The sequence below is a fragment of the Oncorhynchus clarkii genome, chromosome 20 (genome assembly GCF_045791955.1).
Source record: "Oncorhynchus clarkii lewisi isolate Uvic-CL-2024 chromosome 20, UVic_Ocla_1.0, whole genome shotgun sequence".
In the NCBI taxonomy this organism is placed as follows: Eukaryota; Metazoa; Chordata; class Actinopteri; order Salmoniformes; family Salmonidae; genus Oncorhynchus; species Oncorhynchus clarkii.
In genome coordinates this window covers 67,549,246-67,621,334 of record NC_092166.1, presented here as the reverse complement: position 1 = coordinate 67,621,334, position 72,089 = coordinate 67,549,246, and the positions used below count along the sequence as shown (strand labels likewise).

Sequence of the window (72,089 nt, the reverse complement as noted above, 5' to 3'; positions counted from 1 at the left end):
GCCATTCTAACACCTGGATATGTTTATTTTTGAACCATTCCATTGTAGATTTTGCTTTATGTTTTGGATCATTGTCTTGTTGGAAGACAAATCTCAGTCCCAGTCTCAGGTCTTTTGCAGACTCCATCAGGTTTTCTTCCAGAATGGTCCTGTATTTGGCTCCATCCATCTTCCCATCAATTTTAACCATCTTCCCTGTCCCTGCTGAAGAAAAGCAGGCCCAAACCATGATGCTGCCACCACCATGTTTGACAGTGGGGATGGTGTGTTCAGGGTGATGAGCTGTGTTGCTTTTACGCCAAACATAACGTTTTGCATTGTTGCCAAAAAAGTTCAATTTTGGTTTCATCTGACCAGAGCACCTTCTTCCACATGTTTGGTGTGTCTCCCAGGTGGCTTGTGGCAAACTTTAAACAACACTTTTTATGGATATCTTTAAGAAATGGCTTTCTTCTTGCCACTCTTCCATAAAGGCCAGATTTGTGCAATATACGACTGATTGTTGTCCTATGGAAAGAGTCTCCCACCTCAGCTGTAGATCTCTGCAGTTCATCCAGAGTGATCATGGGCCTCTTGGCTGCATCTCTGATCAGTCTTCTCCTTGTATGAGCTGAAAGTTTAGAGGGACGGCCAGGTCTTGGTAGATTTGCAGTGGTCTGATACTCCTTCCATTTCAATATTATCGCTTGCACAGTGCTCCTTGGGATGTTTAAAGCTTGGGAAATCTTTTTGTATCCAAATCCGGCTTTAAACTTCTTCACAACAGTATCTCGGACCTGCCTGGGGTGTTCCTTGTTCTTCATGATGCTCTCTGCGCTTTTAACGGACCTCTGAGACTATCACAGTGCAGGTGCATTCATACGGAGACTTGATTACACACAGGTGGATTGTATTTATCCTCATTAGTCATTTAGGTCAACATTGGATCATTCAGAGATCCTCACTGAACTTCTGGAGAGTTTGCTGCACTGAAAGTAAAGGGGCTGAATAATTTTGCACGCCCAATTTTTCAGTTTTTGATTTGTTAAAAAAGTTTGAAATATCCAATAAATGTCGTTCCACTTCATGATTGTGTCCCACTTGTTGTTGATTCTTCACAAAAAAATACAGTTTTATATATTTATGTTTGAAGCCTAAAATGTGGCAAAAGGTTGCAAAGTTCAAGGGGGCCGAATACTTTCGCAAGGCACTGTAATTATCATGGCTGTCTACATCCCTTCACAAGCTAACACCACTTCTGCACTCAAGAAACTGTATGGGGTTATAAACAAACAAGGGACCGCTCACCCAGAGGCAGTGTTTCTAATGGGAGGTGACTTAAAACTGTTCTACCTCACTGCCACAAAAGTGGGGCGCTAAAACTCTAGACCACTTTTATTCTACACACAGAAACGGATACAAGGCCCTCCCTCGTCATCCCTTCTGCAAATCTATTCTCCTGCTTTCTGTTTACAAACAAAAGCTCAAACGGGAAGTACCAGTGATGCGCTCAATACGGAAGTGGTCTGATGAAACTGACGCAAGGCTACAAGCCTGTTTTGCTAGTGCAGACTGGGATATGTTCCAGGATTCATCGACAGCATTGAGGAGTTAACCACATCAGTCATGGGCTTCATCAATAAGTGCATAGACAACGTCATCCCCACAGTGACTATACAAACGTATCCAAAAAGCTAAAGGCTAGAGCTACCGCTTACAAGGAACAGAACACGGACGCATACAAGAAAGTCTGCTATGACCTCCGATGAGAAATCAAACATGCAAAAGGACAATATAGGAGGAGGAATCCTATTTCACCGGTTCCGACACTCGTAGTATGCGGCAGGGCTTGCAGATGATAACAGATTACAAAGCGAAACCCATCTGTGAGATGCCCAGTGATGCATTTTATGCATGCTTTGAGGAATGCAACAATGAGTCTTGCGTGAAAGCCCCTGTTATTCCGGATGACTCTGTGATCACACTCTCCATGGCCAATGTGAATAAAACATTCTAAAAGGTTAACACTCGCAAGGCCACCCGTCCATACAGAATACCAGGGCACATTCTTAAAGCATGCGCAGACCAGCTGGCAAGTGTCTTCACAGACATTTTCAATCTCTCTTTGTCCCTGTCTTTAATCCCAACATGTGTGAATACGCTCTTTATGGCCGATGTGAGTAAAACTTAAAAAGGTTAATACTCATGAACCGCCGGGCCAATTGGAATACCAGGGTATATTCTTAAAGCATGTGCAGAACAGCTGGCAAGTGTCTTCACAGATATTTTCAATCTCTGACAGTCTGTAATCCCAACATGTTTCAAATTTACCACCATTGTCCCTGTTCCCAAGAACTTCAAGGTAACCTGTTAAAATAACTATTGCCCTGTAGCACTCACATGGTGAGGGTAGGCAACAAGCAACACCTCCACCAAGTTTACCATCAACATGACTCCAACCCCATCATCAACTTTGCTGACTACAAAATGGTGGTAGGCCTGCTTACCGGCGGTGATGAGACAGCCCTACAGGGAGGATGTCAGAGACTTAGCAGTGTGGTGCCAGGACAACAAAATGTAAATAAAACCAAGGAGCTGATCGTGGACTACAGGAGGAGAGAGCACGCCCTCATCCACATCAACAGGGCTGAGGTGGAGCAGGTCAAAAGCATCAAGTTCCTTGGTATCCACATCACTAAAGGCTTAACATGGTCCCCACACACACGCAGAGTCGTGAAGAGGGCCCGACAGCACCTCTTCCCCCTCAGGAGGATGAAAAGATTTGACATGGGGTCTCGGAGCCTCAAAAGGTTCTACAGCTGCACCATCGAGAGCATCTTGACTGGCTGCGTCACTGCTTAGTATGGCAAATTCCCCTCCTTCGACCACAAAGCGCTACAGAGGTTGGTGCAGACAGCCCAGTACATCACTGGGGCTGAGCTCCCTGTTATTTAGGACCCCTACTGGTACTGGTACTTCCTGTATTTAGATCCATTATTGTATTTTATTGCTCTTGTGTTTCTATTTAAATTTGTATTATTATTTTTTAACTCTGCATCTTTGGGAAGGGCTCGTCAGCAAGCATTCACGGTAAAGTCTAAACCAGATCGGCACGTATGACAAATGCAATTTTACTTAATTTGATACTGTTTGAGTCCCTGCCCAACTTCCATAAACTTCTGAAACCCTACCTCTTCAAAGAGTATCTTAAATAATACATTTCAGTCTTACCCCCCAGTATTTTTGTCACAAAAACTGTTGCATTAAATTGCAAATATACCTACTCTATCTCTCTACTATCTCACAGATACAGTGCCGATAGGCTGGTCTACACGATAAGATTATTATTGATAAGAGCATTCAAGCATCATGTCACCAGAATAAGACCCTCAATATTTATTGGAAAGGAGCGTCAGGCTAATCGTGTGCACTTTCAACACCATGTGAAGTTCATCGTAATTTATTTAATCTGCAGCCTAATAATCTGAATGGTTTCCCAAGTCATAGCGGGAGGACCACACACCATATCTATCAGGAATCAAGGTAAGACCCAGATGCAGACTGTCGAAGTAACAATGTTTATTATAGCAACAGGGGCAGGCAACGACAAGTCAAGGCAGGCAGGGTCGTTAATCCAGAGTATAGGGGCAAACGTACAGGACGGCAAAAAGGCTCAGGGTCAGGTCAGGCAGAGGTTGGTAATCCAGAGGTAGGGCAAAGGTACAGGACGGCAGGCGGGTTCAGGGTCAGGGTCAAGACAGGTAGAGTAGTCGGGCAGGTGGGCTCAGAGACAGGACCGGCAAGGGTCAAAACCAAGGGGCGAGAAAAGGAGAGACTGGGGAAAAGCAGGAGCTGAGAAAAAAGCTGGTTGACTCGACAAACAAGACGACCTGGCAACGGACAAACAGAGAACACGGGTATAAATACACAGGGGATAATGGGGAAGATGGGCGACACCTGGAGGGTGGTGGAGAAAATCACAAGGAAAGGTGAAACAGATCAGGGTGTGACAATATCATCTGTCTCCATGTTTGCTTTGATATGATGGTTATTAGATCAGTATTTGCGCATAAAGCTGTTAACACCGCCATTTCTCACATAATTCATTTTTCGAACACTAAAAGATCCCACCATGTCGAATTAACACATTATCTGTCTGTGTTTATAAAATTCTACCGAAACTTCCTATTTCCATCACAGCTGTCATGATTTTTTTAAATAAATGGTATGACTGCAAAAAAACTGATTGGTCCTCTGATTGGACAAATTAACACAGGTTGGGTGAGCTAGCGCAGTGAGAAGGTTTTGAGGGTTGCGAGCGTGAAACTGAATGGGGAAAATATATATATTCATACCTATTTTAATAGGCTACATATAGCCTACCATTTGTACCATATACATATACATATAGCCTACCATTTGTACCATATACATATACATATAGCCTACCATTTGTACCATATACATATACATATAGCCTACCATTTGTACCATATACATATACATATAGCCTACCATTTGTACCATATACATATACATATAGCCTACCATTTGTACCATATACATATACATATAGCCTACCATTTGTATTTTATATGTATCTTTGCTTATTCGATCTGGTCACTAACATAGGCCTACAGCATTGCACCACAATCTTGTTTCAAAAACAAAAAAACAAAAGTTGCGCTTCTTGACTGTTGACCAGTCATCAGCATTGGGGCGCAAAGGTAGGCGCACATATCCAGATTAGTGACCAGAAAACTCTGTTCAAATTTCTCTGGTTTTGCATAGCAAAAACAGAATAGCCTACCTACATTAATCTTTGCCACAACAATAGGCTACCTGGTGATGATTGAATTTATCATTTTCATATTTGTGCATGGGGTTCGCAAGCTTTGAACCACTTCTTATTGGTGGTCATGGGTCAAATCATCTGATTTGCTGTACAGCTATAGGATTGGGTGCAGCGTAAATGTCAAATTGTAGGGAGAGATGACTATCATAAATGAATATGCATCTGCAGCTCCAAAAATTGTTTGGTGATCAAGAATATGAACCGTTTGCTTGGCATGTTTACCAGCAATGGGGCATCAAGCAACAATTACTAGCATAGGCATACTTGTCTTTTGGTATGTCAAAATTGCTTGAAATTGATCATTTGCTTATCAAACAAGTCATTGCCTGTAAGGCCAGAGGGGCAGCCATCCTTATCAGAAAAGGCACCCTGTTTGTCTCCTTCAAAGTAATTTCAGATACTAATGGCAGTGATGGGGGAAATTGTTTAGCACACAGGTTATTCTGGCTAACCTCTATGGTCCTAATTGGGATGACGCTACATTTTTCTCTGACCTCATTGGAACACTTCCCGACCTTAAACTCTCATCATTTGATACTGGGCGGAGATTTCAATTGTGTATTACATCCAAGTCTAGACATATCCAGACCGAAGCCCAACAATGTCATTTCAAAATCAGGCTCAGTAATCAACTCATTTTTAGAATCCTATAATTTGTCTGTTCCATAGAGGAGGAGCAACCCCACTGCTGAACACTACTCCTTTTTTTCTCCAGTCCACCAATCATAGAATTGACCTTTTCCTGCCGGACAATAGAATTCTTCCTTTTGTAACTAATAGCCAATATCACATCCTCTTTATCTCAGACCATAGTCCAGCTAGATGTCCAGCTAGATTGTTCAGCAAGATTTTCGTTTTTCCGGACAGTACCGTGTCACAACACGTGGCGACTTGACCCACTACTACCATCCTGTAGTCCCTTTAATAAATACATATCAACTTACATTGATGTCTTTTTACAGATCAACTGCACCCCTGACGTGTCTCATTATGCTGTGTGGGAGTCTTTAACAGCATATCTAAGGGACAAATGATTTTATACACAGCATATGACAACAAACGTATATGACAACTAAACGCTTATCGGCACTATCTCAACTCATTCTATTCTGTGTGTGTGTGTGTGTGTGTGTGTGTGTGTGTGTGTGTGTGTGTGTGTGTGTGTGTGTGTGTGTGTGTGTGTGTGTGTGTGTGTGTACTTGTGTGAGTACCAGCTTGTTTTTGTGTTAGAGGTTAAACTTGCACTTTTATTCAGGGGTGCCATGTTTTATGACTGCACTGTATGTTATCTATTGTTTGCACAGAGCTTCCCATTTGACACACATACACACACACACACACACGTCACTGCCCTCCCCCTGCTGTACAAACAGTATTGCGCTTGACTGTGACCTACAGCAGTAAGTACATGGTGGATCCACAGTGGTTTCTAGCATTCCCACACTCCAGTGTTTGTTTGCAGCCCCCCCCCCCCCCCCCACCTATCTCCCTTACATCACAAGACTTGCGCCTCTCATCGCTCAGTGATTAGACTTACTGACGGGCAGAGAACAGAGCTGAGGCTTTCCCTCCTCGTCTCCCTCTCTTTGTCTCTCAGTTTCTAAGTGTGTTTCTCTTTATCTGTCTTTCTGTCTTTTTCTCTCCCCCTCTATCTATTTTTATAGTCCCCCTTTTGACCTCCTGTCCCTCCTCTCCCACCCCTGCATACAGGGAATGTCCTCTGGAATTGTCCCCACAGTCCAAGCATCTTGGCAGTTTATAACTTTGGTTATAGATGACCCTCAGTTCATAAACTCAGCACAAAAAGGAACATCCCTTTTTCAGGACCCTGTCTTTCAAAGATAATTTGTAAAAATCCAAATAACTTCACAGATATTCATTGTAAGGGTTTTAACACTGTTTTAACACTGTTTTCCATGCTTGTTCAATGAACCAGAAACAATTAATGAACATGTTCATCGTTGAGAGACTAACAGCTTACAGACGGTAGGCAATTAAGGTCACAGTTATGAAAACGTAGGACACTAAAGAGGCCTTTCTACTGACTCTGAAAAACACCAAAAGAAAGATGTCCAGGGTCCCTGCTCATCTGTTTGAACGTGCCTTAGGCATGCTGCAAGGAGACATGAGGACTACAGATGTGGCCAGGGCAATAAATTGCAATGTCAGTACTGTGAGACGCCTAAGACAGCGCTACAGGATGGACAACCTTATCGTCCTCACAGTGGCAGACCACGTGTAACACCTGCACAGGATTGGTACATACGAACATCACACCTGCGGGACAGGTACAGGATGGCAACAACAACTACCCAAGTTACACCAGGATGCACAATCCCTCCATCAGTGCTCAGACTGTCCGCAATAGGCTGAGAGAGGCTGGACTGAGGGCTTGTAGGCTTGTTGTAAGGCAGGTCCTCACCAGACATCACCGGCAACGATGTTGCCTATGGGCACAAACACACTGTCGCTGGACCAGACAGGACTGGAAAGAAGTGCTCTTCACTGACAAGTCACGGTCTTGTCTCACCAGGGGTGATGGTTGGATTCGTGTTTATCGTCGAAGGAATGAGCGTTACACCGAGGCCTGTACTCTGGACTGGGATCGGTTTGAAGGTGGAGGGTCCGTCATGGTTTGGGGCGGTGTGTCACAGCATCATCAGACTGAGCTTGTTGTCATTGCAGGCAATCTCAACGCTGTGTGTTAGAGGGAAGACATCCTCCTCCCTCATGTGGTACCCTTCCTGCAGGCTCATCCTGACATGACCCTCCAGTATGACAATGCCACCAGCCATACTGCTCGTTCTGTACGTGATTTCCTGCAAGACAGGAATATCAGTGTTCTGCCATGGCCAGCGAAGAGCCCGGCTCTCAATCCCATTGAGCACGTCTGGGACCTGTTGGATCGGCGGGTGAGGGCTAGGGGCCAGAAATGTAAGTTCCCAGAAATGTCCGGGAACTTGCAGTTGCCTTGGTGGAAGAGTGGGGTAATATCTCACAGCAAGAACTGGCAAATCTGATGCAGTCCATGAGGTGGAGATGCACTGCAGTACTTAATGCAGCTGGTGGCCACACCAGATACTGACTGTTACTTTTGATTTTGCCCCGCCCCCCCCCCCCCCCCCCACCCCTTTGTTCAGGAACACATTATTCCATTTCTGATGGGCACATGTCTGTGGAACTTGTTCAGTTTATGTCTCAGTTGTTGAATCTTATGTTCATACAAATATTTACACGTTAAGTTTGCTGAAAATAAACGGAGATGACGTTTCTTTTTTTGCTGAGTTTAGATTTGATGTACTATGTTTATGTTTAGACTAAAGAGCTGATGATGTTTAGTGAGGAGCCACAGTTCAATACTATATCATTGAGAGGTTTGCGGTCTCAACTCCACATACATTTTTGATAGCCTTAGTTAGTTCCACCAATTTTGAGAAGTTTTAATTTCACCTCATTTTAACATTCTGTCAAAAAGACCACATGTTCAACTTCATTAAAAAACACCTTTCCCATCTCAAGAGGTTAAATAATGAAAGGTCTGTAGTAGGTGCTTATTAAAGACATGGCCCTGTGACTAAGAAAGTAATTTAAAAACCTCCCAATTTCGCCTGGATGTGTCACTGCGTAGTTCATACATTTATAATCTATGAGCAGCGACCATTTTCCAATATTAGTCATTTGGCAGACACTCTTATCCAGTGCAACTAGGGTTAAGTGCCTTGCTCAAGGGCACATCAACATGTTTTTTATCTAGTCAGCTCTGGGATTCAAACCAGCAACCTTTTTGTTTACTGGCCCAACGCGCTTACCCGCTAGGCTACCTGACACCCATTCCCTACAATTCCTTCCACGTGGGCCAGCCCCCTAACATTTACAGTTCTAGCCTATGAGCTTCAGCCTCTCGCATTTGAGTGACAGCCAGTCCCAGTGGCTCAGTGGACACAGCAGAGAGCGAGAGAGAGAGAGAGAGAGAGAGAGAGAGAGAGAGAGAGAGAGAGAGAGAGAGAGCAATATCTGCACATGTCGGACTTAGTACGCAATTTTGAGCAATGACATCATGCACATACCTGCACATGTGTGACGTAGTACGCAAAAGTATACAAAAGTACCAGAGAATTTCTTAAAGTGTCAAATAAAATAACAGGGTTGACTAACAGGGTTGATTATTTCTTAAAATCATCCATAAATCCCCTTGTGACAGGGAAAATGGAAGCTCACTGTGTGTAACAGGGAGTGGCAATTGAATGCAATAAAATATTTTGTTGTATAAAAGTTGGGTAGCAGGGTTGAAGTGTTGTGCTTGACCCGCTCAGTTTTCCACCGCAAAACATCAGAAAATGGTCAAATGAGTAGAACCAGCTCACATGCTTTTACTCTATGCTTTTACTATCAAATGTTAAATCTTAAAAAACACTTCAACTATGACAGACAAAATGAGAAAAAAAAACGTATTTTCCACCATAATTTGCAAATATATTCATTAAAAATCCTACAATGTGATTTTCTGTAAAAAAAATTCTCATTTTGTCTGTCATAGTTGAAGTGTACATATGATGAAAATTACAGGCCTCTCATCTTTTTAAGTGGGAGAACTTTTGGTGGCTGACTAAATAGTTTTTTGCCCCACAGTATATTAAAGGGCAATTCATTTATTATAACGGGCTTTTAAAATTCAATATTGGAGAACAAGTTCTACTTAAAACATCAAAGCGACGCAAAAGGATCTCATTTCGTGGGAGACCCACATAAAATATAACATTTCTGAGGGCCTCCTGGGTGGTGCAGTGGTCTAGGGCGCAGTGCACGCTAACCAGCAGTGCTAGCTGTGCCACCAGAGACTCTGGGTTTGTGCCCAGGCTCTGTCGCAGCCGGCTGCGACCGGGAGGTCCGTGAGGCGACGCACAATTGGCCTAACGTCATCCGGGTTAGGGAGGGTTTGGCCGGTAGGGATATCCTTGTCTCATCGTGCACTAGCGACTCCTGTGGTAGGCCGGGCGCAGTGCACGCTAACCAGGTCGCCAGGTGCACGGTGTTTCCTCTGACACGGTGTTTCCTGGATTCCGGGTTGGATGCGCACTGTGTTAAGAAGCATTAGCTCATCTAATCTCTCATGGACAGACTAATTATATCTTAGTTCTGGACAGAACCTGGGTTAACCGAGATTAGCTCATCTCTGATCCCATAGTACCACCAGGGCCCCCATACAACCAAATCCTCCACAGCTGGTACAAACCTGCAGGAATATGACAACAACTGTGTCTAACCTGACTTCTCCTATTGAGTTTCCAGTTTCCACATCATGCTAACAGTGAACCCTAACATCCACAGGAACAATTGTCTTCTCAGGGGACTTAGTCCCTGGCCGAACTCCTCTTCTCGGCCTTCACCACTAATATTAGGCTAGTGTCGATTCTGACTATGAGAAACGGAAGGCTGTGATGGTGAGAGAAAAACAGTAGTAGAAGGGTGCGAAGGTGAGAGGTCACACCCTAGTACACATGATTTCATCTACGGCTAAGCAGGCATTCAACGTGACTTGTTTCATGGAACCTATGCCTAATAGGAAATGTTGATACCAAATGTGTCTCTATCCTGGGATTGATGTAATACATTTATTGTTGGTCATTTTGTAATAATCCTAGACCTCATGGAGATACAGTCAGTATGTGATGTCAGCTCTCTCTTTGTGGTCATGAGAAGAAGAAAACGGCCCAACATCAGTCACTGTAGTCGTGCAATCCCTCCCGACCGTTAGAGTGAAGCAAGAGGAAGCTTGAGGCAGCCAAGATAATGCTTTTCTCTGCATGGTTTCCTATCATAGCTGACATTGGCCATGTCACAGTGATGCTTGAGTAGTGGTGGTCATGCCTTAAGTGTTAGTATCCCTTTTATTCTCAGTATTGCCATAGTTCTAACCTGTCATTCAATCCCTCATATCACTCACCGGCATACTCCACATAACTAAGTTTCATCAAACAAAGTGAAATGATAAGATTCAACTGCAACCTGAAGATCAGGATTCATAAGCAATGTATTGAATCCCATTGGGTTAAAGAGAGATGGCCAACTCATGGAGCCAAGAGTCTGAAGATTCCGCAGTGAAATTGTTTGGAATGCTTGGACAATCTATTTAATAGATCTGTTGTTCTCTCCTTCGGTTCATTCTGCAGGCAGATATTATGTTAGACTGAATGAGAGAGAGAGAGAGAGAGAGAGAGAGAGAGAGAGAGATGGGTGGGTGGGTGGGTGGGTGGGTGGGTGGGTGGGTGGGTGGGTGGCCGAAGGAGTGAGGAGAGGGGGGTGATGTTAGCCGACTGTGCTGAATCAGAGTGTGGGATGATTCTAGAATTTATTTTCATTCACTGTTGTTTATTTATTTATTCTGTCTCTAAGGAGACAACAGGAAATGGGGTAGTTATAGAAAGATAAGGGAAAGAGGCCGTCAGGCAGCCAAAGCAGAGCAGTTCCTCACACCACCGTGAACTGATTCTGATCATAGATGATCACATTATCTTTATAAACAGCACAAACACCTCGCAAATTAGTATATTTTAGCAGTGGCACTCTTTGGTTTTGTTCCGAATGGTACTCTATTCCCTATGTAGTAGACTACTCTAGTCAAAAGTAGTGCACTATGTAGGAAAAAGGGTGCCATTTCAGACACAGATTCCATTGTCAACACCTCGTGCTTTGTTTGTCTGAGAATGTAATGTAAACCTGATGACAAGACTACCATACTAGAGCATGAGGTTAAACTAATAGATACACAAACACACTTCATCATGTATCCCTCTCTCTCTCTATCTCTCCAACCATCCCCCTCCCTGCCTCCTCCCAGCACATTCTGTTTCTCTGACTACACACGCAACATTCTCCTAACCTCCTCACACACACATGCTCAGAAAATGTGCTGACTCATATCATGCCACTGTTTCCTATGCATGCCATTTTACCGGAAGAAACACCATGTGCTTTCACTAATCCCCTCTATGTAAACCTGCCTTATCTTTGCATCTTCATTAGGTGTGCTTTCATGCACATGCATATATGTGCATATGCACGTGTGTTTGTACGTGCATGTGTGTACGTTTGAGAGAGACTGCATCTCAATGTCTTTAAATAGCAGGACTTAGCAGTCCATTGTGACACATCTGGGCTGTGTCAGACAGAGGGAGGGAGCGGGGCAGAGCGGGGGCGGGGGGGCGGTGAGGGTGGGTGGGAAGCTGTTGAACTAACTCTAAGGGCCAACAGAGATGAGCACTTCACACTGATGCCAGCCCAGGACACTGGGAGTAACCTAACCCTCGTCTGACCAACACCCAATAGCAGCTTTCCAAGTGGTTATCCTTTGTCCCTGGGTATTCCTGACCTCCAAGGAAGGAATCCCACCTGGAACCTATTGCTTTGCTGTCCGTCAATAGCCAATCCACTGTAAGTCTGATGAGTTCTTTCCCGGGTAACTACGTATCTTTCTTTTTTTGCTCTCTGCACCTACAAGTAACTGAATGGGCTCTATTTGAACATACATACATAACACAATGGTAGCATCCCCTAGTCGCTTCTTCACGTTGAGACTGGTGTTTTGCGGGTACTATTTAATGAAGCTGCCAGTTGAACACTTGTGAGGCGTCTGTTTCTCAAACTAGACACCCTAATGTATTTGTCCTCTTGCTCAGTTGTGCCCCGGGGCCTCCCACTATTCTTTCTATTCTGGTTAGAGACTGTTTGCACTGTTCTATGAAGGGAGTAGTACACATCGTTGTACGAGATCTTCAGTTTCTTGGCAATTTCTCATATGGAACAGCCTTCATTTCTCAGAACAAGTATAGACTGACGTGTTTCAGAAGAAAGCCTTTGTTTCTAGCCATTTTGAGCCTGTAATCGAACCCACAAATGATGAAGCTCCAGATCCTCAACTAGTCTAAAGAAGGCCAGTTTTATTGCTTCATTTATCAGAACAACAGTTTTCAGCTGTGCTAACATAATTGCATCAGAACAACAGTTTTCAGCTGTGCTAACATAATTGCAAAATGGTTTTCTATTGATCAATTCGCCTTTTAAAATGATACACTTGGATTAGCTAACACAACAGGCCATTGGAACACAGGAGTGATGGTTGCTGATAATGGGCCTCTCTACGCCTATGTAGATATTCCATTAAAAATCTGCAGTTTCCAGCTACAATAGTCATTTACAACATTAACAATGACTACACTGAATTTCTGATCAATTTGATGTTATTTTAATGGACAATTTTTTTTGGCTTTTCTTTCAAAAACAAGCTTTTGAACGGTAGTGTATCTTTACTAAATACTTTAACTTGAGCTCATCTGCAGTCCACATTGTTCTAAGTTATTGCATAGCTTCAATAGCATTCACACTGATATAGGGGCCTGGCCTACTGTAAATTACATTCACACTGACATAGGGGCCTGGCCTACTGTAAATTACATTCACACTGACATAGGGGCCTGGCCTACTGTAAATTACATTCACACTGACATAGGGGCCTGACCTACTGTAAATTACATTCACACTGACATAGGGGCCTGGCCTACTGTAAATTACATTCACACTGATATAGGGGCCTGGCCTACTGTAAATGACATTCACACTGACATAGGGGCCTGGCCTACTGTAAATTACATTCACACTGACATAGGGGCCTGGCCTACTGTAAATTGCATTATGGCTATGCATGGTTATGCCAAACATTGTCAATAAGCATGATTAAATTCATTATTGACAAGGCCTAATAAGTGAACAAATAATTCTAATCAAATTCTAAACAAAATAACATTTGACAGGTACCATCATTTCTCACTGTGGGCATATAATATTAAAACAATGCAGACTATTGAGAGTTTTATGCACATCCACACTAGCCAGACAAAGATCCAATATAAAGAGAAAGGGAGAATGTCCACTCACCGTTATATTGCTCCCAAATAGGCCTGTTTTATGAACATAATCGCAACCATTTTACAGATTAGATAGCATTCCCACATCTCCAAGAAGTTACATTGCAATCACGCCACGGACGTTGTCACCATGAAGGTTAACCATTCTGTTAGGTTGTAATAAAATGAAAAAACATAAGCATACAAATAATAATACATAAATCAGTGTAAAATGTAATGATATCATAATATCGCCAGGATAAAAAAGACACGAATTGCTGTTGAACCACCCTTTCTTATAGTAGGCCCAAGGGAGGGCTTGGCTTTTGAACATATAAAACGGAAGACAAGCAATTTTACAGGTTACAGATAAACTTCTCAATACAAAAGTTCAATGGTATTCACCGCGGTTCAATGATATATCTATCATTGCATGATGGGCATGTAGCCTACATCATTTTACGCACGTCCAAAACGGGACTTGCGTGGCTAAAATAAGGTGGATCTGCTTACAATGCATAGATAAAAAGGAAATGCCAGCTCACTGTTTTATTTGATATAAGACAGGTAAATTGCCGAACCTGGCGATAGAAGTGGGAAATGTTCAGTGCGCAAGGTTTTACATGACGAAATTGCAAACTAATGTGCGTTTGACACAAGCGCCGCCTTATCACCAGCCGAAAATAGAGCCCAATTTCCTCACACTTTTTTTGCTACAATATGGAATGAGTTGTTTGTTTGTCTTGAAGTCGCGATGACTTTTGATTAAATTTCCTCAAGAATGTTTTAGTAAAATAACACCATATTTCCCATATCAAGGATACACTGATAACGACGTGTTTCTCCTTTCCTTCAGGACTCAGTATTTCTGAAAATGTTACATTCTCATTTTGATTTAGCTTAGGTATTTTCCCTTAGGCTTTCAAGTGCTTTGATTTTTGACATTAAGAATGAGGTGCTGATTCACTTGGAAAAGGGAAGACAGAGCTCCTACCATATGGTAGTTTGCAGCCATGGATAAGAAACATAAATATAAATAGGCCACAAAATAAGTTTTGTGGCCTATTTCTGAACATATGTCTTCTTTGTAATGCAGAGATAAATCACTGTGTTAGCTAGTTAGTGATGGAGATGCAACATTAGACACAGGTCAGATCCTGACCAGTTGACTGTCTCTTCCAGCTGGGTTGGCTCTGGGCCTCTGCTAAACAGATAGATTAAATGTAACACTCCCGTGCGGTAGGAACGTCCACCCACCAACACACTCACTAACTCTTGTCAGTCTTTTACAAACATTGGCATATATGGGGCTAGGAGGGTGTGCTAGCTTTTCATTTCAAGCAGTAGTGAGCTACTCCTCTAGCCTGGTCCCAGATCTGTATGTGCTGTTTGGCAAGGCATTGACTATAGCAGTTGAATATGCTAAATAAACAGATCTGCGGCCAGGCTTGTACTTCTCAGCACCTCTGGGGCAGTATGCTGTCTCTATATCACTGCCAAGAACTGCCATTGTATACCTACTACTACATAAATACATGGAATAAAGTGTAATAGGTGTCCGTGTCATCTTGATACACATCTACTGTCCTATAAAAGTACATTGACTAAATGGAGGAGTTTTGAAATATTCACGTGCTGTGAGGTCAATCAATGAACTGAGTTGAAGCTCTGTGTATCAGAAGTTTGTTCATTGAAGCACACAGAACGTAATAACATGACATTGTTTGACAATGTTTTACTAAGGGTGGGCAAACATTTCTATTGGGCATCATCCCTTGACAATAAGATACATTAAGATGTGAATGTTTATCTCTCACCGACACTTAACTGATACTTTTTCATTCTGCTGAACTTGCTTTCAGCCAAGACGCCTTCACCATTATCCAGAGAGAGGTTTGAGTGTGTGTGTATATATATGTCTGCTGACATGGGTTATCTAAGTCCTGTGGGCCTGTAGAGCTGCTCTACTAGCCTACTGAGTGTGTGTTAAGTGTCTGTCTGTCTGTCTGTCTGTCTGTCTGTCTGTCTGTCTGTCTGTCTGTCTGTCTGTCTGTCTGTCTGTCTGTCTGTCTGTCTGTCTGTCTGTCTGTCTCATGCTGTGAGTGTGACATCCACCCAACACACCCTGTATTCAGCATCCAGGGCTAAAACACTATGCTGGAGTATTCTTCCTTATAAGCATAATGACTGACCGTTGAGTGCAGCAGTGTGTGTATCTAATGAGCCTAATCTGGACCACAAAGACCCTTACACTGTATAAGTTATAGAATATGTCTTTCACTATGCAGAATTCAGTCTCTTTCACTCAGAATGTAGATTTAGTAGTCTCTCTCACTGAGAGTGAAGCAGCATTGACTGACAGTTTCTATACAGCAGGTCTCCGTGCTGTAGTGTGCTACAGGTTGTTTACGTTAGAGGGAAAGACATGTCTTAATACTTACAGAGAGAGCTTGGGACGGTTTCTCCAAAGTACTCCTGCTGAATGGAGAATCTCCATTGAAAGTACTTTTCAGTCCAGGACATTGAGTATAATCTGTGTCCAGGAATCAGGGTCCTAAAGTTTTGACTCCTCACTGCCCTTCACACTTAAAAGACGCTGTCTGAATTCCGATCATTGTAATCATTGCAACACCCATGGCTTTATTACCCTGTTATCTGTATCTGTACCTGTAAAAAGGAGTAGAATCCATCCCTTTGGAGGTTGGAACGGCCCTGACACTCCCACACTCCTAGTTGTATGAGTCAGGTCAAACAGAAGATAGAGGATAGCCCCATATCCTGTCTGTGTTCCAAATGGCACCCTAATCCCTACATTGTGCATTACTTTTGACCGGAGGCCTATGGGCTCCCAGCTGAATGAGTCATGTCAAACAGAGGATAGGGGATAGCCCTAGATCCTATCTCTCCTATCCAGCAAGCCTACGTCCCATAGGCGCTGCGGCTGGGGCATACCCACCCGTACACACATGCAGTGTGATGGGGTGAGTCACTCATTGGGCAGACCACACTGGATGCTATGGCTAGTATCCAGCGGGAGGGAGAGGGACTCCCACCCTTGGAACCAACAATGTTTGTGTACCTCATTGCCCAGACAACACTGCAGCAGGATGAATGAATGACTGACTGGAGGGAGACACCTCAGTATTAATTCAGTTTGGAGCACGTCCAACATACCTTATTCTATACAGCATACTGTACATGGTACATCCACCCTGACCCCTCTCAGTTTCAACATGAGAGAAATTATAATGTCTAAGGAATTATATCCAGATAAGATAGATGAATAAATGCATGTGTTGTTCATGGTATTCAGGATAAATAAACAATGTGTCATGAAATCACTTATTTTAAAGTACACAAAGTGAGTAACTTACAAGTGGCTTTCCTGCTGCGTAAATACGCACCGCGTCTTCTAAGGATATCAGGAATCCTAGCCGTCGGACACTCCCTGACGTAGCGACGCACGGATGGGCGTTGTTCTTCCATAATGAGATACTTTATAACTGCAGCGCTGCCACTGACGTCAATCTAGCCAGAAGGACTTGTGACCGGTGGACTACAGTTTTAGACTCTTTGGGAAACTTGCTTTTTGCGATTTTCGGCTGAAAACCATTTTTGTGATATTATAGTCACTCCGCAGTCGCATTAAGTAAGTTGAATTTTCTTCCAATTGTGGTTATTTATTCGCTAGATTAATGCGCATGGAATATGTGGCACGCACGAAGCACCAACACCAAGCGGGCTTTCAGGGGAGCGGCTTGGTTTATTTTTCTAGTACCTATAACACCCATAACGTGGTTGACAGATGTTTGTCTTTATTTTACTTATCAACCAACAGTGTATCGACATACAATAACCTTTTCCGTTATATTATGTGACATTTATTTTTATTTTTGCTACATAGTTGGAGTAGAATTATGTTTGTTTATAATTCATGCGCACTTAATGATAATATGGATGGGATGCAACCTAGGTCCAAATGGATCTGCGGTGTTGTGTGAAAGGTGGTCTGTTCTTAGCTAGACTGCCTTTTTTTTAATACATTTTTAGTAATGACAGGCTACACTAAAAATTGTGTAGTTAGTATGCACATATCTTCAGCTTATTACAAGTTGAATATAAGGAGGCCATTAACATTGTCTTTTTTAGAACTCTGCTGATAGACGTTCCATGGTGCTGATAAAGTTTTTGGGAGTAGGCGCTGTTCTGAGTTCAGAACGGGTACTGCAAATCCTGCAGTGACACACCCATGTCCCAGTCCCACAGAACTGGAGAGCGACTGAGACATTCACAAACTAACGGTGTCCCTTTTACCATTTAGCTTCTTCTGGCAAGATGCTGCTCCTTCTACTGGGAATTGTCATCCTGCACGCCGCAGCCCTAGTCCTCCTGTTTGTGTCAACAATTGTCAGCGTAAGTAAACCATCGTTATCAATGAATGATCTGATAAAGCAATGTATTACTGATATCTCATTTCTGGTAATCATTCCAAACAGAGAGAAATGTGTTATACATATAAAAATCAGTAGTTTGTTTTAAAGCATTGACATCTCTGCTATCTGTAAAGGTGTTTTCTATCAGGCTGCAGTGTTCTCTTGTTAATAGCAATACTGTGTTTATCCTCTAGGCCTGGACAACAGGGTCCACTAGCAGCTCAGACCTCTGGAATAACTGCTCTACACTCAATGGAGGATACCACTGTGACCCAGCCTACACTGGAGGTAGGATGCAGTACAGACTGACTTTGTACATCTGATGCTGTGGCTTGTTATGTTTTTTTCATTCTGCATGATGCTGATGATGCCTCCTCTTGTCCAATAGTAAACTTATTTTGAAAGGATATACTGTAGACATGTATTTCTTGACCCTGTAAATTGAGTAGTCTGTTTGTGCATTCAATTCTTCTGAGGTGTGTCTTGAGAATAAGTTAAGTACTGTTGGTTGACTGAAAGATCAGTAGACAGTAAGACATGGGAAGACCTGAACTGTGATTAACTATAACTGGCTTAAGCCCACCCATTCACTCTCTAGTTTACCGTGCCCCTGAAGGGCGTGTCAGGCGCCACTGTGACTCTACTGCCATCAAGGGGTGAGGATGTGAACCTAGAGTTTGCACTGTTCATAGGCCTCCTCTGTATAAATAGTCATGGTGTGATGTCCATATTCAGGCTGCATGTTTGGGAGGCCATAGTGGTGGGATGAAGGTTTAGGGTGGGACTTTGTAGGAAAAATCAAGTGTTAGATCTGGGGAGGTGTGTGTGGCAGACAGGGAGGCCTTGGACCACCCCATGTAGGACATAGTGTGCTGACAACCCTGGTCACGCCCATGTATCAGATTGTGTGTACAGCGAGATCATTAACAAAACGAGAGATCTAGCAGCAGTGATTGTCTGAGACAGATTTAGACCAAAGCCAACAGTGGTTGGAGGGTAAGACTGCAAAAAGATTGCAACTAGACCATATTAAACAAAGTTATGAATGTGCATTACATGACAAAGTATGTGGACACCTGTTTGTCTAAGATCTCATTCCAAAATCATGGGAATTAATATGCTGTATGGACCTCGCTTTGTGCATTGTCATGAAACGGCAAAGGGCCTTCCCCAAACTGTTGCCACAAAGTTGGAAGCTCAGAATTGACTAGAATGTCATTGTATGCTGCAGCTTTACGATTTCCCTTCATTGGAACTAAGGGGCCTAGCCTGAACCATGAAAAACAGCCCCAGACCATTATTCCTCCTCCACCAAACTTTACAGTTGGCACAATGCATTCGGGTAGGTAGTGTTCTCCTGGCATCCACCAAACCCAGATTTGTCCGTCGGACTGCCAGATGGTGAAGCGTGATTCATCACTCCAGAGAATATGTTTCCACTGCTCCAGAGTCCAATGGTGGCGAGCTTTACCCCACTCCAGCTGATGCTTGGCATGGTGATCTTAGGCTTGTGTGCGCGGCTTTTCAGCCATGGAAACTCATTTCATAAAGCTCCCGACGAACAGTTATTGTGCTGACGTTGCTTCCAGAGGCAGTTTGGAACTCGATAGTAAGTGTTGCAACTGAGGACAGAAGATTTTTACACACTACGTGTAATAACAGCACTTACATTTGACTGGGTCCGCTCTAGCAGGGCAGAAATATTCCTGTGCCACTTTGAAAGTCACTGAGCTCTTCAGTAAGGACATTCTACTGACAATGTTTGTCTATGGAGATTGCATGGTTGTGTGCTCGATTTTTCAGGTGTGGCTGAAATAGCCAAGTCCACTAATTTGAAGAGGTGTCCACATACTTTTGTTTGTATTTGCAATAGAATATCTTACAATTTCCAGAAACATGATTCTAGAGGCACTGTAATACTATAGAACTTGTGTTCAATGACCTTAGAGACCCAGTACCACAGTGCTAACTGCAGTAGCCTCGAGCCCATCAGGCTGTAGCTAGCTGCCTGGTGATGTCATGTGTCTAGAATGTGCGGGTGGGTCTTGGGCCCCGGTGTGTGTTGTCAATAAAACAGGCAGTAGAGCCAACAGCAGGCTGAAGCCAACATGCTCACTCTGTCTTTCTCTCTCTCTCCTCCTCTGCCAGGTGGATTCATGGAACAGCTTGTTTGTTTGATTTGCTTTCATTACACCACTGATTGACGCACTGTGTTTGTATAAGGAGGCACGTGTGTTTGTGTTCTGTGAGGAGGGAGGGATCGAGGGGAAGATAGTGGAGTCTGTACTCAAGTGCACGGGGCCCGGCCCAGTCAATCAGTAGTGCTCAAAGGCCCCTGGAGTGCTTTACTGAGAAATCCGTACAGCTGGCATGCCTGGGCTGGGAGAGATAAACATGAGGACAGAGCATACTGAGTAACATGAGGCTCAGTATACTGAGAGGGTGGGCTGGTGGTGGAGGCACGAGCGAAGGTCACACCCACTGGGTGGCCTTTTATTTTTAATTTTGCTATTAGGAGTTAAGTTATGTAGTTTATATTCCACATGGGGATTGGTTTGTTTTGTCCATCTTGTTTGTACCTGCCTTTGCCCCTGAAATGGGAATCCAGTCTTAGTTTGTATGACAAATTAGAGTTGAGCAAAGTCCACACTAGGGATGCGCCTTACTGTATGTTAGTTATTACATGTCATGGACACACAACAGCTGGTATGATCTCTACTGTAGCTACAAGCTGGCACATTAATCTTTTATATGAAGCTTCGATAGTCAGGACTCAACAAAACCAGAACAACTATTAATTTTCCTGTTTTTGACTTTTCTGTAAAATCTTTGTCTGTATATAAAAATAGACAAAAAATACATTCTAGAGTATAGACTCTAGTATAACATATTGTTGTACGGGTATACCCATGGCGCATATAATGGCAATACCTGTAGACACAAGCACAACGAGCGTTATTATGGTAGATATTCTGGCCCCAGAGGACCACATCTCACACCAGAAAATCCCCCATGCCACAACATCACAGCCTTCTGGTACCAGACAGGCAGCCCCGAAGAGAACATGTCTGTTTATCAACAGTATCGATGGAGATATTTATAGAACCCTAATATAGAGCAGAACAACCAAGGATAATGTAACCTATCATGTTTAGGCCTATACATGGAGTTATTGCATGTCATTACATATACATTCCAGTATTCTCGTTATGAGAGCTGTTTGTATTGGTTTTGTGTAATGCTTTCGTGGATATAAATAGTGTTTGTCATATTGCTGTACAGTGGATGGGTTCGATAATAGTGTTGTTGGCAATTTCCTCTGCCATATCTCCTGTCTAGTGTTCTCTGCTCTGGGGTGAGTGCAGCGTGGGGACAGACATAATTGTCGTTCTGGGTAACCTGACTCTTTGATGGCCTCATCGAATCCATTAAACCCTGTTGTCATTTCCCCAAACCTCTCATGAAAAGATGTATTAGTTTCCTGGAAAACTACAGGTGCATCATGGGAGATCTACCAATGATGTCAACTGAAGAAACTTATGAATTAGTAATGTGTTTGCAGACTGAGTACTTTTGCTGGTGATGTTTGTTTGTGTAGTCACGCAAGGTCGCCACAAAGCCAACTGTCTCCTTACTTCAACATTATTTACACATCTACTTCTTAGCTGCCATCATTCATTCAGGTTTCTTAACCAATTTAGTGATGCTAAAGCAGTCTGAGCAGGGCCTCAAACCATTGGCTTCGTGATTAATTAAATACCTGTTAAAACAAGCATGCACAGTAAGTTTTGTACCTGACAGACTCCAATGCTGAGACACGGAGGATGCATGGTATATACTGAGACTGGAACCGTCTCTTCCTACTTGACTAAGGTCCAGTGTCTTTAGTATCCTATGGGAGCATGCAGATCTGTTTGGCTCTGTAGAACAAACAAAAACAATTGGGGGGGTAGCATTAGCCACCAAAAGAGGACTGTTGCAGACGCAGCTAAACATGAGATGAGAGAGATGTGTGAGGAACGGCTTCAGATAGAGGGATAGTTAGCTTAGGAAACCTGAGAGTGGATGCAGGTTGCATGCATGACCCTCAGACAAGAAATAGACCCCCTTGGAAGTCCAGGCATTCCAGACGTAGATAGCGCTACAACTACAGCACTAACACACAGATTGGTGGGGGCTACAACCACAGCACTAACACACAGATTGGTGGGGGCTACAACCACAGCACTAACACACAGATTGGTGGGGGCAACGTCTCAAAGTCCCTGGTTGTCAATACAGGTTACTAGAATGGGTTAACAGGGCTTTCTGTACTGTAGTAAGCTGGCCTTGGAGCAGTGGTCGGTAGCCACTCAATATGTAACACAAAGTGTTAGGGGCCTGTGTGTATTACTGAGTACGCTACAATGCTTTCAGGAACAGAATATCTATGTAGGTACCATTATTGTAAATCCATTAAGGATTCCAGGTAACTAAACAAGACTCATTCCGTGTCTGGCCAGACCAATATTTAGCTGATTTAACAATTTGAGTTTCATTCTCATTAAAAGTGGTTGCTTTAGTGTGGCGACCTCAGCATGATTCGTTTACCATGTTGTGTATAAAAAGTGAAGTTGATTTCTAGAAGTGAGTCTTATGGGTCCATGTACTGTATAGCCATGTATCCTGTGTGGTCCTCTGTAGCTCAGTTGGTAGAGCATGTCTCTTGCAACACCAGGATAGTGGGTTTGGGACCAACCATAATAAGAAAATTGGATAGAATCATCTGCTAAATGGCATATATTATTATCTATAATTGACTGACAAGCTCCCTCTCTTCCCTACAGAGTGGATCCAGGCAGTGCAGGCCCTGATGATCCTGTCCATCATCTTCAGCTTCATCTCTCTCTTCCTGTTCTTCTGTCAGCTCTTCACCCTCCAGAAGGGAGGACGCTTCTTTGTCACTGGAGTCTTCCAGATCCTCGCCAGTGAGTAGCCATTTTTGTCATCCAGGAAAACAAAACTGAAACGGACACATTCAGAAGTTTACACTACACTCTTTGAAGTATATGTGCCTGGAAGAACCTTTTGGGTTGCCACACCTGTGGAACCTTTCCACTTGAAACATGTTCCTCAAGCAACCCCTCTGAAAAGGTTATTTGAGGAACCCATGTGTAAATGTTCAAACCAGAACCTTTATGTGATTAGAGGGGTTAAATGTTTAACCTTTTATTGTAGAGGTGACAGCCTTTTATTGTAGAGGTGACAGCCTATCAGATTGAGGTGAGGCTTATTGGAGGCATAGCTTTCAGATAATTATTTTTGTTCACACTTTAGCATAAATGTCATTCCTGTTCAAATTTGTACACCGCAAATCAAAATGTTCCTTGATCATATTAGAATATGTAATATGCATTCATCGCTGATTATATATATAGTGGTAACTATTTGAACTTTGGAATTTTTATATGCTCTTGAAGGACTCAAACTCCTCTGTTAGCTTGATTGAAACTACAGAACCATCAGTGTTCAGCCTTAGCATGCAATGACAATAGAACAGATGAACTGGAATGACATTTACTCTTAACGGGTGACTAAGATATATTTTACAGCCACACCTCTACTCCAGGGTCCCTCCATGAACCCGTTGCTACAATAGGGGTTTATCCATTGTTTATTGTGTTCCGTGCCCTTTGGCTATGGATAGACACTTCTTCTAGTCTATTGTGTCAAAGGGCTACCAATGTCAAACCTCCCAGGTTGGCACTGTAGACTGTGCCAGTGGGCACAGAGACGATCACACAAGTGGAAATGTCAAGACCGGCAATGTAGGGGGTGAACAACAAAACATCAACAAAGAGACTATGCCATGATATGCCAGTTCACAGTGGGCTGGGGAACTTGGAAGTAGACCAAGGTTCTAGATGAGGAAGTGAGAGGCCTGTTTATGGTTAAAAAGCCACCATCTCCCCCAATGCTGCCCAGCAGGGTTCATAGTAGGACACATTAAATAAAGCACAGATTGTGATGACATGACACACAATTTGATCTTCAGGTACAAATGGAATTGACTGTATTGTATGTAAACATTTCCTCTCATCCTTTCCAGGTCTGTTTGTGATGAGTGGAGCAGTGATCTACACAGTGATGAGTCCGAACTGGGTGCCAGTATCAGAGGCCTTCGGCTGGGCTTATATCCTGGCCTGGGTGGCCTTCCCTCTGGCCCTGATCAGCGGACTCATCTACGTCATCTTGAGAAAACGGGAATGAGGCCCATGTCCCCTAACCTCCACCCCGCCCTCAGCATTAACAATCACCCTAGGAGACTAAACTCAAAAGCCTGAGGACCTGTATACCTCACTGGGTCACAAGGCTGCTTCACCTAAGTCTGCACCGCACCCTAGGGGTAACACCAAAAACACAACCACCAAAAATGACATAATGAAACAACCAATACTGTCAAATGTATATACTGTAGTATCTATGGTTTAAAACCTATTTATAACACATTTTACGTGTATGTACATAGTATTGTCGTGTTGCTCCGTTGACAAAAATATTCGTATGAGCTTCATTTTTAGCTGATAAAGTGCCTAAATATTTGTTTGTAATTATGAAATAATTAGACGCTGTTTGTTTCTCTCAATGTAACCCACCAAAAAATGAAGAATAAAAAAGTTTTGAACTATTTTAACCAAAGTGCATGTATAAAATATAGAGCTAGAAAGAATGTGTAACTGAGCTTGCTTTACAAAAACTAAAAGTGGTAACATCCAAATGATGGTGGTTAAAGGGATTCTCCAGTACTTTTTTATACTTTTTAGCCAGTAGTTTTAAAAGTAGAGCTCACGATCCAAAAGTGGCCCCCGAAAATTGTGTACTACGACACGTGCCCAATGTCACTGCTTCCGCTCATGCTCTGCTGTGTGTGCATCATGTGCCTCTTCCTAGTTTTCACAAATATGGTGAGGAGCTGAAGTTCATTGGTTGAACTCAAATTGCTAGGGGGCTGGCTCAAATGGGAGAAATTCTAGGAAAAATGGTGACGCACAGCTTCAAGAAAAAGTTGCTTTCAAACTAGGGATTTCGTGGCTAATTGAGGTAAGACAGTAATTCTGAACTACACATTGACACATCCAGCCCAAAGCGGGTGGTTTTAAAACAAATACTTAGTTGCCAAAGGTCCGGAGCATGTCTTTAACCATTCAAATGTTGGTTTGGTTATTTCTGTTTGTAAAATGTTTCAACATTATTTTTTCTATTTTCTTTATTTTCAACAAAGATGGTGCTATGTATTTACCATTCCTATTACTGATAGCCATTTTGCAATCATTTACAGTCAAATGACTTGACTTATGCCATGACGTAACTAGGACATCAGGATGAGAAGTAGACTCCATTGTAATGTCCATGTGCCTAACTGCTTATGTGTATAGAGAAGGCAATTCCATTTTGATCTGTCTAAATCAAAGCTTTGAAACGATCAGCTTTGATTGTTCGGCTACAAGGCGTTTGAGTGATGTAGCATTAGTTTATTTTGTTGGAATGCCATTTGGAATATCAGTATTAGAAGATCCTGCCAATGTTCCATTTGCATTACTTAAACTGTTTTAGACAAGTTCAAGGATGGAGAATGTGAGCTAAATGAAATTCACGATGACTAAGATCTGTGTCTTTTCTCTCTTTGTTGTAAGGCCATGCCATGTTGATTTGTTGTGTTTTATAGCATATGTACGACCAGTAAACACACTAGAACCTTTCTCTTGGACAGAGTACTGTAACAACTAGTAGGGCATTGTAGCCAGATCCAAATTGATTTTAAGTTTTTATATCTAACATTTTATAGAGCTATTTCAATATTAATGGTAAGCTCTGAGGCAGCCTACTCAAACCTGATCGAGGCAGAATAGAGGACATTACTTTTAGTATTAGCTTTGTCATGTGGGAGAAAATGGACAGTGAGGTTTGCAGTTTATGTTCTGTTTGCATACAAATGTTCTGTTTCACATACTTGAAGTTTGACAAGCTGCAGTCTCTGCTACCCTGAAGAACGCAACTTCTTTCTTTTTGGGGAAAACATTGTTTAATATCATGTTAATATATCTATGACTATCTAGTATGCAGACTGATTCAATAAAACCAACCAAATTGGAAACAGCTCCTACCTACGGGGATTTCTATATATATTTCAGTACTCATACTGTATGTTGTGTATTCTTCCTCATCACAGAATAAAACTAACACTAACCCCATTAGACCTATATCCAATACATTGCATAATGTTGAACTCTATAACCATTTAGCCAAATACAATGTTAATAGCTATTGTCTGCCTTGAAGTTATGGTAAACTACTGAAGTGAAAGGTGCAGTACATGAAAGAGTGTAAAGTGGAATCCCTGCCAATGTTAACTGTATCTGGTTGGTCTTAGATAACTGTGTGCTATTAAAGAGAATGCAAATTCTGAGTTCTCCCTCTCTCTATGTCCATGATGTAAAGATACCTGCACTAGGGGCTCGATTCAATCTGTATTGCCGGAGTCCAGCGCTATAGCGCGCTTTAAATTTAAAGGTACTTTCCTATTGAGCCGACATATGCAGCGTTTTACTGTGAATGCAGTCTGTGCGGGAACATTGCCTTTAAATGTGCAGTGCATTCAGAAATTATTCAGACCCCTTGACTTTTTCCACATTTTGTTACGTTACATCCTTACTCTAAAATTGATGAGAAAAATATATATTTTATCCATCTACACACAATACCCCGTATTGACAAAGCAAAAACTGAAATATGACATTTACATAAGTATTCAGACCCTTTACTGAGTACTTTGTTGAAGCACCTTTGCCATCGACTACAGCCTCGAATCTTCTTGCGTATGATGCTACAAGCTTGGCACAGCTGTATTTGGGGAGTTTCTCCCATTCTTCTCTGCAGATCCTCTCAAGCTCTGTCAGGTTGGATGGGGAGTGTCGCTGCACAGCTACAGTGCCTTGCGAAAGTATTCGGCCCCCTTGAACTTTGCGACCTTTTGCCACATTTCAGGCTTCAAACATAAAGATATAAAACTGTATTTTTTTGTGAAGAATCAACAACAAGTGGGACACAATCATGAAGTGGAACGACATTTATTGGATATTTCAAACTTTTTTAACAAATCAAAAACTGAAAAATTGGGCGTGCAAAATTATTCAGCCCCTTTACTTTCAGTGCAGCAAACTCTCTCCAGAAGTTCAGTGAGGATCTCTGAATGATCCAATGTTGACCTAAATGACTAATGATGATAAATACAATCCACCTGTGTGTAATCAAGTCTCCGTATAAATGCACCTGCACTGTGATAGTCTCAGAGGTCCGTTAAAAGCGCCAAGAGCGTCATGAAGAACAAGGAACACCCCAGGCAGGTCCGAGATACTGTTGTGAAGAAGTTTAAAGCCGGATTTGGATACAAAAAGATTTCCCAAGCTTTAAACATCCCAAGGAGCACTGTGCAAGCAATAATATTGAAATGGAAGGAGTATCAGACCACTGCAAATCTACCAAGACCTGGCCGTCCCTCTAAACTTTCAGCTCATACAAGGAGAAGACTGATCAGAGATGCAGCCAAGAGGCCCATGATCACTCTGGATGAACTGCAGAGATCTACAGCTGAGGTGGGAGACTCTGTCCATAGGACAACAATCAGTCGTATATTGCACAAATCTGGCCTTTATGGAAGAGTGGCAAGAAGAAAGCCATTTCTTAAAGATATCCATAAAAAGTGTCGTTTAAAGTTTGCCACAAGCCACCTGGGAGACACACCAAACATGTGGAAGAAGGTGCTCTGGTCAGATGAAACCAAAATTGAACTTTTTGGCAACAATGCAAAACGTTATGTTTGGCGTAAAAGCAACACAGCTCATCACTCTGAACACACCATCCCCACTGTCAAACATGGTGGTGGCAGCATCATGGTTTGGGCGTGCTTTTCTTCAGCAGGGACAGGGAAGATGGTTAAAATTGATGGGAAGATGGATGGAGCCAAATACAGGACCATTCTGGAAGAAAACCTGATGGAGTCTGCAAAAGACCTGAGACTGGGACGGAGATTTGTCTTCCAACAAGACAATGATCCAAAACATAAAGCAAAATCTACAATGGAATGGTTCAAAAATAAACATATCCAGGTGTTAGAATGGCCAAGTCAAAGTCCAGACCTGAATCCAATCGAGAATCTGTGGAAAGAACTGAAAACTGCTGTTCACAAATGCTCTCCATCCAACCTCACTGAGCTCGAGCTGTTTTGCAAGGAGGAATGGGAAAAAATTTCAGGCTCTCGATGTGCAAAACTGATAGAGACATACCCCAAGCGACTTACAGCTGTAATCGCAGCAAAAGGTGGCGCTACAAAGTATTAACTTAAGGGGGCTGAATAATTTTGCACGCCCAATTTTTCAGTTTTTGATTTGTTAAAAAAGTTTGAAATATCCAATAAATGTCGTTCCACTTCATGATTGTGTCCCACTTGTTGTTGATTCTTCACAAAATAATACAGTTTTATATCTTTATGTTTGAAGCCTGAAATGTGGCAAAAGGTCGCAAAGTTCAAGGGGGCCGAATACTTTCGCAAGGCACTGTATTTTCAGGTCTCTCCAGAGATGTTAGATCGGATTCAAGTCCAGGCTCTGGCTGAGACACTCAAGGACATTCAGAGACTTGTCCTGAAGCCACTCCTGCATTGTCTTGGCTGTGTGCTTAGGATCATTGTCCTGTTGGAAGGTGAACCTTCGCCCCCTTCTGAGGTCCTGAGAGCTCTGGAGCAGATTTTTATGAAGGATCTCTCTGTACTTTGCTCTGCTCATCTTTCCCTCGATCCTGACTAGTCTTCCAGTCCCTGCCGCTGAAAAACATCCCCGCAACACGATGCTGCCACCATGCTTCACCGTAGGGATGGTGCCAGGTTTCCTCCAGATGTGATGCTTGGCATTCAGGCAAAATAGTTCAATCTTGGTTTCATCAGACTAGAGAATCTTGTTTCTCATGGTCTGAGAGTACTTTAGGGGCCTTTTGGCAAATTCCAAGCGGGCTGTCGTGTCTTTTACTGAGGAGTGGCTTCCGTCTGGCCACTCTACCATAAAGGCCTGATTTGTGAAGTGCTGCAGAGAGATGGTTGTGCTTCTGGAAGGTTCTCCCATCTCCACAGAGGAACTCTGAAGCTCTGTCAGAGTGACCATCGGGTTCTTCTTCTTCCCTGACCAAGGCCCTTCTCCCCCGATTGCTCAGTTTGGCCAGGTGGCCAGCACTAGGAAGAGTCTTGGTGGTTCCAAATTTCTTCCATTTAAGAATTATGTTGGCCACTGTGTTCTTGGGGACCTCCAATGCTGCAGAAATTGGTTTGTACCATTCCCCAGATCTGTGCCTCGACACAGTCTTGTCTCTGAGCTCCACGGACAATTCCTTTGACTTCATGGCTTGGTTTTTGCTCTGACATGCACTGTCAGCTGTGGGACTTTATATAGACAGGTGTGTGCCTTTTCAAATCATGTCCAATACATTTCATTTACCACAGGGGGACTCCAATCAAGTTGTAGAAACATCTCAAGGCTGATCAATGGAAACAGGATGCACCTGAGCTCAATTTAGAGTCTCATAGCAAAGGGTCTGAATACTTATGTAAATAAGGTATTTCAGTTGTTTTGTTTTTTTTGCAAACATTTCTAAAAACCTGTTTTCACTTTGTCATAATGGAGTATTTTGTGTCGATTGATTAGTAAAAAATGTATTTAATACATTTTAGAGTAAGGCTGTAACATAACCAAAATGTGGAAAAAGTCAAGGGCCTGAATACCTTCTGAATGCACTGTATATCGCGCTGTAGCGCAGGTCTTCAGCACTACGGATTGAATCCAGCCCTAGCTCTGCATACACAGACATACATTTTCTGTACATCTCCTTATTTAACATGTGCTTCATACAGTATGTGCTTCATGTCACTGGTTTAAACACACCTTCTGTGCCCATTACGGGGCAGTCTGTCTGTAGCATGTGGGCTACTGTAACTTAAGGTACCTGGTGTGACTGCAGCAGCAGCTATGTGACTAGTCTTTAACATGGTGGTACTAAGGCATGATGGGCGACCCGGCGATGCAGTCTTCCTTGGCATGCAGCTAGTGTTTCTCTGTCAGCAACCTGTCAAGAGAACCATCGCGCTCTCCCAGAAGCTTGACGGATGCCTAAAACCCTGCCTAAAACCCGCAAATTCAGACAAACAAAAAGGTATACTGGGTTCGCAATCAAAAAGATATCGCATAAAGCGTATTTCATTATTATTATTTATTTTTTATTCACTGGATCAGAGAGAGCTTGCACAGACGTTTTGGCTTTACAGCTTTACAAACTGAAGAAGGCTGTAAAGCCGAAATGTCTGTGTACACTATCCCTGATGCAGTGAAAATCATTTTTAAAAAGTGAATAAGGAAGTAAGCATTATGCTACATCCTTTTGAGTGCGAACCCATTACACCTTTTTGTTTGTCTGTCAGCAAACTGCCCAGTGAGAGAGAGACAAAAGGACTCAGATAAGATACAGTATGATCACTGTTGACGAGAATTTGTCCATCTTAAACTCTAGGTGAGAATTAGCTACTGTATGTAGCTACAATCTTTCATATGGTCCTGCCAAAAACATACAATCTTGTGAGAGAGAAACAAGCTGAGCTGTCAGGAGTAAAATAAGATCTAAACAGACAGATGTAGGATCTTCATTTGTTCACCCTTCAGTTGCATGAAATTTCTTGCTCAGCAGGAAATGCAAATGTGTAGTGTATTCAAGGTTTACAAATGCTTCTAAAGTGTGTAGTTTCGGCTTTAAAATGTCAATGTCTACATTCGTTATTCATTATAATCCACACAATAATTCAAATTTCTTGTTGCTGCAATATTATTTTCCTGCTGTGAGAAACTGGTCAATTGAAGATCCTACATCTGTCTGTATTCCGTATAGCTGCCCAAACCACTGTCCTTTTCATGTGTGTTTAGACGGGCATTAGCTAACTGTTGTACAAGGGTTCAGTTAGAAGATAAGTTCCTCTAATGAAGACTGCACCTTCATGTATTGCTGTCTGTACAGCTTCACAGAATGCCATGTTCTGAGCTAAACTCAAATTACTTTTGATGTGACTAATACTAAACTCATCAATAAAGGACGTTTCTTACCACCTCCTCTTTTTGCAGCCTTGTGGACAAGGCTAAATATTTCTGCATAGTTTTTTTAAAAATCCCTTTTTTTATTAACAACATTCTGTTTGAGTATCTAGACTTCCAACTAGGGTTGCAAAATGTCTGGTGACTTTCCACAAATTCCTAGATTTACTCCTTATTCCCTCCTAATTCCAGAAGTCCCCCCAACTCGGATTTCTGGAAAACCTGGGGATATTGGTTAAGTTACCAAAATTTTGCAACCCTACTTAAGACATACAGTATCGCAATCCCATATTTAGAACAGAGGCACTTCTCGTTCACGAATGAAATTGTCAGTTCAGAACCAGCTCACTTTTGTAGATCTATGTCATGTTTGAAAGCGAAGTGATGACGGGTGAGTTTCCAACCATGAAAGAGGACACCTGGAGACATCTTGGATTCCTGCTGGAGGCCTGGGAGGTCACTCTGCCCAACTGCCTCCCCTCATACTTCACATAGCTGTGGGTAAAACAAGGACACTGGGCTGTCTCACTGTGTGTTGGCATCCAGCACAAGAAGCTGCTGCCTGTCTACCCAGATCTCTTTTTATACACACTGGCGAAGAAGAAGATGATGATGCCTGTGCACTTCATGGCAGCTTGAGTACTTTTAAACACTAAACATTATGCAATTAAAGTATGTCTTGCCAGTGACGTAGAGAAAACACATTTAGGGGTCTATTCAATCTCTATTGCTGAAGCCTTCAGAAATGATTCCCCTTGACTAATTCCACATTTTGTTGTTACAGCCTGAATTCAAAATAGATTACATAGATTTGTATTTCTTAACCATCTACACATAATGGCAAAGTGAAAACATGTTTTTAGACATTTTTGCAGATGAAATAAAGAAATATCTAATTTACATAAGTTTTCAACACCCCTGAGTCAATACTTGTTAGAATCACCTTTGGCAGTGATTACAGCTGGGAGTCTTTCTGGGTAAGTCTCTATGAGTTTTGCACATTAGTCTTTAAAAAAATACTTCAAGATCTGTCAAGTTGGTTGTTGATCATTGCTAGACAGCCAATTTCAAGTCTTGCCATAGATTTTCAAGACGATTTAAGTCAAAACTGTAACTAGCGCGCTCAGGAACATTCAATGTTGTCTTGGTAATTAACTTGTGTTGATTTGGCCTTGTGTTTTAGGTTATTGTCCTGCTGAAAGGTGAATTTGTCTCCCGGTGTCTGTTGGAAAGCAGACATGAATCAGGTTTTCCTCTCAGACTTTACCTGTGCTTAGCTCTATTCTGTTTCTTTTTAACCTATTTAAACTCCCTAGTCCTTGAAGAGGAAAATATGAAGAGCGATACTTTGTATTCAGGACATTTTTGCAGTTTTACTAGTGCTTTATTGCAAATAGGATGCGTGCTTTGGAATATTTGTATTCTGTACAGGCTTCCTTTTTTCACTCTGTCATTTAGGTTAGTATTGTGGAGTAACTACAAAGTTGTTGAGCCATCCTTAGTTCTCCTATCACAGCCATTAAATTGTTTTAAAGTCTCCATTGGCCTCATGGTAAATCCCTGAGCAGTTTCCTTCCTCTCTGGCAACTGAGTTAGGAAGGTCTGCTTTTTATTTTTGTTTTACCCATCTACCAATAGGTGCCATTCTTTGATGTATGTGTGGGGGACAGACATGAGTTATTCATTCAAAAATCATCTTAAACGCTATTATTGCACATATTGTGTCCATTCAACTTATCATATGACTTGTTAAGCTACATTTTACTCCTGAAATATTTAGTCTTGCCATTACAAAGGGGTTGAAAATCCCAAAAACATAATTCCACTTTGACATTATGGGTTATTGTGTGTAGGCCAGTGACACAAAATCTGTAACACAACAAAATGTGGAAAAAGTCAAGTGGGTGTCAATACTTTCTAAAGGTATGTCTGTAGGTGTGTGCAGTAAGCTATTCATTCTCCTGCTGACCACTTATAAGTAGGAATCTACAATTAATAAAACATATTTAAAAGAGATGGCACCACAGGTTCAAAAGGGGTGTGTAAAAAATGTCTCTTTACTGGGGCCTCTTTTCCTGATCAGTTAAAACTCTGGGTCCTATTCGTAGACTATGACAAAATATTCTTATTACAGATAGCTTCCCTTTTCATCCGTGCTATGACTAGGGCTAGAGTTTTTCTTGTCATGTGAATTGGAAACACTCCTGGCCTAAGGTGGATCAAACTCTTTCACACTACCACAATCTTGTTATTATTCATTCTGAATCTGATATCAAAAGAGCCAGAGAAAACAACTTCAACTTCTTCAACATACTCCGACGTTTCGTGAACTACTGTAGCACGGCTGAGTGTGATGCAAAGAATGGCTACAATGTCTTCAAATATTAATTTCATCACCTCAGCTTTGTCAAAGACTGGTTCACCCTGGCTTCCTGACCCTGCTGAGACACCATTCACCGTTTGATCCTGCTAAAATGAGGCTTGACAAATAATTCACTCAGTGTACATTTATACATTATATTATCCAAGAATAGAATCAATGGTTCAATAATTGAAATGACCACTATTTCCAGATACCATACTGTAGCTTTATGTCACGTCCTGACCATAGAAAGCCTTTATTTTCTATGGTGGAGTAGGTCAGGGCATGACTGGGGGGTGTTCTTGTTTATTATTTCTATGTGTAGTCTAGTTTTTGTATTTCTATGTTGGCCTGGTATGGTTCCCAATCAGAGGCAGCTGTCTATTGTTGTCCCTGATTGGGGATCATATTTAGGCAGCCTTTTCCCACCTGTTGTTTGTGGGATCTTGTTTTTGTATTGTTGCTGTGGAGCCCTACAAGGCTGTACGTTCGTTGATTTGTTTCTCTTTATTGTTTTGCTGTGAGTTTCACTTAGTAATAAAAAGATGTGGAACCCCAGATCACACTGCGCTTTGGTCCACTTATTATAACGATCGTTAGACTTTAAGCTAAATTAAATGTAACTATATGTAATAAAAGTCATAATTTATTAGGAGAGGACCATAAACAATAACTAGTAATGCTGCATACTGGGTGTGTGTGTGTGGGGGGGGGGGGGGGGGGGGGAATTAGTAATAGTATTACTTTAAATGATAGGTATGTACAATCCTGTTACTCTGGTTGTGTAAGATGCTGTTGTCACCTAACTCTGTCTCTAAATCCACAATGGCTGTGCACATCTCATGTTCTTACCCCCACCCCCTGTAATCTGAAACCTGCATGTACGGAAAGAGGTATCTCTGTTCCGAACAAGTCTCTCCTTATCCTCTTTTCTAAGAACAAACAGTTCTTAGTACAAGAACACAGAAGACCATCGGTTGGTTCAACAAATTGAGACAGTTGTGGTGGATTAAGAAAATGGAACAAGGTTGGGCTATACAAGGCAAGCACTCTATTTACTTTTGTGTGTGTATTGTGACCAGCCCCCTAATCAATACGTTTTTAATAAAGTTAATATCCTGATTGGTGATTGACCTCGTCTCTCCTCATTATTGGTCATTTAAAATATCCACCACAATACTAGTGTCAGAATCAAGTGGTGTCAGTATTCACATCCTGCTTCACACAGGCAAAAGAGACATACCCTGAGAATCGGGGTCTACCGCTCAATGCGATGGTGTCCGTGGATCAATTTAAAGCAAAAATTTTGGCCGGAACCAGTACCAAAGCCACGCAGGTCGCCAAAACAAGGGACTTTACATCTAAGAGGATCATTAAGCTGTTGCCATGTAGCTTCTGTAGGCCTACCCATCAACTCAAGAAGAAACGTTGTATTCACTGATATTGTTAATAATATACTAATTTCACCTGAGCTCCATAGACTGGTCTTCCCTGGCTGTCTGACACTGTTGGGACACCTTTCACCATCTGATCCTGCTAACCCATGATGAGCATAGTGTTGTGTACTAACTGTGCACCCCAACAGTGAAGCCTGTAGAGCTGTTTATTGCCGTGTCATTGTGAAAAGTAGGCAGTTAGCTAACTGACAGATCAATAACGTTGCACATCTAATACAATGTCACATTGCACTGAAAGAAATAAAGAATATCAGTCTTCAATCGTTTTGCCGCTGGTTTTATTGTTTGATTCATGTCTAGTGTGATGGAGGCAAAAAGAATAGCTAACGTTAGAGAGATAGCTAACTAGCTAACGTTAGCTAACATTTGGCTAGCTCTCTCTCTCAAAAGTTACAACAACTAGCGAAAGCTAGCCAAGTTCATTTACTTCTGTTGAAAAAGGACAAAACAAAGTCGACAAAACATTTCCATACACACAACAGCTTTTAGATAGCGATATGAAGTGGCTATTATAGCACTATCTGACAGATAGCTAGAGGCTAGCGATGAACATATTGGCATATTGATTATCGCGGACTAGGCCCAAATTCCCGACACTCAAGAAGAAGGAGGAGAAGGAGGAAAGGCGTGCGGGATACCTGACAAGACTTTGTTGGAGATTGAATACATTTCCTCTACCCTCTGTTCCATTGGTGAAAGTGCAATCACTGGAGAATAAACTGGATGAGCTCCGTTCGAGACTATCCTATCAATGTATTCTGAAGAACTGTAATATCCTACATTCCTCAGAGACGTGGCGGAACAAGGACATGGTCAATATAAATCTAGCTGTTTTTCTACACATCGGCAAGAGAGAGCGGTTGCGTCGGTTAAGCTGAGGGGAGTGGGTGTGTGTCACTTTGTTAATAAAAACTGGTGCACGATCTCTAATATTAAGGAAGTCTTGAGGTTGTGCTCGCCTGAGTTAGAATACCTCATGATAAGCTGTAGACTACACTATTTACCAAGAGAGTTTGAATCTATATTTTCTTCGTAGCTGTCTATTTACCACCAAAAAACGATGTTGGCACTAAGAACACACTCTACGATAAGGGCATAAATAAACAAGAAATTGATCACCCAGAGGTCGCGCTCGTAGTGGCCGGTGACTTTAACGCAGGAAAACTGAAATCAATTTGACAAAATCTTTACCAGCATGTCACCTCTACAACTAGAGGCGGAAAAAAACTAGATCACCTTTATTCCACACACAGACACATATAAGGCTCTCCCTCGCCCTTCTTTTGGCAAATCTGACCATAACTTTATCCTCCTAATTCCTGTTTACAAGCAAACACTCAAACAGGAAGTACCAGTTACGGCCACAATACAGAAGTGGTCAGAGGAAGCAGATGCCAAGCTACAGGACTGTTTTGCTAGCACAGACTGGAATATGTTCCAGGATTCATCGGATGGCATTGAGGAGTTAATAAGCATTAATAAGCGTCTCGAAGACGGGGGATAATAATCCTGACCAACAACTGTTTGTCATATACAGTGCCGTCAGAAACTATTCAGACCTCTTGAGTTTTTCCCCATTTTGTTACGTTACAGCTATATTCTAAAATGGATTAAAAAAATAAAATTCAGCAATCTACACACAATAACCCATAATGACAAAGTAAAAACAGGTTTTTAGAAATGTTTGCAAAATTATTAAAATTAAAAAACAGAAATACCTTATTTATATAAGTATTCAGACCCTTTGCTTTGAGACTCGAATTTGAGCTCAGGTGCATCTTGTTTCCATTGATCATCCTTGAGATGTTTTTACAACTTGATTGGATTCCGCATGTGGTAAATTCAATTGATTGTCCATGATTTGGAAAGGCACACACCTGAATATACAATACAAAGGCATTCACTCCCTTGGCGTTCTTCCGATTTTGTTGCATTACAACCTGTAATTTAAATGGATTTGTGGTATCTGTGGTATGACCTAAAGATTGCTGTATACCAGCAGATCCCATCCAACTTGAAGGAGCTGGAGCAGTTTAGCCTTGAAGAATGGGCAAAAATCCATGTGGCTAGATGTGCCAAGCTTATAGAGACATACCCCAAGAGACTTGCAGCTGTAATTGCTGCAAAAGGTGGCTCTGCAAAGTATTGACTTGGGGGGGTGAATAGTTATGCACGCTCAAGTGTTCTGTTTTTTTGTCTTATTTCTTGTTTGTTTCACAAGAAAAAATATCTTCAAAGTGGTAGGCATTTTGTGTAAATCAATTGATACAAACCCCCCAAAATACATTTGAATTCCAGGTTGTAAAGGCAACAAAATAGGAAAAATGCCAAGGGGGATGAATACTTTGGCAAGTCAATGTTTAAGGTCCCACAGTTGACATTGCATGTCAGAGCAAAAACCAAGCAATGAGGTCAAAGGAATTGTCTGTAGAGCTCCAAGACAGGATTGTGTCGAGGCACAGATCTGGGGAGGGGTCCCAAAACCTTTCTGCAGCATTGAAGGTCCACAAGAATACACTGGCCTCCATCATTCTTAAATGGAAGAAGTTTGGAACCAACAAGACTCTTCCTAGAGCTGGCCGCTCAGGCAAAACAGCAATCGGGGGAGAATGATCTTGGTCAGGGAGGTGACCAAGAAACCGATGGTCACTCTGACAGAGCTCTAGAGTTCCTCTGTGGAGATGGTAGAAACTTCCAGAAGGACAATCATCTCTGCAGCACCATACTTTAGGTTATTTGGTAAATATTTTCTTAAATATTTCTTGAACTGCATTGTTGGCTTGTAAGTAAGCATTTCAAGGTAAGGTCTACACTTGTTGTATTCGGCGCATGTGACAAAGTTTGATTTGATTTTGACATGCTGGTAGAAATGAGGTAAAACGGATTTAAGTGTGCCTGTATTAAAGTCTCCGGCCATTAGGAGCGCACTTCTGGATGAGCATTTTCTTTTTGCTTATGGCCTTATTTAGCTTGTTGAGTGCGGTCTTAGTGCAAGCATCGGTTTGTGCTGGTAAATAGACGGCTACGAATAACATAGATGAAAACTCTCTTGGTAGATAGTGTGGTCTACAGCTTATCATGAGGTATTCTACCTCAGGCGGGCAATACCTAGAGACTTCTTTAATATTAGACTTCTTTAATATCGCACACTAGCAGTTATTGACAAATAGACACACACACCAACACACCTCGTCTTACCAGACGTAGCTGCTCTATCCTGCCGATGCACGGAAAACCCAGCCAGCTCTATATTATCCATGTCGTTGTTCAGCCACGACTCGGTGAAAAATAAGATATTACAGTTTCTAATGTCCCGTTTGTAGGATAGTCTCAACCGTAGAGCATGGAGTTTGTTTTCCAGTGATTGCACGTTGACCACTAAAACCGATAGTAATGTTGATTTACTCACTCGCCTATGAATCCTAACAAGACACCCCAATCTTCTCCCTCTGTATCTCCGTCTTTTCTTCACGCTAATGACGGAGATTTGGGCCTGTTCTCCAGAAACTAGTATATCCTACGCGTCGGATTCATTAAAGAAAACATCTTCATCCAGTTCGAGTTGAGTAATCGCTGTTCTGATGTCCAGAAGCTCTTTTCGGTCATAAGAGACGGCAGCAGCAACTTTAGGTACAAAATAAGTTTCAAACAATGCAAAAAAAAATAAAAAATAGCACAGTTGATTAGGAACCTGTAAAACGGCAGCCATCCCCTCGGGCGCCATTATGAGTTAAGTACTTCTCTGATGAGGAGACGATACTTCTCAAGTACTGGGGGAAATGCTTTCTCGCCACACATTTTTTGGTGGCTGTTTAACATTCTAACGTTCAAAATTGTTATACACATTTCATCCGCCATGTGTTTTAATCTGTGGGGTGTCTGTGAATGGATTGTCTTTTGTTTCGTTTTTTTTTGTAATTCACAGTATCGCTTCCCTCTCTGTGTTTCTATCCAGTTTCCAGCACGTGACCCTCCCCCAAACACACCATGGATTACAATTTCCCCCTGCAGAACGACTCCCATTCATAAATCGACGTCTGTCACCTGCTGTATACATCAGCACTGGGATTTCTGACAACAGAGCTCTGCACTCTGACAAAAAAACGAAGCAAAAAAATGTCCGCCACGGCTGGTGTTTTCGCATACATTGTTCTTTTTTCAAAGTGCTCCATTGAAAACCATTAATGTGTTGATGTTATCCTTTCATTCAAATGTGCTCGGTCAGCTGAAAATGACTGTATATGGCTGGTTGCTAAGAACCAGAACACCTGTGTTGTAAGGGCCTCTTGAACCATTCCAGTAGATATACAAATGACTATATGTCTGCAGAAGGTTTCTCTGTCTGGATTGTAACAAATCAATGACTCTAACGATTAATGCCTCTTAGGCCATCACCCATCAAAATAGTTAAATGGTGTTTTGATTGTGATGCACTTCTCCTTTCCTCCTTTTGGCTCAGCGGTACCTGTTACTCTCAGAGTAAATTGCATGTGACTTTGCTGAGGATAAAAAGACTGTGGTTCTTTTACTCTCCAGCTGATTGTGTGTATATTTGTTATTTGTTTAAGTGAATGAAAGGCCACATATTCTGCATGTGAAACAGGGGTGTAGCAAAGCAAAGCCCACTTACTTCCTACCATCCTGTATGGTCCAGTCCAGAGCAACACGTTCACGTGATTGGGTGATGAGACACACACACACACAGCCAGGGAGTCATCATGGGAATGGTGGGATTAAGACGTGGGCCGATCAAAACAAACACAGGCTGGGCATGGAGCGTCGCCAGGGGAACTGAAACAGACCACATGTACCTAACACTTACAGTGCCTATAGAAAGTCGACACCTCTTGAACCCTTTTCACATTTTAATGATCTAATACCAGAAGTTGAGTAATTGTTGAAACAATAAAGCAGAATCACATGAAAACCTTGGATTTGTCTGGCAGAGTGCCTGTGCGATCCAAAAATAACAAGCTGGGTTTTCTACATGAGATGGAAAAAGAAATCTATTGAAATAAAATAATTCTACACTAGCGAGCAAAGGCTGAAGCCGCTGGTTGCAGGCTGCTTAGAGCCATACAGAGCTAGAGTGTTTTTAGTCAATGACAGTGTGTGAGAAAAAAGATGGGGTAGTTTAGTGGTTGGGCTAGACTGTATTCACTCCCATGTACACACTAACACTTATCAATTGTTAAGACGTTGAATATCTTCCAGGTTGTTGTCAGTGTTACACTACCTCTACGTAAATTATTTCCCTAAGCCAAGGACACTAAATCCATTAAACTTTAGTGCAAACCACAGGCTCCCTCTACTGTCAGAATCATAGAATATGGAAAACCCACAGAATGAGCAGGATTTCTTCACATAACAAGAGTCAGTGCCAAACCAAAAACATAATCTGGTTGTTGGATCACTAAAAGTGAGAGACAAGTGAAATACATAATATACAGTACAGTAAAACACACCAACAAGCACATGTACACAGTGTTGTTTCAATTCCTCTCCCAAGACATGTAATGCAGCATTTTTTTCTGAGTTTGTCATTTTGATTGCTTGGTAGGTTTACAAGTTAATAATTGCGGGGGTTCTAAGCTGACGTATGGAATTGTTTTAAGATGGACATACCATGAATGATTTAGCTATTTGATCTAGAATTGTAGGACCCTTTAGGTATAAAAGAAAAATACAATACAAATGTTTGATACAATATAGTTTTTGGCCTTTTGAATAACACTCATAAATGGCAAAAAAAGGAATAAAAAAGGAATAAGGTTTTGAAGTGTCTGCCCTATTTCTAGAAGATACAAGAAAGCTCAGGAAATAGATATATATATATTTGTTACACATATTTAACCCCTTTTTTAGGTAGCACAAAACTGGTTACCTTCAGACGAGTCCCGTGACACTTGTGGGGGTCGCATTAATTTGTAGCCCAAACTGTTCGGACGCTACAAACACAAGTTGGCATATCAACGGTACCAACTTCAGATGAGTCCTGTGGGGCTTGTGGGGGTCGTAGAGCAAAACAAAGACCACCATCCTGTTCATGAGACTCTAATCTTTCACAGGCTTCTCTCTTTTCACTTTGTCATTACAGGCCAGTAATATGGAGTGAATGTAATGTTACCGGCAATGACAGGGGAGTTTGTTAGGATCTAAAGAAATATGAAAGGAGCAAAGACCCTGTAAAAAGTTAGAGGAAAACTCACCTCAGTTTTCAGAAACCTAACACTGGGATAGGGTTTTATACATTTGTTTATGCCAAAGACACACCAGAATGGCTTTTCAAGAGATGTTGAATGTTCCTGAGGGGTCTAGTCTCAGTCCTGACTTAAATATTTTTTTTTTTTAAAGACAATGTTTGAATACTGCTGTCCATCAATGATTGACAACCAAATGTTGACAAAAAAATTGGATATATGTTGTGCAAAGTTGGTAGAATCTTATTCCAAATGATTCACAGCTGTAACGGCTGCCAAAGGTGCTACCACCAAGTATTAACTCAGGGGGTGGAGGGTGGAGACTTATCCACCATTTCGCTACACCCGCAATAACATCTGCTAAATATGTGTGTGTGACCAATTTCAATTATGATATTTCAGAATATTTCATTCTTGATTTGTAAAATGTTCTATAACTTTATTTTACTTTGAAAATGGAGAGTAGGTTGTGTAGGTAATAAATATAATTTAATACCTTTTTAGATTTTAAAGCAGCAAAATGTGAAAAAATAAAAGCTTATGGGGGTGTCGACTTTCTATAGGCCCTGTAAGTGTGAAGTACATGTGGTCTGTTTTAGTTCCCCTGGCGACGCTCCAGGCGGATTTACCAGCAAGTGTACTCGAAGCATGTGGGGACCAACTGGCAAGTGTCTTCACTGACATTTTCAACCTCTCCCTGACCGAGTCTGTAATACCACCATAGTCCCTGTGCCCAAGGAAGAGAAGGTAACCTGCCTTAATGATTACCTTTCCCACCTGGACAAAAGGAACACCTATGTGAGAATGTTGTTCATTGTCTACAGCTCAGCGTTCAACACCATAGTGCCCACAAAGCTCATCACTAAACTAAGTACCCTGGGACTAAACACCTCCCTCTGCAACTGGATCCTGGACTTCCTGACGGGCCACCCCCAGGTGGTAAAGGTAGGCAACAACACATCTACCATGCTGATCCTCAACACTGGGCCCTCTCAAGGGTGCGTGCTTAGTTACCTCCTGTACTCCCTGTTCACCCACGACTGTGTGGCCAAACACGATTCCAACACCATCATTAAGTTTGCTGACAACACAACAGTGGTAGGCCTGATTACAGACAACAATGAGACAGCCTATAGGGAGGAGGTTGGAGACCTGGCAGTGTGGGGCCAGAACAACAACCTCTCCCTCAATGTCAGCAAGACAAAGGAGCTGATCGTGGACTACAGAAAAAGGCGGGCCGAACAGGCCCCCATTAACATCGACGTGTCTGTAGTAGAGCGGGTCGAGAGTTTCAAGTTTCTTGATGTCCACATCAAAAAACTATCATGGACCAAACACACTAAGACAGTCGTGAAGAGGACATGACAACACCTTTTCCCTCTCAGGAGACCGAAAAAATTTGGCATGGGTCCCCAGATCCTCAAAAAGTTCTACAGCTGCACCATCGAGAGCATCCTGACCGGTTGCATCACCGCCTGGTATGGCAACTGCTCGGTATCTGACCATAACGTGCTACAGAAGGTAGTGCGTACGGCCCAGTACATCACTGGGGCCAAGCTTCCAGCCATCCAGAACCTATATACTAGACGGTGTCAGAGGAAAGCCCCAAAAATGGTCAAAGACTCCAGTCACCCAAGTCGTAGTCTGTTCTCTCTGCTACAGCACGGCAAGCGGTACCGGAGCACCAAGTCTAGGACCAAAAGGCTCCTGAACAGCTTCGGGGCGGCAGGTAGCCTAGTGGTTAAGAGCGTTTGGCCAGTAACCGAAAGGTTGCTGGATAGAATCCCCAAACCGACAAGGTAAAAATCTGTCATTCTGCCTCTGAGCAAGGCAGTTAATCCACTGTTCCCCGGGCGCCGAAGACATGGATGTCGATTATGGCAGTTTTTTTTTTACTTTAGTTTATTTGGTAAATATTTTCTTAACTATTTAACTCTTTCTTGAACTGCATTGTTGGTTAAGGGCTTCTATTTCACTGTAAGGTCTACTACACCTGTTGTATTCGGCGCATGTGAGCTTTGCTTTGCTACACCAGTTTCACATGCAGAACATATGTCCACCTCAGGCAACAGAGGCGAGGTTACACAGTAGACCCAAATCAAGGAGCCTAATATGACAAGAAACTGAGCTGCTTACATCTGTCATCCAATCACAGTGGAAGGAAAAACATTTGTTTGTAACCGAAACGGTACGGATGATGCAAACAGACACATTGACGGTACCGGCTTCAGATGACTCCCTTGGGGCAAAGCGGAGACAACCATCGCGTTTGTGATAATCTCATCCTCCCATAAGGTGGTCATATTAGTTTGTATGTCAAACAATGCGGACGCGGCTCGAGACATTTTCGCGAGAAGACCGATTTTCAGTATGTTTCATGGTCTGTCTGACAAACACTGCTGTAGCTCAGCTCCCTTCCACCGCAGATGCGGAGGGCAGTCATAAGCAGAGATATCTCTAGCTTAAACTGATGGATTGTGATGCTGTTTCTTTGTATTATGTTACTTACATTGACGCACCGGTGAAACAATAAACTCTTAAGAGGTTTGTACAGGTGACGTTCAAATGACAGTCATGACAGATCCTGGAAACCATATTCCTTTTCTTTCATTATTCTAGTCTCTCATTATTCATAGGTAGACGTTTGACGTGGCAAGGAGGTGGCTTTCATTTCACTGAAACAGAAACTGAAACTTAGACACGGGACATATACCTGTGTTCTAGGAAGCCATCCTATTAAGGTTATTTCCTACTCTGGTTATTAAACGGCTCTGAACTTGTCAATCAAGTCCAGCACAAGCAGTCAAAAATGTATGCTAATTATAGACCAGGCGAAGAAGTTAAATGTAGGATGATGGCCAGGATGATGAACTCGAACGATTCAGGATTGGAACGAGGATATGGAAACGACTACCAGATCACAAAGCGTACATACTTCCAACAGCCAGATTCCTATACTCACTCAGTGAGCACAGAGAGAACCCCACATGTGAGAAACAGGTGAGTCCACAAGGACAATTATTGGGTTGTCATTCTGTTGTTGACCAAGATTATACTTTTGAATGTATAACTGAAGGAGAATACTGATCTGACTTTTATAATATTATTAAAAAAGACTAAAACATAATTCCATTATCATGCTCCAACAGGAAGTGTAATGGGGGTTCCAAGACGTTCCAGAAAATACCATATTCTCGTAAGACAACATTTAAAATCTATTACCAAATCAATGAGAAAACGTGTGCACTAACCCCATGTACACTGTTTATTTGTTTTGTAAAGGATGCAACAGCAAATCCACTACAATCTAAAACATTTATCTGAAAACCGACCATGATATAGATTATGCAGTGCCTTCAGAAAGTGTTCACACCCATTGACTTTCTCAAACTTTTGTTGTGTTACAGCCTGGATTTAAAATGGATTAAATTCAGATTGTTTTGTCACTGACAAACAGTACCTCATAATGTCAAATTGGTAGTGTGTTTTTAGAAAATGTTACACATTAATTAAAAATGAAAAGCTGAAATGTCTTGAGTCAATAGGTATTGTAAAAACTATTGGTTGCTAAATCCGGAGAAATGACGGACCATGTAAAAATCTGACTAAAAGGACCACATAAAAACGGTTGGCTGGCGGTATGCTCTCACCAGTCTGAGTGGTCGGCTGGTCGCTATATACTTATAACTGATTGGTTCAGTCCTCACACACACACACACACACACACACACACACACACACACACACACACACACACACACACACACACACACACACACACACACACACACACACACACACACACACACACACACACACACACACACACACACACACACACACACACACGTAGACACAGCTGTTTCCATTTGAAGATGTTTATAGGATTTTGGTCATCCGAATGACTTGGAATCTTATTGTTGTGGTTCTATAAAACAAAGATATGCACACACGTAAACAGTATTAGTTAAAAGTTATGACAATGCAATTTACATATCTGTACATGAATAAACGGCAAATGGCATAACACTTGTCTATAAAGGACTATAAACACAGCATCCCTATAAACATCAATTTAAAACATTCACCTCTTGGAGAGAGAAACAAATTACTTGGATTGACAAAGGGTCAAGATTTATGACACCCTCTCTCTCCAGCCTTGTGTGAGAATCTTATCAGATCTGCCCTGGCGCAACAGGGTCATAAATTACTCTGCGCATGAGCAAGCTCCAAGAAGTGTCTGGGATGACTTTAGAAGCTCGCCCATGGCAGCACAATAAAATACCTTAATAAAGGCCACTATGGAAAACGCTGTGGTAGCGTGTGGATGCAAAAGACAATGTTAACTAATACAACAATTAAACCACTTCTGGAAATGTATCGCAACCAATAAAATAATAACACTTATGACAGTACAGAATTACATACAGTTGAAGTCGGAAGTTTACATACACCTTAGCCAAATACATTTAAACTCAGTTTTCACAATTCCTGACATTTAATCCTAGTAATAATTCCCTGTCTTAGGTCAGTTAGGATCATCACTTTATTTTAAGAATGTGAAATGTCAGAATAATAGTAGAGAGAATAATTTATTTAAACTTTTATTTATTTTATCACATTCCCAGTGGGTCAGAAGTTTACATACACTCAATTAGTATTTGGTAGCATTGCCTTTAAATTGTTTAACTTGGGTCAAAGTTTGTAGGCCTCCTTGCTTGCACACGCTTTTTCAAATCTGTCCACACATTTTCTATAGGATTGAGGTCAGGGCTTTGTGATGGCCAATCTCGAATACCTTGACTTTGTTGTCCTTAAGCCATTTTGCCACAACTTTGGAAGATGCTTGGGGTCATTGTCCATTTGGAAGACCCATTTTGCAAACAAGCTTTTACTTCCTGACGGATGTCTTGAGATGTTGCTTCAATATATCCACATAATGTCCTCTCTCATGATGCCATCTATTTTGTGAAGTGCATCAGTCATTTTATCATCAGTTTCTCTCAGCCAATCATCAGTCGTTTGTGTAAGTGCTCTGCTTGTTGATTGTCCTTCCCCATAACCGTGCTAAAAGTCTGTGGTCAATTTGTTTACTGTGAAATAGCATTGTATCTGGTCAAACCAGATCCAGCAGGTTTGCAAGCAGAGTAAAACAAAATGAACAAAACTGATGTATCTTTCAGGACCTATTCAGGCCGTCGGTAGATCCACCCAATACAAACATTAAATTAAATGATTGTGTCCTCACTCACAATACAAACATTAAATTAAATTATTGTGTCCTCACTCCTCACTCTGCCTGCTATATTGAACTATTTGCCGAAAACAATTAACCGATTCTCGGAAGACATTCACTCTGCTAAACGTCAGCAGGAGGAGAACAATTAACTTTTTGTCCTGAATACAAAGTATTTTGTTTGGGGCAAATGCAATACAACACATTACTGAGTACCAATCCTCATATTTTCAACCGTAATGGTGGCTACATCATGTTATGGGTATGCTTGTAATCGTTAAGGACTGGTGAGTTTTTCAGGATAAAAAAAAAACGTAATGGAGCTATGCACAGGCAAAAACCTATTGGAAAACCTGGTTCAGCTTTCCACAAGACACTGCGAGATTAATTCACCTTTCAGCAGGATAATAACCTAACATGAATGGCCAAATAAACACAAGTTCCTTACCAAGAAGACAGCAAATGTTCCTGAAGGGCCGAGTAACAGTTTTGACTGAAATTTGAATCTATGGCAAGACCTGGAAATGGGCCTCCCGAGCGGCGTAGCGGTCTAAGGCACTGCATCGCAGTGTTGCAGCGTTACTACGGGGTTTGATCCTAGGCTGTGTCATTACTGTCCGTGACTGCATAAGCGGCACACAATTGGCCCAATGTCTTCCGGGTTAGGGGAGGGTTTGGCCAGGAGGGGGCTTTACTTGGCTCATCGCGCTCTAGCAACTCCTTGTGGCAGGCCGGGTGCCTGCAGGCTGACTTCGGTCAAGTTGAACGTTGTTTCCTACGACACATTGGTGCAGCTGGTTTCTGAGTTAAGAGAGCGGTTGTTAAGAAGCGGGGTTTGGCGGGTCATGTTTCGGGGGACTCATGACTCAAACTTTGCCTCTCCTGAGCCTGTTGGGGAGTTGCTGCGATGAGACAAGATCGTAATCACGAAATTGAGGGGTAAAAATTACAACAACAAAAAAAAGACCTGAACAAGTTTGTCTAGCAATGATCAACAACCAACTTGACAGAGCTTGAAGAATTTTGAAAAGAATAATGGGGAAATGTTGCACAATCCAGGTGTGGAAAGCTCTTACAGACTTACCCAGAAAGACTCACAGATACAATCGCTGACAAAGGTGATTCTACCATGTATTGACTCAGAGGTTGAAAATTTATCTAATCAAGATATGTTAGTGTTTTATTTTTCATGATTTATTTGACAAATGTTAGACTTTCTCTTCCACTTTGACATTACAGAGTTTTTTTTTATTTAACCTTCATTTAACTAGGTAAGTCAGTTAGAACAAATTCTTAATTACAATGACAACCTAGGAACAGTGGGTTAACTGCCTTGTTCAGGGGCAGAACCAGATTTTTACCTTGTCAGCTCAGGGATTCAATCTAGCATCTTTTCGGTTACTGGCCCAACGCTCTAATCACTAAGGTACCTGACGCCCCAGGTAGCTTAGAATTGTTTTAGCTTAAATCTTATAATTATTTTTTATTTTTTTATAATTAAATCAATTTTAATCCCAATTTGTAACATCAAGGGGTGTAAATACTTTCTGAAGGCAATGTATTTCAAGAACTGCATCATAAGCAGGTTTGATATGGTAAAGTATACCTAAAAATGCAGGAAGTAATGGTACAAGAGTGGGGAATTATGGGAATTATGCTAACCTGAGATTTTAATGTACCTGAAAAACACCTTTAATGCAGGGAGGAATGGTTCCAGGAGTGCTTCATTAGAAGACACCATACAAAGAGGAAAAGAAAGGAATGCATCTGCTCTGCATGACACAAGTTGCAGAACTACACAAGGTGAGAGAGTAAAGATTTGTCGCAAAATATACAGTACAGTTCAAACGTTTGGACACACCTACTCATTCAAGGGTTTTTCTTTTTTTTTCTATTTTCTACATTGTAGAATAATAGTGAAGACATCAAAACTATGAAATAACACGTATGGAATCGTGTAGTAACCAAAAAAGTGTTAAACAAATCAAAATTGATTTAATATTTGAGATTCTTCAGAGTAGCCACCATTTGCCTTGATGACAGCTTTGCACACTCTTGGCATTCTCTCAACCAGCTTCATGAGTTAGTCACCTGGAATGCATTTCAATTAACAGTTGTGCCTTGTTAAAAGTTAATTTGTGGAACTAATTTCCTTCTTAATGCATTTGAGACAATCAATTGTGTTGGGACAAGGAAGGGGTGGTATACAGAATATAGCCCTATTTGGTAAAAGACCAAGTCCATATTATGACAAGAACAGCTCAAATAAGCAAAGAGAAACCACAGTCCATCATTATTTTAAGACATGAAGGTAAGTCAATGCAGAAAATCTCAAGAACATCAAGTGCAGTCGCAAAAACCATCAAGCGCTATGATGAAGCTGGCTCTCATGAGGACCACCACAGGAAAGGAAGACCCATAGTTACCTCTGCTGCAGAAGATAAGTTCATTAGAGTTAACTGCACCTCAGATTGCAGACCAAATAAATGTTTCAGAGTTCAAGTAACAGACACATCTCAACATCAACTGTTCAGAGGAGACAGCATGAATCAGGCCTTCATGGTCGAATTGCTGCAAAGAAACCACTACTAAAGGACACCAATAAGAAGAAGAAACTTGCGTGGGCCAAGAAACACAAGCAATGGACATTAGACCAGTGAAAATCTGTCCTTTAGTCTGATGAGTCCAAATTTGAGATTTTTGGTTCCAACCGTCGTGTCTTTGTGAGACAGAGTAGGTGAACGGATGATCTCTGCATGTGTGGTTCCCACAGTGAAGCATGGAGGAGGAGGTGTGATGGTGTGGGGATGCTTTGCTGGTGATACTGTCAAGGATGTATTGAAAATTCAAGGCACACTTAACCAGCATGGCTACCACAGCATTTTGCAGCGATACGCCATCCCATCTGGTTTGCCCTTAGTGGGACTATCATTTGTTTTTCAACATGACAATGGCCCAACACACCTCCAGGTTGTGTAAGGGCTATTTGACCAAGATGGAGAGTGATGGAGTGCTGCATCAGATGACCTGGCCTCTACAATCACCCGAACTCAACCCAATTGAGATGGTTTGGGATGAGTTGGACCACAGAGGGAAGGAAAAACATCCAACAAGTGCTCAGCATATGTGGGAACTCCTTCAAGACTGTTGGAAAAGCATTCCGGGTGAAGCTGGTTGAGAGAATGCCAAGAGTGCAAAGCTGTCATCAAGGCAAAGGGTGGTTACTTTGAAGAATCTCAAATATAAAATATATTTTGATTTGTTTAACACTTTTTTGGTTGCTACATGATTCCATATTTGTTATTTCATAGTTTTGATGTCTTAACTATTATTTTTCAATGTAGAAAACAAGGGGAAAAAACAAACTTGAATGAGTAGGAGTGTCCAAACTTTTGACTGGTACTGTACATTGTTGAAACACTTTATAATGTAGCTTCCACAATATCATACAAAATAATTATATTCATTTGACATAGGTGACACTTCAACAGCACACAAAATCCCAAGCTCTTTGTTAAAGATGATTGTGATTGACCTACAACCATTGTCCATTGTTGAAGACAAAGGTATCTGCGCTGTTATGAGGGCCATTGAGTCCACACAGGAAATTTCACGAGTGACATCCAAAGACCTACGCTTACAACTTCTTCAAATGTATAAAGAGACTAAAGAGATGGTGAAAAAAGAGTTGGCTTCATCAGATGACATTTCGTTGACATCAGAATTGTGGGTTTCAAGAGCTGAAGTATCTTTTGTGACGGTGACCTGTCACTATCTAGGCAAAGACTGGCATCTGAAGTCCCATGTGTTAGAAACAGCCAATTTACCTGATGAACATACTCCAAAAAACATAGTGGACCAGATGCTGAAGACCGCAAAAGCATGGGGCATTAAAGACAAAATCCATACCGTTGTCATGGAAGGAGGAACAACCATGAAGGACGAAGTCTCAAAAGCTGGATGGACACACATCTCTTGTCTTGCTTATACTTTGGACTTGGTGTTCAAGGACGTCCTAGAAAAATATCCTGGACTTAAAACTCTGCTGAAAAAGTCCCAGAATGTTGTGAGGTTCTTCCACTGTGACATCAAGGCAGAACAAAAACTCAAGGAGTACCAACTGAAGCTAAAGTTGCCTGAAAGTGTACTGATCCAGTCTGTTGGTAACGGTTGGCTCTCTTCACTCAGCATGCTGGAGCGATTTGTAGAACAGCACCAGGCCATTGCAGCTGTGCTCCTTCAGAGGCTTGAGTACAACCTATGGCTTGCAGACGAAGACATAAAGACAATCAACGATGTCATAGCCGCACTTCAGCCTTTCAAAAAGGCAACAAAAGAAATGCCAAGAGCGGGATATGAATCCATATCATTTATCATTCCACTTATGAACAGATGTCAGAGAGACATCGAAAAGTTGGCACAAAACGGTAACGAGGTAGCATTCGGTCTGGCCAAAATGTGTGAATGGCATTTTTGCAATGTCAAGCTCAACCGCTGGCTTACAGTTAGCACAGTCCTGGACCCAAGATTCAAGAAGCTCCTACTCGCTGATGATAACAAAGTCCAGTTATCCAGAAGACAAATCCTCAAAGCAATGGATGACATCAGCACAAGTGCAGTGTCTGCTCCAGTTGGTTCTGGCAAACAATCACACTTTGATTGTGACTTTATGAGGTATGTCAAAGAGAGACCCATCAAAATGTTTCAGAGCCCCCTGAAATGGTGGAGGGTCAACAAAGACTTAGTGGATCTAAAAAAGATTGCACATAAATACATTGGCGTTGTTTGCACAGCAATACCACTGGAGAGAGTTTTCGCCAAAGAAGAGAGCGATGTCTTCTGTAACAGGCGAAGCTGCTTAGAGACGGAAAATGTCAATATGGTGCTATTTCTAAACAGCAACTGTTCTACAACAATGTAGCAACCCAGTGGGGAAAAAAACTAGTTGAATCAACGTTGTCTCCATGTCATTTCAACCCCCAAAAATCTATGTGATGACGTTGAATCAAAGTGGAAAACTGATTGGATTTGCAAAAAGTCATAGACGTGACATTTTTATTTTTCACCCAATTTTTAACCTTAGTCCAATAGCATGGTGAATGTGTTTGTTGATTTCACTTTAGTTGACAACTCAACCAAATGTAAATCAAAACAAGACTTTGAATTGACGTCTGTGCCCACTTGGAACACACCAATGACAAAAGTACTCTTTCAATTATAAAGCAACCTGAGCTATATATATATATATAAAATACTGTAACAATATGTGATGATCATGTGTTTATATAAACTACAAAGTAAACATAACTGTCAATTACCTAACACAGAATTATATTTAAAACATTACAACATAAACATTAGAACCTAATCAACCTTTAATCGAGAGAAAAAAACGATAACACTGAAAACACAGATTACGCCTGGCACCTGGTGGAAAAGATAACACTTTATGCCCCCTGGTGGAAAAGATAACACTTTATGCCCCCTGGTGGAAAAGATAACACTTTATGCCCCCTGGTGGAAAAGATAACACTTTATGCCCCCTGGTGGAAAAGATAACACTTTATGTCCCCTGGTGGAAAATATAACACTTTATGCCCCCAGGTGGAAAAGATAACACTTTATGCCCCCTGGTGGAAAAGATAACACTTTATGTCCCCTGGTGGAAAAGATAACACTTTATGTCCCCTGGTGGAAAAGATAACACTTTATGCCCCCTGGTGGAAAAGATAACACTTTATGTCACCTGGTGGAAAAGATAACACTTTATGCCCCCTGGTGGAAAAGATAACACTTTATGCCCCCTGGTGGAAAAGATAACACTTTATGCCCCCTGGTGGAAAAGATAACACTTTATGCCCCCTGGTGGAAAAGATAACACTTTATGCCCCCTGGTGGAAAAGATAACACTTTATGCCCCCTGGTGGAAAAGATAACACTTTATGCCCCCTGGTGGAAAAGATAACACTTTATGCCCCCTGGTGGAAAAGATAACACTTTATGCCCCCTGGTGGAAAAGATAACACTTTATGCCCCCTGGTGGAAAAGATAACACTTTATGCCCCCTGGTGGAAAAGATAACACTTTATGCCCCCTGGTGGAAAAGATAACACTTTATGCCCCCTGGTGGAAAAGATAACACTTTATGCCCCCTGGTGGAAAAGATAACACTTTATGCCACCTGGTGGAAAATATAACACTTTATGCCCCCTGGTGGAAAAGATAACACTTTATGCCCCCAGGTGGAAAAGATAACACTTTATGCCCCCTGGTGGAAAAGATAACACTTTATGTCCCCTGGTGGAAAAGATAACACTTTATGCCCCCTGGTGGAAAAGATAACACTTTTTCGTGTGCAACAGGCAAGATACATTCTCTTTCAGTATGATACTGGATGAGAACAAAATGACACACAAGATAACTTCACCAGATTTTTGGGAGGATAAGATGAGAGTCACAAGAGGTAGATGTTTAACGTAGCTCTTTTCAGTTTTACCTTGGGCTTCCTGCATTGAAAATCTGATTGTTACCTTTGGGTTGAGTAAATCTTGACTCAAAATAATGATATCACATAGTCATATTGTATAGTCATATTGTTTGTACCAAGAATAAATATGAAGTGATGTTTGTTTACATTTATCAAATATTCTGTCTGCTAAGCTATATAAAAACGTGTACATTTTTACATTTCCATCAATAAATGTACGTTACATTTATCTCAATGCATTCCTCTATCTTTATTCCAGTATAGGACAGTTGAAAGGACTGTTTTAACTTATTTAACTAAATGCCAACTATAGGCTGAATATCCACAATATGCAAGTCTTGTCAACCAGTAGAAGAAATACATTTTGAACATGACAAGAATCAAGACCAACACATATCTAATGGTGTCTAGATGAGCAAGTCTTACCTTGTAGCAGGTTACCATAGGGGGTCTGATTTGTGGTGGCTGAAGTAGGTTGGGCTAGAGTGGTGTTGCCTGGAGTAGGTTTCATGCTGGTGTCTAATCTGATGGTTGATGTTCTCTATGCTTTTGAGGGAAGTAAAGACAAACATCATAAAGAAATAGAGTTTGATAGATTTGTTTATAGATAGAGTAATTTGTTACATCTACTACAGTAAGCTAGTGTATGTCAGGCTTGACCTCAGTGGCACCAACCTTTGAGTGATCAGTGTTGTAGATCCTGGGTATCATCTGCCATTTTGGGCTGAAGATTGAAAAGAGAAAAACAGAGCAATCAAACAAGTAAGTAAACAGGAATAAAAGCAATTTTGGGTTGTTAGGTTCTAAATAAACGGACGACTAGGAAAAGCTCAAACCAAGTTTATTCACCCAGTGAGTCAAACAGCTGCAAAGACAAAGACATGTTTCCACAAGAACCTATATTTCTACCCTCTACTGAGCAGAGTTAAATCCTTGCACATCTAGACAGCCAATACATCTCTGTTGCTAGGCAGGAACTTAAGTGATGTGTGTAATAAACTGTTCCTTCTTCCATCATGTGACCTGACCTCACCTCAGCCCACATTCCTCACTAATCCACAGCTAATCACCCTTATCAGTGATCGCAGCATTGTAATTGCCTTTTCCCTTACTTAGTCACTATCCAGGCCCATGGCTCTATTCCAACCTCCATTGACCCCACCATATACATATCACTATTTCAAATTATAGCCCAACAGGGTCTTAAAGTTGACTAGTTAAAAATGCACATCATCTCATGAGAAGAAGTGGCATCTTACTGGCTGAAACTGCAGTCTGCTCCATATTGATAGAGGCCAATCAGGTGCTTGGGACACATCATCAACCCTGGGATATGGGGACGTCTACACTTAGGGCCTATATAGAGCATGAGCACGTCTCAGAGGAAGCATTTCACAAAACTAAAGCCATTGGACATGTACAGTAACTCTGTGCCAGCATCTACTTCACTACTGTGTTATGAAGAACAATTCAATGTTTCCCTTGTGCAACCATCCTATTCAACTTTAGTCCAGTCCCACTGAAAGCTACATCCTCCAGCAGGCAAAGTGATGCTTCCATTCTCACCACTGATGCAAAATCCACTCTTGTAGAATGGGCAGACTTGAAGTCTTCTGGGGGGTGATACAATGAACAGGGTACTCCAGGGGGTACTCCCAGTAATTGTAGTCCACTGATTGATTGGACAAAGACAAAACAGGTGACTACTTTCACTAGTCAACGTCCATACTCTAATTGGCCTACACTGTAATGGAAAACTAGAATTTATTTTGGTAATTTGGGGTATTATGTAAACACATTACCTAGCAGCCAACCTAAAAGCACCGATCCCTGGTAATTACTGTAAAATACTGTGAAATACAAACCCCATCTCCCCTCAATGAATTTCATTCATCTATTCATTCAATGCAAATACAGCAGCCTAAACTATTTTTTTTACAGTACAATACAGTTAATTTTACAGTATTGTATTATATCATTACACAGTTACTTGCTTTGAGATTGTATTAGGATTACAGTAGCTGTACGGAAATATCAGATACAGTCAATTACTTGCCAATGAGCTGCCTGTAAATGACTGACAATTTCAGGGCAAACCCTTTACAGTGTATGAGTCTATTCAATGTGACCCCTATCACGCCTCATAGTTATACCATACCGTGATATCTCATTCCAGAGGAGGGTAGAAACCTAGTGGAAAAAGGATCATATTTGCACTTGTTGGACACCCTTGAATCTCTCCTGTGCCCATGGAGGAACCTGCATGTGTAGCCATTCCTGCACTGTCTGCGTATCCAGAACCTGCACACATGGTTGGGTAGGTTACTTTCTAAATGTAATCCGTTACAGTTACAAGTTACCTGTCACAAATTGTAATCAGTAATGTAACTTTTGGATTACCCAAACTCAGTAATGGAATCTGATTACATTCCATTACTTTTAGATGGTGCAATATTCATATGTGTAAACATACTGAATTGTAATTGGATGCATTTTACCGCCATATCATACTGTGCTATGATTGGTTAAGACCACCCAAATGGTTAGGTCACAGGCAGTTTGATCCTGGTTGGCGATACGTGAACATGCCAGTTATAGCTAGCTAATAAAGAGCTACGTTAAGAAATATCCTGTAGTACTGCATTTTATTATTTTGTACAGAGTGTGCAAAACAAGACAGATGACTTCTCCCTTAAGAGGCATTAGAAGAAGACAAAAAATGTATGTTACCAATTGAAAGACATTTGCAGGATAAATCAATGTTAAAGTTTACATAGCTGGCCATATATGGATGTTAAAATGTACTTTATGGGTTGGTTATGTAGGCTTCTTCTAAACCATCACTTTCTACTACATATAATATGATTAAATGATATGTTTACATGAAAAACCAAAGTCTATCAGAATTCCAGTCATTCCAATAAATGTTATACCCCTTGATCTTCAGGAATAGGACATGGAAAATGGATTAGCCAAATTGTTTTACCTGGGCATAACCCCCAAAATAAGGACTTATTAGCCAGCCCTAGTCTGTTGTTTATGATTTTGTTGTCATATAGGACTGAATGGCATGCTTTGCCAAGAGTGTGCAAAGCTTTCATTAAGGCAAAAGGTGGCTACTTTGAAGAATATAAAATATATTCAGCTAGCTGCATTAGGTACTGCAGTGCATCTCCTCCTCGTGGACTGTACCAGATTTACCAGTTCTTGCTGTGAGATGTTACCCCACTCTTCTACCAAGGCACCTGCAAGTTCCCGGACATTTCTGGGGGGAATGGCCCTAGCCCTCACCTTCTGATCCAACAGGTCCCAGACGTGCTCAACGGGATTGAGATCCAGGCTCTTCGCTGGCCATGGCAGAACACTGACATTCCTGTCTTGCAGGAAATCACGCACAGAACGAGCAGTATGGCTGGTGGCATTGTTATGCTGGAGGGTCATGTCAGGATGAGCCTGTGTTACAGGATCTTTCCTGTAACACACAGCGTTGAGATTGCCTGCAATGACAACAAGCTCAGATGCTGTGACACCATGATGGACCCTCCACCACCAAATCGATTTAAAAGTAATCGTCGAAGTAGTCATCTAGTTTTTCAAAAGTCTGATTACAGTATTTTTGCTGGTAATGTAACGGATTACAGTTACCGTTTTTTTGTAATCCTTTATAATATGTTACTCCCCAACCCTGCCTGTCCCTCCTATCTCTGTCACCGTGGCAGCTTGGAAAAGAGGAATATGAAATAAGGGAAATTAGGCATTTTACTAAATCAATTAATACAGTCATCATTTATATATGATTTAATAGGCTACCCTAATGCTTTTAGGCTTCAAGTGGTTCATCATTCCGAGTATTTCAAGTGTAGCTTTTTTCGATATCAGTTACGTAACGTTTGCCTAGGCTAGCCTACTCAACAAGCAGACATCACAAAGTGAGCCAGTTGAAACATCATTTAACTCTTCATTGTCTTTCAAGTTGTGCAGCCTAAGCCTGTTTCATTTCAATAACATCATTTATGGCGTTCTTACTTATCATTTCGAAGATTCAACACAACGACCAGTTTTAGCTTCCTTGTTCGAATACAACCTAGTGAAAGGTACATCGAATCGATGCACCGAATGTCTGACTGCCGTGAGTGTTGTATCAGTGTACTCAATGTCACACTCTACTTGTCGCTAGGGAGCAGTAGATGCTAATACCAGCAGCGCCGACTCGGAGACTCATGCACGGATAACAGGGTTGGCGTCAGAACGATTTAGTTGGATGGCCCTTTGGGGTCACGTTTTTTTCACGGGACCTCCTATGTGTGCACGCGCTTGGGTGTTACGGTAAATATCATAGGCAGCTTTTGGAGTTTTAAGTTTGGGGAAGTTTACAATTTATCCTACGATCTGGGTGAAAGTTATGGTTGTTGTTATAAGTGCATTTTCGTGGAACATTTTCATTTCAATAATAACATTTTCATATCTCAAAATCACTGTCACGTGGTTAATCATACAAATCTGAAGTAAAATGTTAAAAAATCAGCTATGGCTAGAACACCAGCCTCTGTCATATGGACAGCGTGGTCCATTTAAGTGATAATGCCCGAAAAGCGGTGTTTGGAGGATATTTTGGCAGGGTGTTGTTAGGCCTGAGACCGGCTTAGAGGGCATTATCACTTTTAGACTTTGGGTTACCAACATATTCAAATAATGATTGACATATTTTCATGAAAAACGTTTATTTGGATTAATTTATTCATACCATTTATCCTTCCACAATATATAGTCCCGACACACATCTAGGGTTGCTAGAGACGCGACCCAGTCGTTCAGTCCTTTTGTTCTGTATCTATGGACGCGACCCAGTCGTTCAGTCCTTTTGTTCTGTATCTATGGACGCGACCCAGTCGTTCAGTCCTTTTGTTCTGTATCTATGGACGCGACCCAGTCGTTCAGTCATTTTGTTCTGTATCTATGGACGCGACCCAGTCGTTCAGTCTTTGTTCTGTATCTATGGACGCGACCCAGTCGTTCAGTCTTTGTTCTGTATCTATGGACGCGACCCAGTCGTTCAGTCTTTTAGTTCTGTATCTATGGACGCGACCCAGTCGTTCAGTCTTTGTTCTGTATCTATGGACGCGACCCAGTCGTTCAGTCTTTTTGTTCTGTATCTAATGACGCGACCCAGTCGTTCAGTCTTTTTGTTCTGTATCTATGGACGCGACCTAGTCGTTCAGTCTTTTTGTTCTGTATCTATGGACGCAACCCAGTCGTTCAGTCCTTTTGTTCTGTAGCTAATGACGCGACCCAGTCGTTCAGTCTTTTTGTTTTGTATCTATGGACGCGACCTAGTCGTTCAGTCTTTTTGTTCTGTATCTATGGATGCAACCCAGTTGTTTGTTCTAAATGTCCCATTACCATACTGGCAACGTTCTTATCCCTTGCTTGCTAGCTCGCCAACTACAGCTAACTTACAGTCATGTCAAAAAGTGCAGCCAGAATAACAGCAAAGTAGCCGCATGTGCATTTGCTTAAGTTGTTTTCTAGTGACATTTATTTGGATACATCCATAACAATTAGCTAAATGCATTTTATTGATTGATTGATTGAGTGATAGAACTCATAGATAGTCTATAGGCCAATGCAGCAGTAGGCCTATAACTTCCATCTTCAACTAAGTAAAATACATAAGCCTAAAGCCAACAACAAAAAAAAAACATACAAAATATCCTGATCAAAATTCTTGTTCTTTCAAACACATTCAACTCTCGACTTCGCCTGTCTGCCTCCCTTTCTATCTGTCTTGACATGAGCTATTGCAAGCGAACTTGCAACATTGTATAAACTAGACTATTCGGGGCCCTCAAAGTTTCCCACGCCAGGGATCTCGGGACAGACAGATGTTTTTTTTTATGACGTCTCCACTGGATATATGGGATCATCATCTTTCACACCGACGCTTGGTGATTATCGAGGCCGGGAGTGTTGGAAATATTTTTCAAGTACTGAGGAACTATCATTTGCAATGGATGTTTAAAAAAACAGACTTAATTTACATTGTGTGAGGTAAAGAAAAAAATACCGATTACTGGTGGACGTGGTGAGTTAAGACAATAAGAAATCTGGCATCGCCAAATGGGAACTTTCCTACGTTTGCATGCAGCAGGCCAGGTAGGGCTACTTCTAAGTGTGCTTAGGCACGCTCGCTCCCTCAGCGTTATCAGGTCAGAGAACCCAGACACATGTTCATAGCTCACAGAGGACTCCAAACAAAAGACAATGAAAGATTGACAAAGCTCTTAACGGTTGTGAGCTCTGCAAACAATGTTTCCACTCTGAGAATGAGAACAGTAAATGACTGTAGCCTAATTAATATATGCATTAACAGAAATGTATGTAACCAAATTAAAAGTGATTAACGATACATCTTTTACATCAAAGGGAAACAATTCACACAATGAAATGAATGGGAAAGAATTGGCAGGAGACAGCTGAGCGCATTCTGGACAGCAGAGTGCATGCATTCTGGAGAAGACGCCCAGTGGCGAGCCTTCATTCAGGGTAGGTGGGGCTCTGTTTTTGAGCCCCTCCTGTGCCTGTTTTGTATGTTATTTTAGCATTAATACGTGTCACATATCAGTTTGCAAACACTGTTAAAAAAAATGTGAGTTAATAAAGCCGCATACAAACATAGGTCTCTTTTTTGCTTTCTTGAGTAAGGCAGCTCCAAAATGCAGGAGTTTCCTGCCTAGCTCAGTGCTTTCTGTGGTGGTGGGGCAGCCAGTAGAATATATGGAGCGTAGGGGTTGGTAATGTCCTCTAGTTGTGCCATGAATGCCTCAGTGTTCTGTCACTCATGGGGACACTACGTCACTGCAAAATCTACGGGGAGAGCTAAGAAATTCAAGCCCGTTGTGTGCTGCCACAGAGTTACATTAGAAGTGCCCATGCTAGAAGGCTCAAGGTCATTGGCCACAGATAAAATGACGTAATATCTACAGTAGCTTTGATTGGACTGATCATGTCAACATCATACTTTCAAAATCTTAGCTAGCAAGCTAGCAGTTATCATCATGAACCAAGTCGACAATCAACAGGCAAATCCGTTTCAATCCTTGTCATATGAAAAACAATTATGAAGAGAAGTTATAGATAAAAGGTATTGATGCTCATCGGCTATTGGACATAAACATTACACAACATGTTTGAAATTGCAATTTTAACAATTAATGGTTTGGAAGGAATCAGTGGCTAACTGCAAGCATTGCAAAGCAATCACTAGCCTGCTATTCAGTTGAGTGGATGTGTGGTCCAAGTCTGGATTTAAGGGTCTCTTTTCCTAGCTTAAAAGGATAAACATTCAACATTGGCCATGCTGTCAATCAAGCATGAATTCTCCTGCTTTCAAAACAACTGGAAACTCGGAACTGGGAAATCTCAGACTCCAGTGAATTAAAGACAACTGGGAACTCTGAAAAAAACGAGCTCCAACTGGCAAAATATGTTTTGAACGGTCATCCAGCTCAGAATTCCAAGTTGGGAACTCTGGCTTTTTCAAGAGCTCCGACCTGAAGATCACTAAGGTCATGATTCAATCTTGTTTTTTCAGAGTTCCCAGTTGTCTTGAAAGCACAATAAATCCAGAGAATGCCAAACTTTGATGACAAAGTTTGATGACAAAATTTGCCCAGCAAGGACCGCCACACCACCTTCCTGTTCAAGTGAGCACAACACAGCAAGGTGAGTCCAAAAATGTCTTGTATGCTGCTGCATAAATTATGTAATATGCCAGGGAGATATGTATACTGTAGCTAAGAAAGTAATACTAAGTGTATGTTGTATAGTAAGCGGTTAATAGCCCATGTTCCTCACCCTAATAATTTGGTCCCTCTTCCCCCGCATAATTTAGCCTACGCTTCTGACTTGGTGGTGCACGTGTAGCCTATAGCTTGTTTTAGAGAAATGTCATCATCGAATATTGTAAGAGCTTTCATTGTTTGCTTATATGCCCCCTTTATTTATCCTATAGTTCTGACTTGGTGTACTGTATGAACGGCACATGTTCTGACTTCTGTCTCTGTACATTTCAAAGCTGCTGAACAAATAGTCATATTGACTACGTCCGTCGTCGCTCGCTCATTAATGTCTTAATCAAAATTATGGATAGCCTCTTAACCGCTCGTCGTCCCCTTATGCCATAGTTTGTACATCTCAATTGTCAGTACAAATCACATTTGTTTAAGCAATTCAGTAATATCAGCTATGTTTTTTTTTAAAGGCAGTAAATGAGGCTGAATGAACTGTTTCGCTGCCGTACAAGGCTCTGCTGATAGCCAGGTGTAACAGTGGTAATGTGTTGGGACTGCTGTTGGGACTCTGCTGTTGGGACAGCTTTATGTAGGCCCTAACAGTTTGTGGGCACCATTTGTCACTAGGCCCTAACAGTTTGTGGGCACCATTTGTCACCATTAGAGTCCAATTCATGTATTGTTTAGTGTTGTGTTGTGTAGTGGTTTTGGCATGCATCTAAAACATTATTTTGAGTTTGCCCCACCAAGATTTACATGCCAAAATCGCCACTGGACACGCCATATCTACGCTTCACACCCCTCTCCTTCTTGTTGCGCTGTGGGATTCCCAAATAGGCATAGGCCTAAGGCACCTATGATTTGTAACAATCCACAGCTATCTTTAAAAAAATGAGCTAATGATCCTCTGTGGCTAAGTCATGCTCTCTGGTGAAGTTTGGGTGGCGGGGTAGCCTAGTGGTTAGAGCATTGGGCTAGTAACTGAAAGGTTGCAAGTTCAAATCCGTGAGCTGACAAGGTACAAATCTGTCGTTCTGCCCCTGAACAAGGCAGTTGAACCACTGTTCCTAGGCTGTCATTGAAAATAAGAATTTGTTCTTAACTGACTTGCCTGGTTAAAAAAAAGTATTGTGAATGTTTTTATTTAGACAGGAGTAATTCTATAATTTTGGCAAAACATCAATTTACTTTAGGGGAAGCATCCTAACAGTGCACTGTGCACCCGCCAACTTTCCTTACCCATTCGCAAGAGGCTGAAACCAGAGATCTGTATATAATGACGAGATGGTTATGTCTCCGCCCTAACAATGGGGGTCGCCCCAAAGACTGGAAGGCAGGCAACAAGCTTAGGTCTGCATATTATGCCCATAGAAACGCATTGGGCTTATTCTGGACAGATTATGGCAAAAGTGAGCCCTCTTGCATCACCTCTTTCTCTCTGCTGAAAGTCATTTCAATTTCAATGTCAATTTAAGGGCTTTATTGGCATGGGAAACATATGTTTACATTGCCAAAGCAAGTGAAATAGATAATAAACAAAAGTAAAATAAACAATAACAGCAAATATTACAATCACAAAAGTTCCAAAATAATGAAGACATTTCAAATGTCATATTATGTACAAATAGTTAAAGTAGAAAAGGGAAAATAAATAAACATAAATGTGGGTTGTGTTTATAATGATGTTTGTTCTTCCCTGGCTGCCCTTTTCTTGTGGCAACAGGTCACACATCCTGCACAAAACACTCTCACCGGAGAAAGCATCTGAGTGAGCGAGATGTAACCCATGTGACTGATGGTGTCTGGCCAGGAATAGAACGACAGACCACACTATTTTGGTCCAGACAGCATCAGATACATGGTCTACATGTACAAAGACAGAGGTGCGCTGTTTCGCTCGCTCAGATGCTTTATCTGCTTAGATTTCTGTTTTATTGTGATCTCTTTTAGTCCTCATTTGGACTAATCTGCCAAGAGTCCTTAAACATAAAAATAAAATGTATAATACATTACAAACAGACATAATACACTGACATATTGACCAGATAAATAATCTAACAGTCTAAACAGATAGATGAGTTCCTTCATCTACCATAGTCCTGCACAACCTTCCAATTTATATTTAAATGGTTTTAAAGTATTGTTTGAATTTATATGTTGAAAGGTTTCTGATTTGTTCAGATAAATTATTACATTTCTTTGTTGCTCTGAATCAAAATGTTATTTTGCCGATTTCTCTTTTCTGCTGGGATAACACATGAACTCAGCAAAAAAATAAACTTCCTCTCACTGACAGACATGTCAACTGCGTTTATTTTCAGCAAACTTAACATGTGTAAATATTTGTATGAACATTACAAGATTCAACAACTGAGACATGAACTGAACAAGTTCCACAGACATGTGACTAACAGAAATTGAATAATGTGTCCCTGAACAAAGGGGGGTTGTCAAAATCAAAAGTAACAGTACTGCAGTGCATCTCCACCTCATGGACTGCACCAGATTTGCCAGTTCTTGCTGTGAGATGTTACCCCACTCTTCCACCAAGGCACCTGCAAGTTCCCAGACTTTTCTGGGGGGAATGGCCCTAGCCCTCACCCTTTGATCCAACAGGTCCCAGACGTGCTCAATGGGATTAAGATTTGGGCTCTTCACTGGCCATGGCAGAACACTGACATTCCTGTCTCGCAGGAAATCACGCACTGAACAAGCAGTATGGCTGGTGGCATTGTTATGCTGGAGGGTCATGTCAGGATGAGCCTGCAGGAAGGGTACCACATGAGGGAGGAGGATGTCTTGCCTGTAACACACAACATTGAGATTGCCTGCAATGACAACAAGCTCAGTCTGATGATGCTGTGACACCATGATGGACCCTCCACCAAATCGATCCCGCTCCAGAGTACAGGCCTCGGTGTAATGCTCATTCCTTCGACGACAAACGTGAATCCGACCATCACCCCTGATGAGACAAAACCGCGACTCGCCAGTGTGGAGCACTTTTTGCCAGTCCTGTCTGGTCCAGCGACGGTGTATTTTTGCCCATAGGCGACGTTGTTGCCGGTGATGTCTGATGAGGACCTGCCTTACAACAGGCCTACAAGCCATCAGTCCAGCCTCTCTCAGCCTATTGCGGACAGTCTGAGCACTGATGGAGGGATTGTGCGTTCCTGATGTAACTCAGGCAGTTGTTGTTGCCATTCTGTACCTGTGCCGCAGGTCAAATCAAATCAAATGTATTTATATAGCCCTTCGTACATCAGCTGATATCTCAAAGTGCTTTACAGAAACCCAGCCTAAAACCCCAAACAGCAAGCAATGCAGGTGTAGAAGCACGGTGGCTAGGAAAAACTCCCTAGAAAGGCCAAAACCTAGGAAGAAACCTAGAGAGGAACCAGGCTATGTGGGGTGGCCAGTCCTCTTCTGGCTGTGCCGGGTGGAGATTATAACAGAACATGGCCAAGATGTTCAAATGTTCATAAATGACCAGCATGGTCGAATAATAATAAGGCAGAACAGTTGAAACTGGAGCAGCAGCACGGCCAGGTGGACTGGGGACAGCAAGGAGTCATCATGTCAGGTAGTCCTGGGGCATGGCCCTAGGGCTCAGGTCCTCCGAGAGAGAGAAAGAAAGAGAGAAGGAGAGAATTAGAGAACGCACACTTAGATTCACACAGGACACCGAATAGGACAGGAGAAGTTCTCCAGATAACAAACTGACCCTAGCCCCCCGACACATAAACTACTGCAGCATAAATACTGGAGGCTGAGACAGGAGGGGTCAGGAGACACTGTGGCCCCATCCGAGGACACCCCCGGACAGGGCCAAACAGGAAAGATATAACCCCACCCACTTTGCCAAAGCACACCCCCCACACCACTAGAGGGATATCTTCAACCACCAACTTACCATCCTGAGACAATGCTGAGTATAGCCCACAAAGACCTCCGCCACGGCACAACCCAAGGGGGGGGGGGGGCACCACTCAGGTGACGCACATGAGAGAGCCCCAGTAAGCCAGTGACTCAGCCCCTGTAATAGGGTTAGAGGCAGAGAATCCCAGTGGAAAGAGGGGAACCGGCCAGGCAGAGACAGCAAGGGCAGGTGTGATGTTCGGATGTACAGATCCTGTGCAGGTGTTGTTACACGTGGTCTTCCACTACGAGGATGATCAGCTGTCCGTCCTGTCTCCCTGTAGCGCTGTCTTAGGCATCTCACATTACGTTTATTGCAATTTATTGCCCTCTGCCACATCTGCAGTCCTCATGTCTCCTTGCAGCATGCCTAAGGCACGTTCCCACAGAAGAGCAGGGACCCTGGGCATCTTTCTTTTGGTGTTTTTCAGAGTCCGTAGAAAGGCCTCTTTAGTGTCCTAAGTTTTCATTACTGGAAAACAGTGTTTAAACCCTTTACAATGAAGGTCTGTGAAGTTATTTGGATTTTTACGAATTATCTTTGAAAGACAGGGTCCTGAAAAAGGGATAGATTGTATGGTAGACAACCTATTCCTAGTATTGACTGAATGTCTGTCTCTTACCAACTGAATGCGATTGATGTGTCTTTCTGTTGACGTGCGCCTCTTCCAAAAACATAATCAATATTTCAATATTTTATTTGGACCGGCAAGGAGGTGCAAACAACACAGAGAGGATGCAGGAAGATTTTAATTCCCTATATAGCAAATAAGGCAGGTGAGTCTGATCATCAGTAGCCTATCTAACTCTTCTAGTTTGTGTGCATTCAATCCTATTGACATTCAGCTTCCCTGAGTTTATGCCTTTCATTCAAAGAAATACAACTGTATTCACTTCTTATGTTGTGGAGAAAATATGTTTAATTTGGTTTGATACTGTATTTATTAACACAATCATGTTGTCATTGTCACCAAGACCCATGCAGCTTCAGTCTTGAACACCATTGTAATTATGCCATACTCTCTCTGTATAAACTCTGTGCCCTCCAATCAGCCTAATGGATGACATTTAGACCTAAATCAGAGTTGCTAAATATGGAAAGTACAATGCTTATGAACCTAATCCCAATCTGACTGTGTAGGTGCCTCGTATTTTTCCTTGTCAGCAAGGGAAAGTAAGCTTGACAATTCTCTGGAATTAATCATCTGTACCCTACTGTATCTGTCTGACAGAGCCAACACAATGCATTCGACTTATTCTTTAAACTAACAACTATACAGATCATTAATAATGACATCCTGTAAGCATAGACGAGCTAGAATAGCTGTATTGGTATGGAGTGCATTGTACAGTATGAGGTTGATTTGGTAAGAAAACAGAGCAATCTAACGAGCCAAGGAACAATATAGGATTAAGGTGGAATCATATTACGCAGGTTCCGACACCCACCGCATGTGGCAGGGGCTGCAGTCTATTATGGATTATAAAGGAATACCAGTCGTGATCTTCTCAACGATATCTCTCTACCAGACAAACTTAATGCACGCTCTGACAATATCAACATCATGCCGGGTGTGAGGGCCGTCACGGACCCAGAGGACTGGATGATCTCGCTCTCCTAGGCCAACACGAGTAAGGTCTTTAATCAGGTGACCTGACGGTATTCCATGGAGCGTTCTCAGAGTATGTGCAAAACATCTAGCAGGCATATTCACGGTCATTTTCAACCTCTCCTTGTCCCAGTCTGTAATCCCCAGGTTTTAAAATGACTACCATCATTCCTTTACCCAATAACTCTTAAGGTATCATGCCACAATGACTACCGCCCTGTAGCACTCACATCTGTAATCATCAAGTGTTTTGAAAGGCTGGTTATGGCACACATCAACTCTATCATCCCAGACCCACTCCAGTTTGCACACAGATCCATTGACAACGCAATCTCAACTGTGCTCCACACTGCCCTCATCCACCAAGTCAAGAGGAATATCTATATGAGAATGCTTTTCATTGACTACAGCTCAGAGTTCAACACCATTGTATTCTCCAAACTCGCCACTAAGCTTAGGACCCTGGGACTGAACACATCCCTCTGCAACCGGATCCTTAACTTCCTGACGGGCCGACCCCAGGTGGTGAGGGTAGGCTATAGAGGGTGGTGCTGACAACCCAGTGCATCATGTATGCATGTTAATCTCTCCTGGCTCAAAGTAGAGGACAGATTGACTTCATCACTACAGTACTTGTACTTGTGAGAGGCATTGATATGTTGAATGCACCGAGCTGTCTGTTTTAACTACTGGCACACAGCCAAAACACCCATGCATACCCCACAAGATGTCACTTCACAGTCCCCAAGTCCAGAAAAGACTATGGGAGGCGCACAGTACTACATCGAGCCATGACTAGATGGAACTCTATTTCACATCAAGTAACTCATGGAAGCAGTACAATTAGATTTTAATAACAGATAAAAATGCAGCTTATATTACAACGGGACTGTGAAGCAACACAAACACAGGAACAGACACATGCACACACACACGATAACATACACAGTATACACACACACGTACACATGGATTTTGTGCTGTAGATATGTGGTAGTGGAGGGCACACACTTGGTGTGTTGTGAAATCTGTTTCGAATGTGTATATATGCCTTAATTTTGCTGGACCCCCAGGAAGAGTAGCTGCTACAAATACACAAACACTCACTTCATAATTTGCTCAAACACACATAATATGCATATACAGTTGAAGTCGGAAGTTTACATACACTGAGGTTGGAGTCATTAAAACTCGTTTTTCAACCACTCCACAAATTTCAAGTCGGTTAGGACATCTACTTTGTACATGTACAAGTAATTTTTCCAACAATTGTTTACAGACAGATTATTTCACTTATATTTCACTGTATCACAATTCCAGTGGGTCAGAAGTTTACATACACTAAGTTGACTGTGCCTTTAAACAGCTTGGAAAATTATAGAAAATGATGTCATGGCTTTAGAAGCTTCTGCTAGGCTAATTGACATCATTTGAGTCAATTGGAGGTGTACCTGTGGATGTATATCAAGGCCTACCTTCAAACTCAGTGCCTCTTTGCTTTACATCATGGGAAAATCAAAAGAAATCAGCCAGGATCTCAGACAAAAAATTGTAGACCTACACAAGTCTGTTTCATCCTTGGCAGCAATTTCCAAACACCTGAAGGTACCATGTTCATCTGTACAAACAATAGTACGCAAGTATAAACACCATGGGACCATGCATCCGTCATACCGCTCAGGAAGGAGACGCGTTCTGGTGCGAAAAGTGCAATCAATCCCAGAACAACAGCAAAGGACCTTGAGAAAATCCTGGAGGAAACAGGTACAAAGGTATCTATATCCACAGCAAAAATGAGTCCTATATCGGCATAACCTGAAAGGCCACTCTGCAAGGAAGAAGCCACTGCTCCAAAACCTACGATTTGCAACTGCACATGGGGACAAAGATTGTACTTTTTGGAGAAATGTCCTCTGGTCTGATGAAATAAAAAAATACCTGTTTGGCCATAATGACCATCATTATGTTTGGAGGAAAAAGGGGGGGCTTGGAAGCCGAAGAACATCATCCCAACCATGAAGCACAGGGGTGGCAGCATCATGTTGTGGGGGTGCTTTGCTGCAGGAGGGACTGGTGCACTTCACAAAATAGATGGCATCATGAGGGAAGAAAATTATGTGGATATATTGAAGCAACATCTCAAGTCATCAGTCAGCAAGTTAAAGCTTGATCGCAAATGGGTCTTCCAAATGGACAATGACCTCAAGCATACTTCCAAAGTTGTGGCAAAATGGCTTAAGGACAACAAAGTCAAGGTATTGGAGTGGCATCACAAAGCCCTGACCTCAATCCTATAGAACATTTGTGGGCAGTACTGAAAATGCGTGTGCGAGCAAGGAGGCCGACAAACCTGACTCAGTTACACCAGCTCTGTCAGGAGGAATGGGCCAAATTCCACCCAACTTATTGTGGAAGGCTACCTGAAACGTTTGACCCAAGTTAAACAATTAAAGGCAATGCTACCAAATACTAATTGAGTGTATGTAAACTTCTGACCCACTGGGAATGTGATGAAAGAAATAAAAGCTGAAATAAATAATTCTCTCTACTATTATTCTGACATTTCACATTGTTAAAATAAATTGGTGATCCTAACTGAACAAAGACAGGGCATTTTTACTCAGATTAAATGACAGGAATTATGAAAAACTGAGTTTAAATGTATTTGGCTAAGGTGTATGTAACTGGCTCTGTATATAGTATGCTTACTTTCTCGTGTTCTTTTTCTACCTTACAGTGCATTTGGAAAGCATTCAGGCCCCTTCTCTTTTTCCACATTTTGTTACGTTACAGCCTTATTCTGAAAGGATTTTTGAAAATTTCAGCAATCTACACACAATACTGACAAAGTAAAAACAGGTTTTTAGAAAGACCCATTGCGATGAGACTCGAAATTGAGCTCAAGTGCATCCTGTTTTTATTGATCATTCTTGACATGTTTCTACAACTTGATTGGAGTCCACCTGTGGTAAATGCAATTGATTGGACATGATTTAGAAAGACACACACCTGTCTGTCTATATAAAGGTCCCACAGTTGACAGTGCATGTCAGAACAAAAACCAAGCCATGAAGTCGAAGGAATTGTCCATAGAGCTCCGAGACAGGACTGTGTCGAGGCACAGATCTGGGGAGGGGTACCAAAACATTTCGGCAGCATTGAAGGTCCCCAAGAACACACTGGCCTCCATCGTTCTTAAATGTTAACAAGGTTTGAACAACCAAGACTATTCCTAGAGCTGGCCGCCCGGCCAAACTGAGCAATCGGGGAGATGGGCCTTGGTCACAGAGGTGACCAAGAAGCTGATGGTCACTCTGACAGAGCTCCAAGTTCCTCTGTGGAGATGAGAACCTTCCAGAAGGACAACCATCTCTGCAGCACTCTACCATTCAGGCCTTTATGGTAGAGTGGCCAGATGGAAGCCACTCCTCAGTGAAAGGCATGACAGCCCACTTGGAGTTTAACAAAAATAATCTAAAGGACTTTGACCATGGGAAACCAAGATTGGACTCTTTGGTCTGAATGCCAAGCGTCACATCTGGAGGAAACCTAGCACCATCCCTACGGTGAAGCATGGTGGTGGAAGCATCATGCCATGCTCTGGGGATATTTTTGAGAGGCAGGGACTGGGAAACTAGTCAGGATTGAGGAAAAGATGAACGGAGCAAAGTACAGAGAGATCCTTGAAGAAAACCTGCTCCAGAGCACTCACGGCCTCAGAATGGGGTGAAGGTTCACCTTCCAACAGGACAACAACCCTAAGCACACAGCCAAGACAGTGGTGGAGTGGTTTTGTGACAAGTCTCAATGTCCTTGAGTGACCCAGCAAGAGCCTGTACGATCGAAAACCTTTGGAGAGACCTGAAAATAGCTATGCAGCGACGCTCCCCATGCATTCTGAGAGCTTGAGAGGGTCTTCAGAGAAGAATGGGAGAAACTCCCCAAATACAGGTGCTCCAAATTTGTAGCTGGCAAAAAAAATAATCTTAAAAACTGTTTTTGCTTTGTCATTATGGGGTATCGTATGTAGATTGATGAGGGGAACAAAAGCTATTTAATCCATTTTAAAATAAGGCTATAACGTAACAAAATGTGGGAAAAGTCAAGGATACTGAATACTTTCCAAATGCACAGTTTTTTTAGTATTATGTTATTGATTACTGCATTGTTGGGTTCAGAGCTTGCAAAAAGGCATTTCATTGTACATGTGCACGTGACATTAACTTGGGGAAAAAAACAGATCGGCTGTCTTTCTATGCTTAACTGTGTGGGATTTTTGGAGAGGAGCATCTCTAACACTGCTTTGTGTGAATACCAGTGTCGAACAAGTCGCCTCAGGCTCCTTATGCGTGTAAATCTTAAACTGGGTAAATAAAACGTGAACTTACTCATAAGTATTTTCCCACTGAAAAAGCTCCTGTAGTGACAGACAACATAGAATGTGAAATAAGCCACAACACTGCTCCTGGTAAAGATTACCAGCTTTCTCTTTTTATTGAAAAATATAGCTGTTATTTCAGAAGAGGAAGAGTGAGGGAGGTAAATATATATTAATATACAGTAGAACGAGAGAAAGAAGAAAAATAGCACATACTTGGCATAAAAACTGTAGCCACAGAAGGAAAATAAAATGTAACATTCTACAGCTGAGACTGAAAAAGAACAATCCTTTCCCCTTTTTACCACAGGCATCAGGCCAGGACACTGAAATCCGCTTGAAGTTGAAAGCCACGTTACCTTCTGATGGCTCTTACATTAGCGTCACTATGCCATAATGCCTATAACGAAACATAGCAATAGTCACCATTTGTCATAGATGATACAATTAGTATTTAACTACTTCTCATCAGCAGCAAATAACATGGTGGTGAATAGGAAGGAGTGTTTTGACAGATGAAAATATCCCCATATTGGGTAAGAACAGATAAGAGATTACAGCAGCTCAACCCACTTTCCATGGACAAATTCTACAACAAATGGAACAAGCAACAGAGTTTCAAATAACAAAGCAATCCCAAATTTGACCCATTTACAAATTAACAGCGCGAGAGGCCTGAGAATTATCGTAATGTCAAAAGGTTGACTATTACATAATTGGCACATTTACATCTGGTCATTTTAAATCAATGAACTCGACTGATCTCTTTAATACAGACACATGGAACTGACATACATAGCATGAACGCATGGCTGAGTGATGTCACATCCTGGAATTGTCCCTACCCTCACTTCAACACCATAGGATAATGTGTGCCCCCCCTCCCTCGCCCAACCAACGCCATAACAGGAAACAAGAACAGTGCTCCCCCAGTGTCACAAATATAATTTCCTTTCACAGGCATAAAGGCAATAGATTACTCAGGGATCCAGGAAGGATTGAGCAGGTACTTCCTGCTTTACCATAACAGATGAGATCATAATCTGACCAAATTAATGAATGTGAGTGAGGGGTAGGAACCTAGTCACACTGCATGCATCTCAAAAGGAACCCTATTTGCTATATGGGCCTTGGTCAAAAGTAGTGCTCTATATAGGGAATAGGGTGCCATTTGGGATGCACAACTGTAGGAGAAACTAAACAGGTGCACCTGTCCTTTCCCAGACATGTGACTCATGAATGGATGAGTCGTTGGGTCAGTTACCGACCAATCAGCCAAATATGTTTATGAATGAGAGGGTGGAGCGAAGCCAGATGGTGTTGA

The 72,089-nt window shown here is 41.8% G+C and overlaps 3 protein-coding genes across 5 annotated transcripts in view; 2 read left to right on the top strand and 1 right to left on the bottom strand.

Annotated features, from left to right (window-relative positions):
• Nucleotides 1–17,184: 17,184 nt before the first annotated feature.
• LOC139376788 (peripheral myelin protein 22b) lies at nucleotides 17,185–26,610 on the top strand. Its single transcript, XM_071119716.1, has 5 exons — nucleotides 17,185–17,383; nucleotides 18,056–18,147; nucleotides 18,362–18,455; nucleotides 22,994–23,134; nucleotides 24,256–26,610. Exons 2-5 carry the CDS (start codon nucleotides 18,070–18,072, stop codon nucleotides 24,414–24,416), a joined length of 474 nt encoding a protein of 157 aa, XP_070975817.1. The 5' UTR covers nucleotides 17,185–17,383; nucleotides 18,056–18,069; the 3' UTR covers nucleotides 24,417–26,610.
• Nucleotides 26,611–44,028: 17,418 nt separating this feature from the next.
• Nucleotides 44,029–53,298, top strand: LOC139375664 (zinc finger BED domain-containing protein 4-like). Of its 2 annotated transcripts, none has more exons than XM_071117467.1 (5): nucleotides 44,029–44,346; nucleotides 44,496–44,542; nucleotides 48,284–48,385; nucleotides 50,059–52,650; nucleotides 52,825–53,298. In XM_071117467.1, exons 1-4 carry the CDS (start codon nucleotides 44,156–44,158, stop codon nucleotides 51,501–51,503), a joined length of 1,785 nt encoding a protein of 594 aa, XP_070973568.1. In that variant the 5' UTR covers nucleotides 44,029–44,155; the 3' UTR covers nucleotides 51,504–52,650; nucleotides 52,825–53,298. The 2 variants fall into 2 exon arrangements, with proteins under 2 accessions (XP_070973568.1, XP_070973569.1); XM_071117468.1 differs by having other exon boundaries at nucleotides 50,059–52,389; nucleotides 52,825–53,296.
• Nucleotides 53,299–70,850: 17,552 nt separating this feature from the next.
• The window catches only part of LOC139376787 (CDC42 effector protein (Rho GTPase binding) 4b), a 27,541-nt gene continuing 26,302 nt past the window's right edge, over nucleotides 70,851–72,089 (bottom strand). For both annotated transcript variants that reach the window (XM_071119714.1, XM_071119715.1), the window contains one exon: nucleotides 70,851–72,089. This exon is cut by the window's right edge. The gene's annotated coding sequence lies outside the window, so the exon portion shown is untranslated.

Excerpts from the sequence above, each read along its gene's own strand:
- LOC139376788 (XM_071119716.1), top strand. The coding sequence starts at position 18,070 with ATGCTGCTCCTTCTACTGGGAATTGTCATCCTGCACGCCGCAGCCCTA. Across the intron at positions 18,148-18,361 it reads TTGTGTCAACAATTGTCAGC|GCCTGGACAACAGGGTCCAC; the intron begins GTAAGTAAACCA and ends TTTATCCTCTAG. Across the intron at positions 23,135-24,255 it reads AGTCTTCCAGATCCTCGCCA|GTCTGTTTGTGATGAGTGGA; the intron begins GTGAGTAGCCAT and ends CATCCTTTCCAG.
- LOC139375664 (XM_071117467.1), top strand. The coding sequence starts at position 44,156 with ATGTATGCTAATTATAGACCAGGCGAAGAAGTTAAATGTAGGATGATG. Across the intron at positions 44,347-44,495 it reads ACCCCACATGTGAGAAACAG|GAAGTGTAATGGGGGTTCCA; the intron begins GTGAGTCCACAA and ends ATGCTCCAACAG. Across the intron at positions 44,543-48,283 it reads CCAGAAAATACCATATTCTC|GGAGGAATGGTTCCAGGAGT; the intron begins GTAAGACAACAT and ends CCTTTAATGCAG.